The 63,265-nt window shown below is 40.6% G+C and overlaps 1 protein-coding gene across 2 annotated transcripts; it reads right to left on the bottom strand.

Moving 5' to 3' along the window:
• Positions 1-28,485: 28,485 nt before the first annotated feature.
• On the bottom strand, positions 28,486-59,863 carry EHF (ETS homologous factor). Of its 2 annotated transcripts, XM_026089372.1 has the most exons (9): positions 59,781-59,863; positions 41,137-41,236; positions 38,188-38,433; positions 37,816-37,875; positions 35,421-35,489; positions 35,261-35,329; positions 32,168-32,227; positions 29,434-29,629; positions 28,486-28,815 (listed from the first exon to the last, which is right to left on the bottom strand). In XM_026089372.1, exons 2-9 carry the CDS (start codon positions 41,231-41,233, stop codon positions 28,716-28,718), a joined length of 897 nt encoding a protein of 298 aa, XP_025945157.1. In that variant the 5' UTR covers positions 41,234-41,236; positions 59,781-59,863; the 3' UTR covers positions 28,486-28,715. The 2 variants fall into 2 exon arrangements, with proteins under 2 accessions (XP_025945157.1, XP_025945158.1); XM_026089373.1 differs by lacking the exons at positions 35,261-35,329; positions 59,781-59,863 and having other exon boundaries at positions 28,716-28,815; positions 41,137-41,233.
• Positions 59,864-63,265: the final 3,402 nt, after the last annotated feature.

Consider the following 63,265-nt stretch of genomic DNA (forward strand, 5'->3'; position numbering starts at 1 on the left):
ATGAAAATTTTTGAAACATCCTTTGATGAAAAACATCAAGGTTCTTGTGGAACACCAAGAAAAAAAATCACTTTAGAGCAAAAGAACACGTTATTCCTGCATATATTGAGTGTTGAAGGTTTCTCTGCACTGGGAACACTGGCTCCTGCCTTTCTGTACACATACAACAGGAGGATACTCAGTGATTATTATTCACTAAAGCTCCCATACTAGGTAGAACGATAGTCTGAGTCATTCTAACAGAAACCCACCCATTCCCAGGCCTACAGCTCTTACTCACATGCCAGCATTTAGATATGCAAATAACAACACATTGTTATCAGCAGTTTGTCCAATAATATCCCCTTTGTTTCATAAAAAAAGGCGTATCAGTTTTGTACAGTTGGCAGTGACCATGTAAAGAGGAATTTGAAAGAGCAAGACCAGCAAGAACAGCAGCCTCTGCCAGTCAGATTGCATGCGGCGCTGATGTCAGGCAACGCAGCAGAGGCTTAGGGTGCTAATGAGTTGTTGATATGCCTGACATTATGCAGCTATTCCATAGCAGATATTTTCATGGTAGCTATTGTTTTTATAGATGTTGCCATATTACTCACGAGCTGGAAGTTTCAAGGGAAAATTTTGAAAACAGATAGGATGAAAGCTGGAGGGGTCAGGGAGGAAGGGAGAGAGAAAGCTCATCTCAGTCTTCACATATACTTAGTCCAAAGCACAGAAACGTGAAATATCTTCTCCTAGGTCACAAGCTGTGACAGGATCAGAAATAAAGGACACCTGACTCCATCTTCTCAGCTATAATCATTTGTATATATTCATATATACATGTATATATAATCAGGTGTAGTCCTTGAACAGAAGTAAAACATATGCAAAAAGAGGAGACAATCTGAGGTAATAGGTCTAAATAAATTATCATCCTGAAACAATCCAGCTAGTTTATCTTCTTTCGTTTTGTCTCTTTCCATCAGAGATTTGCAAGACAATTTTTAGAGCCTAATTAACTTTTTGCATCAAGATATGCTCCTTTCATTTTGGGGAATTAGTCACATTTAATTTGCAGACACTCGCCATTAGCAAATCTGTCTGTCCACTATGACAGATAGATTATGAGAAAATAAATGGAAAGTGTCATTCACGTTAGCCAGAATGTATTTTTGGCAGACATCAACTGGCTTTTCTATTTACTATAAATTTAACTCATCATCACTTCTTCATTACAACTGACTGAGTTGGTTTGTTAGCCAAGTGGCTTTTCCAGGCATTTTTTATGACAGTAATGTTTATCCCATGAAGTTATCAAAACCCTTCCGAGTGAATTGCTTTCTTAAATAAAGAGTATCTTGCTGTCAGGTAGAGACTGGCTGCATGGAGGAGTTTTGGATCCAAAGCTCTTCAGACACTGCAGAGCGCAGATGCAGTGGTAAACAGGAGAGAAGAAATCTCCCACTAACCAATTTCAGGCTGCATACCCACAGAGATTTGTTCCAGGAGGCAAGGTGCTGGAAAAGACATTCTTACAAGGGACTTCACATTAAACAAACTAAAATGTGTATACTTAGAGGAGAATAAAATCAAGCAAGAGCACCAATGCAGTGAAATCTATCTAAGAAACAGTAGGAAAAAAAGACTGAGTTCATTCTGAATAAAAGAACTAAGAAGTATGGAAAAGATTTCCATAACTACGCCAAAGAAAAAGAGGTACAGTTGTTATGTTTTGCACTTCATCCAGAAGTATGATCAGTACTTTGCAGAATACGTGCAAAAGTAGGGCTGCCCAGGAGAGCATGCAATTGAGGATGATTTATATCAGCTAAATAAAGGTAATTAAAGATATAAAGGGCTGAGGCAGTAAAAACAGGACTGCTATTTAACCAAGTGTGACAGCTTTGCATGACTGATTATTTATGAACTACTCCTAGGTAGTTAAGAAGGATAAAATGTGATTCATAACCTCTAGAAAGAAAACAAGCTATTTATTAAGAAACCTAAATCCATGATGCTCCTAAAAGTAGTGAAAATATTGAGTTCCTTTCTAAAAACTGTCTTTAAAAGTATAAATAAATTCATTCATTCATATAATGCATATATGTACATATATATGTATGCATACATATATTTCTATCAGGCAATTAAAAGATAGCAAATAATAAAGGATACAACATGATGTATGCAATATAAATGCATACTCCAAAACCATTAAGCACTTAGCTATCATTTTTACCAAATTCTTGCCATGTATTTTTATGGAGATAAACATTATCAATTAAGGAATGTTAAAATAAAGTCAATACAGCATGGGCCTTTAAAATAGAGAAACAGTGCCCCAAATTATCCTTTGATCAGGCTAAAAGTTCCTCTTCACAGGTATCTAATTGAGTAGTAAACTAAATGGTGAATGTAGAGTGTACAAACGATTTTTCCTTAACTCTTAAAGTACAGTAATTGCAGCTTATTTCTTCCATGGGTTAGCTACTAACACCAGCTGCAGTCCAAGCATGTACGCATGGGGGGTTAATGTAAGAGCAATGGCTGCACGGTGAATTACTAGGTCACAGCACAGCAGCTTCCCCACCTAGAAAATCCCTAATTACAACTCACAATTCAATAATGAAACAAACATATATAAATTTGCAAAACAATCTGTTGGTCAAAAAAGCAGAAAGTTATTCTTATTTATTCATGTAGGCACCACAGCAGATAGAAAGATAAATGTACATTTCCATATGAATTTTTTTTGTGAAATCTTTTCCTTTTTTTTATTTCCCCTGCCCAGTCTGCTGGTAAGTATGATTCTTTCTCTTGTTTTTTGCATTGATGAGGTACAATATGTAAACACATATAATTATAAAAACTTATGTCATTATAAGCATGCTTTATTATGAGCCTGCTTTAAAGTAAACATAAAATGAAATGCAAGAAATTAACAGCAAAGGCAATTAGCATAAAATAATGTTGCTGGACTATTGAATGCTGTAATTGGATAGCACTCCAATTGTCAGTGCATTTGTAATCGCACTATTTCTGTATTATGTGGAAGTCATTTTCTTGGAACGTCTTTCTGAATCAGACACTAAACTTCACAGACCAGCTTAGACACAGATATTGTAGTTTTTCTTTCAGGATGAAATCATGACACAATTCTTTTTCAGGATTGGTTCTGGAATTGCCACATCATAGTTATGTTTTCCTTAACCCTGGGCATGCACATTTGTTCAAGAAGAAAAAGATATTTTTCACATATATAAGCATAAAACACTCTCTAAACCCCCTTCAGATTGATTTCTAAATTTAATTTTAATTTTGCTTTGCTTCAATATTTAATGAATAATTTCAATCATATTTATGATATTCCTAGATCTATTCGGTTTTGCTTGCAACTACAAAGTTTCCTAGAACAAATCAAAGCTTATATTTGGAAATCCTGTATGTAACATGAATATAGTAATTACTTTAAAAAATGTAGTGGCCCTCTATCTGATTGCTGCTATGTTTGTCTCCCCTGCAGTCTTGTTTGCTCTTCATGGCCAGTGATTGGAGCTGCAGCTAAAGGAAATGGGCAGATTTAGCAAGGAACCTGCAGTGGGTTGTGTAGCTTCCTCTCCTTTCACTGTCTAAGGTTTTTCTTTCTCTTCTATCTCTAGGGATAAAAAGGTATGGAAGTCATAATAAAAGCATATGATCTCATTTTCCTTTGGAAATTCCTACAGAATTTAATGGTTAACCTTTCTATAAAAACTTTTAAAATCTATAAAAATCTGACATAGCCATATCATTCTTTTAAATTAAGTAGGAGAGATTACAATATCCTACAGCAGAAGATATATTTATGTATGGCTTGAAAAGGTTTCTACTGAACTTGGCAGGATATCTAGCCTTCATCATATCAACAGGACTTTTCCGCAATGCTTAAGTAAAATTTTGAATCTCTGTCCCTAAGGAGACTAATACCTGCAAAACAACGTCAGCAAAATAAAGCCTGAGTTAGTTCTAGAAAAACATACATAGTTATGCAAAAGGTAAATTAGTGATATGTTCACAGCATTTAGCTATGAAAGATACTTCTGGAGGTTATCTAAGCTACCTCTCTATTAATGAATGTTTGAAATGGCTAGAAACTAGCACAGCCAATACCAGCATGTGGCAACCTCCTGTAATATCTGTTACTTGGATGACTGAACTTCCCGTGCACTGAGCACCTGCTCTAAATTATTTTCCAAACCTGCTTTGTTTCAAGAGGCCTTTGTAATAGCAAAACAATTAGCCGCACTGTTTTCATATTGTAACACTGTCAGCCCAAGAGAGGAAGATACACAATGCAAATGATGACCCGAGGACTCGAGAATTTAATAAGCAAAAACACCACGTGCAAACTCTGGTGGGTAGAGATTCCTCTAATATGTATGAGTGTTGGTTTTAGACCGAGATGGAGCGATCTCTCGCGAAGAAATACTTGTGCAACACTGCAACGTCCGTTTTCGACCTGCCAGATTCAGGCAGCCCAGCTCTGGGCTGACGTGTGACACGTATGTCCGCCGTCCTGACCCTGCGGCTGTTCTGTGGATACTCAGAAACACTCTGGACAAAAGCCAGCGGTCTGGTTTTCAGCTTGAGAGTCAAGGCATTTAGACTGTATGACATAAGCTTTTGCATGGCATGATAAAAGATGTTTGCGGCATTTAATAAGCTCATTGTTTGGTGCATGTAGGTCCTCACTGTTGTTGTTATTGTTATGGTTAATAGTAGTAGTACTAATATTAGAGTAGCAATTGCAGGTCTCAGTAGAGACCAGGATCTGTGAAAAAAACAGATTAAAAGCTAGAATCTGTCTCAAAGAGTTTATGCTGGAAATAAAATTCCAAGTTTTATTTGGCTGCATTTGAGGGGTCATGAATCAATGCCACTCACTGCCACGTTTCATAGCACATTAACACAGAAGTAACAGCAATTTACATTGACTTATCAGCCTATGACTTGGAGAGCCTCAGAAGCTGATACACGGCCCTTTAGCTGCCCCTTTTGTTCCCCCTTATTAGCGGGGCAATAACCCCTGGCAGACAGGCGTGGCAGACAGCAGCCCCAGCAATCTCTGAGATCAGCCCAGCACGAATGGGCAGAGCTCATGAATCAGAGTCCAAAGGGTGGATGTGAGAGTTTTGTTATCTCGCTCCTACCTGGAGCGACGCAGGCGTTATTCCTGCAAGCAGGATTATTGTGTCTCCAGTGGCCTGGGCCCTCCAAAGCGCAGCGGTGCTCGTGCACTTTGCAGGGAAAACAAACAACAGAGTCACCATAAAGGCAAGGAGCCCGGTGCTGCAAGCTCCCCAGGGCTCAGCAGCACAGACAGCCTTCCCCCGAAGAGTGCCAAAGCGCCCACTGTCTTGTCACCCAGCTCCCGCAGGACCCTCAAGTTTACTCCTTCCCCAGATACTGAAGCTATGCCAATATGGGTAAATTAACCATGCCATGGGCATGCTGTTTAATTTACCAGTTCAGATACAGCCATGGAGGCCATAAAAAAAAAAAAAAAAAGCATTTAATTCCCATAAGAACTTCCCAGAGTGATTATGTCCTAGTGCCAGCTCTGCGCTTCCTGGGCAGAACAGGCCAAATCCACTGCTGTGGTAGATTTTTTTTGTTGTGGTTGTCACTGTTTTGCTTCAGCTGGAAACTAAAAGTGAAAAGTAAAAAAAGAAAAAGTTTAATTCTAGAAACAGGTGAAGGTATAATGCTTGAATGGATAAAGAAAGGGTGTTTTTTTTCCTCATAATCAACTTGCCAAAATTTATTTCACAGTGAAAATCTTCTTCCTCCAGTGCTACCTTCCTTTCTTTCATTAAACTCACATTGAAATAACACACTTAATCCCCAAGAAGCATCAATATTTTTGCTGCAAAGTGTTGCACAACTTGTGGTATGGACTAATGCCATGCATTAGCCATGAAGCAAGGTTTGACGTAGCTAAAGAACATCAAGTACAATACCACATTTTATCAAAACCAAACAGCAGAACAATGCACACAAGGCTCTTGCAAATATACCAGACCCATCAGATTTCAATCTGATAAAGTCAATACAGAGAAGAAATATAGGGTACAGTCTGTCTTCATTAAAATAGAAATAGGCCCAGCAGTACTGTGCTTTCTCTGTACTGTGCTCTTAAACCAACAGACTTTGGGATGAGTCTCTCAGACTGAAACATTAGGAGTCCAGCATTCAAACCACAAAGACCTGCACTTTTCCCACTGTAGCCCTCAGAGATGCCACGGAAGGGATCTGCCCAATTTCCCCCCTAGACAGAGGGGCCGCAGGGCACGTCCAGAAGGAGCGCTGCGGCGGGTGTTTCCCAGAGAAGCTCCCCAGAGACCTTCAGCAGGGCACTGACCTCCATCCTCGGCTCGGGCGGCAATTAAAAGAGAGGCACCCACAGGCTAATCAGTTAGCCAGGGAAGTTTAACGTCTTTTATATGGTTTAATGTGGTTTCCTATACCCCTTCCAACGAGGCAGAGATACGTTAAGTAAGGATGAGGTATCCACAACAAGGCAAAGCTAGAGACCAATTTCAGAGGGTCGGTCCTAGCTCTGGGCCTCAGGGTTGATGAGGGGCAGCTTACTAGGACAGCGTCCAGCCGCCTCTTTCCATCACGCCACCAGTTCCTGCATGGCAAAACTTGGCTCCACCTGCATGTCCAGCTGCCAGCTCTTCTGTAACGACATGGTTTGCCTATATTGACAAGTTGGTGGAGTAATTGTCCACCTCTTCCTGCATTATTGGCTTCCTTGCCTGCTTTTTCTGCTCACATTTGGAGAGGTGCATGGGRCACGCTCTGCAGAAGTGCAGGATGGTTTGCACTGCACCGCTCGGCGAAATCAGTGTTAGGCTGTGGTTCTCCTGGTGCAAACGCTTAAATATAGATTACATTCCCTAAAGCCCAGTCTCTGCAGTCTGTGCTCTGGTTTCTGCCTCTGGTGCAGGGCCTAGAGGGAGGAGGGATCCACAGAAAGGCATTTACACAAATGCTGGAGCTCCAATGATGCAGCTGGCGTGATCCACATTTCACACAAAAAAAAGATATTTTCAGTTGATATATTAGGCACGCTATGATCGGAAAAGTTGAACAGAGTGAAGCGCTACAGTGAGGATAAATGAGGAAGCATGCACTGCTGAGACTCATGCTATGACTTGTTTACAGTACAGCCAAGGTTTTGCTTAATTCAGTAAGTATCCTAATTTAGACACCAATCTAAACCTCCTTTAATGAGAAACTTGGAAATCTTGCAAAAAGAGCCTTCCAGTACTCATGACTTTGGAAAATTTGAAAGTTATACTGCCGAAGTGATTTTCCCCACCGTGTTTTCTCTTTCAGTCACAATTGAAGCCAGATAACACAAAGGTGAGTGAAAATATTTTTAAAAGAGTATCTAAACCTTTATTGTGTATGTTATGGGCAAAGACCAAGTCTCGCTGAACTGATTTGTTTTGTGTGGTAACCAAAATGATTTATCTTCTCTAGCCTCATTTTAAAAGGCAGGTAATGGACGTTCTTTTATTTCATAAAAGAAGAAATGCATGAAAACCAAAGGTTGGTCTGATTTATGGTTGAGCTGTCTGGCATATGTTATGGCTTGAATTTACATTAAACCACTGTGATTTACAGTAAATTAAATAGAGACCATAAATGGAAAATGTTTAAAAGGCCATTACATAACTGAATAAATGGGCTGAACATGTTGTCTGCATGCCTCTCCCACACCCTGATTAGCTGAGGGTGATGGCTTCATCTGAGATTGAATCTGATCTGTTGCCGCTATATATATTGCCAGGCTACAGCAAATATTACAAATCACACACAATTATTTTTAAAGAACAGTGAGGGAAAACAAATACAATCAGATAAACTGACTCCTTTTGCAACTTTACCATCTTCTCATTAAGTTTATTCTAGCATCACCGTGTGCACTGTCAAGAGACAAGAAGATGACAAATATAAAGAAAATGATCTCTTTATACACAAGAGCTAGCTGGCTCAGGAGATTGTTACTGGGTGACCAGGGGATTGGTTTTGCGTTGACATTTCAGGGTAACCATTGGGTTACACCTGCAGTCATCGATAGAGCGGCCAGACAGTTTGCAGTTCACACGGTGAAGCGTGTTTCGCTTCCCATGAAGCGCACAGGCTCTAACTGCGAGCGGCCGAGAGGGGGACGCCACCTATTCGCAGAGCTGCACTCCATTGCTGCTAAAAGCATGTGCAATTGCAGCAGGCAAATGAAGAGAGACGAAGTCACCTCGAAAAAAACACCAGCTATTTCCAGCTGCCCGATTCAAAAGCAAAGGTAACACTGCGTTGCCAAGCAAGTTCCAGGGAACTGGGACATGCTTCTGTGACCTAAAATAATTCTCCAGCAAATGCTAGGGAACCAAAAAGCCCAGCCTCTGCTGGTTCGCTGTTGTTGCATTTGTGTTCAGGGGTATCCAAAAGGCCATAGAGATACACGTGTTACCCCTGGGCAGCTCCACAGTGATTTACACCCTCTTTGCCAAGTCTTTCCCAATGACATTTCAAAATAGTGATTTGGTGACGTTTTCTTACTCAAGCCTCTCAAGTGCTTTATGACCTGCATTTATTTATAAAATTCTCCATTCCCGGTCTGAACTACCTTAGAAAATTCACCCCACCTGCCAAGTTTTCTATTTAGGCTGTATTCTTCTATAAGATGAACAAAAAGCATATCAAATTAACAGCAGTAAGCCACAGGAATGTTCTCTCGCTGCTAAGCCCCTTCGCGCAACCCCGAACAGGCTCTGTCCTTTTGTGCCAACCCGATGCTTGTAACGTGCAGCCTGAAGATCAGGATATGGCTGAAAATTTTGCAGTAATTTGGCAAATGGAGGGAAATTTTGAGAAGTTCCCCTCTCAGGGTCAAATGGGAGATCTGAACTGCATCTTGTTCCCGCCGCGAGGTATGAAAAAATATACCTGTGTACGAGGTTCCCCCATGCAGGGAACTGCTTTGCGTTGCTGTTGTCTTGGTGCAGGTCCCCACTTCACCGTGGGCTTCCTGTGTGGCCTGGGGCAAACGAGTTTCTGGGCTGCCTGACTTTGCTGTCTGCAAAACACGAGTGATCCTCTTTCCTTGCCACACAGGGCTTAATGGGTGATCAATACTGCCACGGTTGTGAAGTGCTCCGATTCCAAAGATAAGGCTCATCTAAGGATTACTTGCTTTAATTTCAAATATCAAAGCATGTCGCCTAGTATTTCTCTGAGACTTCTTGTCAGCTTCTGGGAATGGTTTAGCATTTCTGAGCCAGCTGTGATGACTGATACTTCATGTGTCTGTACAATTTCATTTTACAACAGCAAAGTGAATCTGTTATCAGTCCATAATTAAATAAATATTAATCTGAAGCACTTCATATGAATGCAAATAACTGTTTATGAACATTTCTCCCATAACCGACTTGAAATGCTGCTTAATTAGTGTTTTTCCTGACATCTTAATTTCACCGACAATTCAACCGAAATCTGTGCTGAAAAGATAAATTGCATCACATTTAAGATTTCAGATGACTTCTCTGTAAATGGAAGGACAAATTTCAATCAGGAGAAGTTTCCAGTTTCTGTGCCACCGTGAATTTATACATGTCTCAAAATACACCTGAACTATTTGGTATGACAAGAAGCAATCCTATTAGTTCATGGTTAACAAATTACCCAAGCCCTCTTTCCAGAGACACAGAGAATCAAGATCAAAATGTGTTTTTATTACAAATTGAAACCCTTGGGTGTGTTGGATAGCTCAGCAGTGAGTAACTGGGATACAGAGCCTTTCATCTGTAGCAGTCAACTCCAATTCACATCCCATGCTAGGAGTGACTAAAACTCTTTGAAGGATGGTGCCAGTGCTGTGCCATCACCTCTGGTGTACAAAGGCAGTGCCTAGCAGGACCGCGGTCTCCAGCACGCCTCCTCACTGCTACAGTCGAGGAGAGGTGAGTCAGGAGCTGTTTTTTAAAATGATAATTAAATGTTTAAAAATCTACAGAGAAAACAAGCAAAATTTCGCCTTAGTACTTTTTGTAGAAATAGAACATTTCATACTAAAACACCATGAGTGCTCCTGGTCTGGAGCAGGGAAGGACACAGGGCATTCACAAACTGTATATTCTTCTCCTAAAACATCAGATAACAAGTAACAGCTTCTTGCAGCTGTGTTGATCATGATTATGAGGAGATAAGTCTGCCACCTTTCCTACACTGCCAAAATCAATAGACTACTTGTGAAGTGAAACAGCAGCCCTATGACAAGTTATTGTAGTTGGTATATACTCTGCTTTCTTTCTGTAATCCTTTTAATATTCTTCATTTATCTTACTGTATTTCTGTAAGATTTTGGCAAGAATAAGCATATGCAAATTTTTTTCTGCTCTATTTCATTCTGCCCTATTGCATTCATTAGTAATATCTAACTCTGCAGGCTTGTGTATTTAAATTCATATCCATGGTATAGCTTGTGGTCAAGGTGCCAGCTGTTCTTCCACATGTATTTAATTTCCCTTGATAAAATGCTGATTCAAGTGGACTTAATAAAGAAGCAAATCATTTAAGCATGGAAATGTAGCTGTTGCATGTGAGAGATCTTTTCAAGTCATCTCATTACTGCATACTAATGGTGCAGTTTAATCTCTACATCTTTTGTTTGGTCTGATTAGACATATCCCAGTTCCTATTAGGCATCAGGAAGAGAGCAAGTTATCCTTAGAAGATACCAGCATAAGGCTCAGTCCCTGCTTCCTGGCACACCCAACTCCCACATCATTTCATGTGCCTGAGGATGACAGTACCCAATGCCAAGTCATTCTAGATATCCAAGATACTTTTTCCTGTGGCCTGGCAAAGTCAGTAAGGCATTTGCATCTTGGTAATTCTTGGGTCATCCTCTCCAGATATTTCAATTTTGTGCTGAAATTCTCCAAACACCAAGGTAGAGGTGTGTGCTAAGTGGTAGAACTAATTTAGTAGAACTGACTAAATTAGTCCTTAGCCCTTATCCGTAGGCGCTACAAACTGATCTGGTCTCACACCAGAGTCAACATATGTTTTGCATAGGATCTTGCTCCTCCTGGAGTGCTGTGCATAGTGTGTCGAGTATCCACAATGAGCCTGTCTGTTGACTCTCAGCAGAGGAATCGCATATCCTCTGTCCTGAACCCAAACGCAAACCCAAAGCTTTCATTGACTATGGAAGATCCAAGGATGACCAGTCTTAGTAGGCTGCAGCCAGCCTTTTGTGACTACCTTCCTAAACACCAAAGCATAAGTTAACTTAGAAGATTGATGCTATTGCATTTTCATTACATTAGTTATATTCTGCATGGCCAAGTCTCCTTTCCTCATTGCTTTGTTGATGGTGCTATGGAAGTGCAGTTGTGGATGAGATTTCTTTTCTTAGTCATGCCAGTCTATCAGCAGTAGCCCTGACTTTCCCCTAATAGCAAAGTATTTCATAAACTTTGTAAACTTGCTGGCCTGGGTAGAAGAAACCTGTTTTGTTGTAGAAGAAACTGTTTTGTTTCTAATTAGTTGAACTAAATAACAGTGTTTATTTTGTTGGTTTATTTAATAAAAGCTATTTGCCATCCTAGTCCCTCCCTCAGCCCTTTAACTGTTTATTGAGAACCTTGCTGAAAAATAAGCAGCAGATGGGAGGGTTTTGATCTACACATGGTATGTGAAAGGAAAAAATAGCACAAACTAATTTGTTCTGTTTGTTTTGATTTTATTCCTTCCCCATGTTTTATCCACCCTCCAGTGGGACACCTTTGTCTCCCAATGGGCAAGAAGAATAGAATTGGTTAAAAATTTTAGTATTCCATGAAAAAAAGCCAACCTGGCAGGTTAATTAACTGGTTGGATGGGTGTTTTTGTCAAAACAAATGTCTGTGTTACATAGCATTTTGCAGGTTTTGTCATAATTTTTTTGTTATTTTGCTACAGTCTTGTGCTATTCAGTTTCCACAGTCCCAACTCAGATTCTGTTCAGATTTGCAGGGTTTTGATGAAAAATTTTAGCAAGATTTTTAACAAAAAAATCTAAGCGTATTTTTGTTAGTACTTTTATCAGAAAAAAAAGCATTTCCCGACAGCTAGAATGTGAATGCCTGCACTAAACAGTTCTGTGTTTTGTGCTAGGCAAATGAAAGGAAAGACATTCCCAGCTAGGGCAGCAGCCTCTCTCTATCTGGCAGATGTGTTTGCATTCAGGATCTCTCTATATGTACGACCTTGATGAAGTTGCTTAGGCTCCAGTCCGCATACAAATAGATAAGAATCTCAGAAATACTGAACAGATTGGGACTTTATTTTCTGTGTATATAAAGAGGATAATTTTTCTTCCTTATTTCAAAGCCATACTCTGAGGGCAGGATTGCAAAGACAGCTTTTGGTTACTACACCAGTATGGGCCACATAAGTGTCATATGCATACAGGAAAAGCGTTGTCTTATCTTTTGTAGATAGAAGGGCAGTTATTTGCAGTACATGACCCTGCCAGTGTGGAAGTATAGACCAATCTAGTGCAACACTCCCCACTGTCTAGTGGTATTAACAACCTCTCTTAATTCCTTTTAAAACTTTAACCTGCTTTATCACTTACCTATAGGAAAACAGTAAACAGCAAACAATTATCTAACAGGTTAGACGGGTGAGGCTCAAAGGTAATTGAAAGCAGGTCAATATGATCTCTTCTCCCCCTAGTCCTCTACAGTCAGTTTCAATTTTTCACATATTCTACTTTAAATGCTAATATGATATGTAAATGTTAATATGATATATAAAATGCCTTATGATACTGTTCTACTCTAGGAACTCCTAAAATTTCTGGCAGGGTACAGAATCAAGTGACAAAATATAAAAGCAAAATCTAGCGTAAGGCAGTTTTATGAATTGTCAAGGCACGCAGCTAAATTTGGCCAAAACATTTTGAATAAAACTTTTTCACTGTGACATTCTCATTTCATCAAAGCCTGCATGACTCGTACAGACATACTGCAGAGTCACAAAAAGCAGAGCTGAAGGAGATCTAAGATCGTGTCAGTCCATCCCTCACCCAAAGCAAAGATCAGCTGCACTTATGTAATTCCACAAAGATGTTGGTCTAACCTGTTCTCATAAATGTCTACTGATGGAGATCCCAACCCGTACCAGCACAAATCTCTTGCTTACATCTAGCCTGAATTTACCTTGCTGTAGTTCAGGCTTGTTATTTCTTGTTTTGTCTCACTGGAAATGCAGAAGGGCTTATCTTCTTTCTGGCAACTTTTTACATATTTGAAGACTGTTATCACATTTCTCCTCTTTCTCGTCCTCTTCCTGTAGGACAGCCCTGATTTTCTAACCTTTCCTCATATACCATGTTTGCTAGACCTCTAGTTCTGCCTGCTACACTACCTGTCTTTTTTTGAAGTACAGTGTCCAGAGCTGAACACTATATTCTAGCCAATGCTAGATGCACTGGTGCTGAGGAGGCTGGAAGGACAACATTGTTATCTTACAGAAGTCATTCCTATTTATACATTCTAGTGTATTTTTTCACAGAAACATGGCATTGCTAACTCATGCTTAACTTGTGATCCACTGCAACACACTTTCCTTTTTCCTACAGAAGTGCCACCCAGGAAGTCATTTACCATCTCCTATTTGTGCAGCTGAGTATTGCTGTTGAGCCATTGCATGTGTTTTTGTCTTTATGGAATGGCCTTTTACTTATTTCAGATCACTTCTTTAATGCGTCATCGCTATTTTGACTTTTTGTCTTCTCTTTCAAAGGACTTGCTGCATCTCCCTGTTAGTATGACCTACAAACTCAATAAATAGACTATTTCATGAACAAAGTCATTAACGAAAATATTGAATGGTACTTGGCCGATGACAGATCACAGTGGAGCCACATTAAGTATAACTTAGTTTGGCAGTGAATCACTAATAATGACTCTTGAAGTACAATTTTGCAACCAGTTTTGAATACACTTTATAGAAATTTCATCAAGACCATGTTTCCATAGCTTGTTTATGAAAATGTTCTGTGAAGCAGTATTAAAGTCAAAAGCCTTATTAAACCTAACACCTTCTCTCTCCTATTAAAAGATTGTTAACTTGTCGTGCTATCACAGAAGAAAATTGGTCAGAAACGTTCTTGGAAATTCATTTGTGGCTTTTGTAGGCGTTTTGCAAATAGATTGATTATCTGTTCCAATAGTTTTCCAGAAGCTGATACTATGCTTCCTTGTCTATATTTGCTTTGCTCATCTTCTCCCCACCACCCCATTTTTTGATATAGGTTCTGTATTTGTATTTTTCCAGTTTACTAGCCCTCTGCTTTTCCTTTCTGAAGTTCATCGTTAACAGCTCAAAGATTGCCTCAGCCAGCTTCCTGAGCAGTTTCGAGTGGATTTCAGAAAGATCTTCTGATTCGAAAACATCTAACTCATATTCTTTTACTTTTCCAGTCTAACTTCTTACATCCTTTTTGCTGATGTTAATTTGTGTGGGCATTTTGATCAGAAGTTCAATCAAGTTTTCAATGGGAAGGTTTCAAAAGTTCAAAGTGCACTCAATAGATGGATGGGGACAGTGCAAAAAGGATAATGGAAACAAATCTATTTCAAATATTTTTATGTTCTAATACATTTTTTTCAAAAACTTTCGAAAGAAAAAAATGTTAAAATCTTAGAAGCTGTAAATCATGGTTGTTTTTGCTTACTTGAAACACATCTTCTCAAAAAAAAAAAAAAAGCCATGATTAAATACAAGAGATTGGTATTTCTTTTATGTTTTTTCCTGGGACATACATCAGGGAAAACTTATTAGCAGTAATTTTGCTCTACCATACCATGCTACATGTGTCAAGATTTTAAAGCTGTATAACATGTCTTCAGCACTCAATGCCTGGACTATGATTTCTACACAGTAAAATAAAAGCGACAGACCCAGATTGCAACTAATTTTTACAAGCAAACAACTCCAGAGACCACCACCTCCAATCTGAGCTGTCTCATCTTTGGATTGCATAGGTTCTCTTTGGAAAAGATTACTTTTTTCCTTATTAGTGCAGAACAGTAAAGAAAATAAAATTGTATAATAAAACAGAAAAGCATTAATCTATTCTATTTTCAAAGCATTGCAGAAATGTTTTCAAATGCATCACACTCCAGAAATAATAATCTAGTGAGACTAGTTGTTGCATTTGCAGTTTTACCACGAGACTCTCAGCTAGATCCCTCACATATCTCATATCTCACACATTCATATTCCTCCCATGCCGGTTCTCTGCAGGCAATGCCCCAGCTGCAATCACTTGAGACATGGAGAAAGATTTATTTCTGGAATACAACATGGCACAGTGACGAACAGGACAATGTCTGAGACTATCCACTGCAAGATCCCTACAAGTCATCAGAACCAATACAGCACATTTTATGTTCCTCTCTGCGTAACAAGTTCCATAATAAGTAACCACATAGTACTCCACAGAAGTATGAATGTTCTACTCTGTTTATCGGAAGCCTGATCTATTTAGGAAAAACATATTTACAAATACATTAATGGAAAAAAGAATGAAGCCTCCAGCTCCATTACCTTAAAACAGCAAATGAAGAAGTCAGACATTACTGAAGAAAAAATGAGAGGACAAATGTTGGTGTGATTAACAAGTTTGGACTTCATAGTTAAGATAATTGGCTTTTTCTGGGAAACCATTCATGTGTACAATCACATGGGTAGACTGTCACATACGAGTAATGATGCAGGTCATGTTTATGATTTATGCTTTACTGCATTTGATAGTTAGAAAAACAACATATTCAAGAACATCTTAAAATAAGCTTAAACTCTTTTGATGTTATTCCTTTCCATTGCAATGCACCCTCAGTGCACTTGCTGGTTTTTTGCAAGAATAGGGCAGGCAGAGTAGGATGAATACTGTTACTGCATTATCTCAGCCTCCCAAATTATAAAGAGCAAGCTTAGATCCATTTTCTGCTATCCAAAGAATGTCACCATAGACCTCTCGCTATCCTGAGCTCCTTATATAGAGCTAGACTGAAAGGCTACCTTCATGTCTGAGGAAAGGGTGAATGTAGCAGTCCTGCCCCAGAAAAGCCCTCAAGTGACAGTTATATTTCCTTTTCTGATTTTCCCCAGAAGCAAGTAACATCTTTTACTCCTCAGACAGTGGTTCCCATTGCCCCACTTCCATTGCCTTGGCCAGAGAAGGATCACCCAGTCCCTGTGCCCTTGCTCAGGAAGGAGCATCTAGAAGATAGGCCTGACCCAGGCATCAAACCTGAACCCGAACACCAGATAGCCCTTAAGGATTAGGTGGGAGAAGGTTTATTCTGCCTCACTCCTTTGGATGGATGTGTAAGCCCAGGGAATAGTCTGGCCCAAAGAAATTAATTATCTGTAACCAAGTTGTTGCAGTGCTGTGGTGATCTTCTCTGCTTGTGGTTTCTTTGTTTTTTCAACCAAGCCCTTTGAATGGGTTGGGGAATGAAGGTGTGAGAACTGACTGAGGAATGGAGGTGTGGGGGTTGATCATACAGATTTTTTTTTTTTAACCAGTGTATCAGGTGAACACATACAGCCAAATCATAAAATTTTGAGATGGAAAAAAACCATAATAGGTCACACCTATTCTATCCCTCTGCCAGTACAGGGTTGTTTTCTGCAGTTTATTTTCCAGTCTGATTTTACACGGGATAGGTGATTGTTCACTACCTCTGAAAAATCAGGCCCTACTGGTGTTTAGTGACAGGACCTCAAATGCTTCCCTTAGGAGACATGAGGTATTTGTTCTCAGGTATTACTATGTAAATGCAGCATCCAGAGTTCAAAAGGACTAGACGCATCACTCTACAGTTTCAGTCATTACAGTTATAATAGTCCCTAATTCTGATCACTCACTATAAAACAATGTGTACAGCACAGCCCCTGGAGCCTGAGCACCTCCAGTCTACACAACCAGAGTTTGAGAGCAACTCGCTGCATGGCAACAAGTTATTTCCCAAATTCTTCCTAATAGTTTCTCCTTTTCTTAACTGTATTCCCTTCCTCACAATACATCTCTTCATTTGGTGATATATGACACACCCCGAATGTTCATAGGCAGTTATAGTTCCCTTTCTGCCCCTACCCCCTGCAGACCATACCTACCATTCCAGACAACATAGATGTTGCAGTCTCAGAGAGAGTCCTGTGACTCATTTGATCTCCTCACTGTCCTGTGATAAACACTTGCTGGTGGGAGGTATCTTTCCCAAACACCCTGCATTACTAAGTCCCAAATAAACTCGCCCTTGCAGCTCAGCAGAGGTTGGTTGCAATCTTCTTTGATCCCCCTGTTTTGTCTTGAAACTGGAGTATGAAACTGGGCAACTGGCCCACTCTAGTACCTATCAGCCCCTGGAGACCTGTGCTTTGCCAGGCACACAAACACACACTTAGGGCCAGAAAAATATTACAGCAGAAGTAAAATACAAAGTTATTTTATTATCATTCAAGATTTAAGGAAAGCTGCCACTATTTATGGATAAAACAGAGCATAAAACACCTTCTAGCTACCCCTGCATGGCTCAGACACTTGTCTTCTGTCCCTTCCATGAAGCAAGGGATCACCTGAAGTTTCACATTTGGCTTGTGCCATCTAAGCATAAGCAGCTGCTAAAGGGGCAGGAGGTCACCTCCTTCTCCTGCTACTCTGACCCTGCATTTCCACCTTCCTCCTTGAGTTGTGTCTAACAATCCTGTGACCTCAGGGTGTGCAGATCCAACCAAAAACTTACCCTTTTTTTTTTTCTTCACATTACTTTCCATATCAGTCAGCAATTGAGGCCAGCCCATGAAGCAGCCCTGGCACCAACACCACGGCAGCCACAGGCAAGGAGAGGGAGAGCAGAGCTGCCCTTTCAACAGCACTCTCAGGTCAGCTTAAGCTGACTGTGACTAAATTAATCCACAATCAAGCTCAAGGTGTTTCACATGGTTGCTGGGTTGGGACATACTCCTCTGATAAGGCCCCACTTCCAGTCTTGTCTTTCTCCAAGCTGAAGGAAAGCTTGCCCACATACAGCCTTTTTGGGGGTAGGGAGTTCTGCCCAAATGTATGTTGTGCCTCCTGGTTCCCTGCAACTCGTAACCTTAACATCTAACCGAAATATCACTTTGGAACAATTCTCTCACAGTGTTGCTGGCTGTTACAGTGTGGCTTTTTCTTGACGTGTAAAGAGGCTTTAAAAATGCTGATGGCCCTTGGGTGTAGCTGCATGAAGTTATTATCTTGTGAAACCATTTATTAAAGGTGACAGCAAAGCTTAATAGCTGGCTTTGTTCTTAACTTGACTATAAACAGATGGGTTATCCATACATGGTGAATTAAGTTCTTCCTGCACTCTAGAAGAAAGGAGTTTAAACTTCAGCACTTAACTTTTCATTGTAAATATATTGAAAATTCCATCTGATGGAAACAAAGATAAAGGGTAGGGCTCATTATTAAATGTACACAGAGACTAAACTTCATGACAACAGAATATATTTGGGATGAGATGATGCTTGCTCAGATCCTGGGACACTGACAATGGATCTTTGTATTCTAGCCCCTTAAATTTGATACTGCTGGGTTGCCTCCTCTCAGGTATGAGCACACAGCCCAGCACATGAACTACTCTCTTTCTTTGAAGTAGTGGCTGCTGATTTTAGGGAGCCAAAGAGTGATTGCTGGACTCAAAATTTATTGCAGTCCTCTATGAATCTTTCATGTTTTCAGTGCTGCCAACACTGATATCCATTTTTAGAGCTAAATTAAAGAACTGCTCGGTCCATCATGCTGCCCCACTGGCAGTGGCCACAATGGGGGCTGGCTGGGCACACTGGCCTGCTGCCTCCTAGGGCCCCGGCTCCTGCGCCGGCTCCGGCAGTGAGACAGCTCAGCTCCTGAACCTGCCAGAAAATTAACCTGGCAAAAACTGAAGTGAAGACTTTTCTGCTGGATTACAGGATTGAATCAGTTTGCAGGGCCATCGCGCAAGCGCCAGGGAGCGGCGCAGCTGGGAAGGGACTGCAGCTCAGGCGGGAGCTGGGCTGAGCAAGGAATAAATCTGGGGAAAGGGAAGGGGAAAGTTGGTCCCTCTTTCAGTGGCAGCAAGGTAATAAATTAGGTTAGTTTTACCAGGTAACTCAACATTTTCTTCAAAGAAAGATGCCTTTTATTATCCCCACTTATCAAACCTAGTGGAAAAGTGAAAAATGTCTATTAACTGCACATGATTGCTTGCCAGCTGCTGAATATTCTGTGTGTTCCCCTGCAGAGCACACTTCTCCATCAGACACCTCCTGGCATGGCAGCAATTTCCGCCTTGATGTATCAAAATGTTTGACTTGAGAACTGTAAAATACTGAAAAATATTGGTTTGGCATGAGTAACTGGTGAATCATCTGAATTAATAATTGTTTGGGGGTATGGAGGTAGTCCTGGCTTATTTAAATTCTGATTTCACATGAGAACACTGATATTACACAGCTGTAATTGAATCTGATAGGCTTTGGTGAGCCTTCCTCTAGGAGAGGAGATATGATTTAGAGATAGATATAAGAATACAGAAGGAACTCTAGAAAAATGCATGGAGACTTACAGATTTCCTCACATCACTAGTCATAGGATTTATACACTTGTAAAATGAGTGATCATCAGTTCAGGCAAAGCTAATTACCTGAAATAATATGATTGTATCTGCCGTAAGAGGAATGAAATTCAAGGCAGTTGAATTTTTAAGCAATTGTCTGTCTATTTAGGCTTTCTTTGAAAATACAGGGATCTTAGAGAGCACAAGACTGCAGTTTGTAAGTCTCTAGCAACAAAGGAGGTTTCTCTTCATGTTAGTATTTGGGCACTAGGTTGGTGGGGTCACTCTATCGAGGAGATGTACTGTAGTGGGGCTCTTCATTCCACAGGAGATGGGACAACATCAGACCTCCTGCATGACCCTTGTATCTCTCCAAACCGTGCTGGCTCAGGGTAAGGGAGCCCCTGGTTGCAGATTTGGTTTGCACATTTAAATTTCCCTGACATGGCAAATCCAAAGCCTGTAACTGTGTGAGCTAGCGCCAAAGGGCTAGTTTGTTCCCAGCCCATGAAAGCTGACTGAGAAGAGCAGCGGGTCGACTGATGTGTTCCTCAGACTCCCTTCCAGGGAAAGAGCAGTTCCCGCGGGAGCAGCTGGTGACGTGATAACCGCCCACCTGGGAAAAGGGGTGGGAGAGAAGAACAGAGGCAGGAGCTGACAAATAGTGAGCAAAGCTGATAAGACTTGAAGGGGAAGGTGCAGTCCGCTCTCCCAGAGCATTTCGTGCTCTTCCCATGGCAGAATCACCTCCAAGAGATGCCATGATCCCATTCATTCCCTGACTTTTCTGAAGTGCCCACTGTAGCTGCATTCATGGTGCTTCTCCCCTTTGGCAAACTCCGCTGTGGTCATCAGACTCACATCCAATAATATTGAAAATCTGGGGCCTAAACCTGCCCAGCAAAGAAATGCAGGCATAGCAGCTTGGAGGTGAGGATGCACGGTGATCCCCTGCCACCCTTGTGCTCAGTGAGTCCCCGAGGTAGAACATGGGAAAATGTGGGGCTTTTCCTTAGCCCAAGTAACTCTGGAGCTGTCCTTCAGCCTTCCTTAATCAGCTGTGAAGCACAATATTTCCAGGTCACATTATTGCCCAAAGTCTTCAAGATTCAGAAGGGAGCTTTAAAAAGCGGTTTACAAGGTGTCTTGCTCAGCCCCCACGCTGGAGAAGTCCCCTCAGTTCCAAGCATGAGGCTTTTAGAGCCACCTTGGTCTCTAATCATCCTTCTCCCCCTCCTAAAGGAGACAGAGAGGGGGCGAATCCTGCAGAAATCTCAAGATGTGTGAATGATACGGAAATAACTGTTTGCTTAAAAATCCTCAGTGAAATACCCACAGCCTGAAATGAGGAAATCCTTTCACATATCATACAGATATACAAAAATCTGGAATTAGTTGAGAAGTGCCTGCCAATGGAAATGAAGAGATTTTCACAATGAATAATACTTGTAATAAAAAGTCCACCTGCTAATCTCATTTTGTGATCAATATACTTCCATTTAGACAATAAATCACTTGAACTAATTCACTGGGAGATGTAACTATCTCAACATCTGGAGTAGCATAAAACTGCAGACTCAGAAACAAATGAAAAAAAGTACAAGACACGTGTAAAATATATAACACCACATGACAAATATTTATGAAGCATCCATATTTCCCTGGGGCCAAGAAGTGTTGCATATGCATCAGTCTTGTGTGTAAAGGCATAGGGAAAAAAAAGGTTTTGTGCTGCTCTTTAATGGGCCTTGCAGGACAGCACTGGGAAGAGAAACTGCATTTCTGATACTGACTGGCACATCTCACCTTCCCATTCCTAGGCAAGATTTGAGGAGAAAAAAAAATTCACAATGGTTAGATTTTTTATGTTGCATCTGAGTTTTTTCCCTTTTAATCTACAGTTCAAAGGAACGCTTTAGATCAAATACTTTGCACGAGATAAATATTATGGATGTGTGGCAGGGATGACAGCGAAATGTGATGTCCTGTGGTGAAAAGGAAGGTAAGCCAGATAGTAACAGTGATCCTTCAGGAAGTAAAATCCTTAGGACAGAGCCTTTAATAATTTAGATTATAATGAAAGTATGTAATTGTTTATACCAGATCTGTTACAAATCTATGAATCATAATACTTTAAACAAAATGTAATTGCAAATGTTAGGTGCAGTTGATTTCTACCCAAAAAAGTTTCATTAATCAGGTTGTCCTAGAAAATTCTCAGACCTGAACAAACTTTTCAGTGAGCGTCAGCTGAGTCCTGAGCTAGTGATGCAAACAGAGTGAGCAAGCAACATGCAGACAGTCTCAAGCTTCGTGATGAAATTTTCTCACAACTCTGATATTTTTATCTTTGGATCTTCTAAAAACAGGTGATTCACTGGAGAAGTACAAAAGAAGTACAAGGCTCCTGGAACTTCTCTGGATAGTCTGTCTGCTTTGGGGGCTTCTCACCAGGTTCAAGCTTACTCTAAGTTGCCTTTGCTGAACAGTTTGCTTAATAGATCATTAGTCCAGCTGTATTAATATAACAGTCTCTTTAAAAGGCTTGATCAATCCAGTTCCTGTGGGAACATCCCACCTACGGCATGTCAGCATGAATAAATCCCAAATGTATGTGTCTTGACTTTGCAGAGAAAGACATTTGAAGGGTGTTGTCAATAACTAAAATTTCCCTGTGTCTTCATCTGCTTGATAGGATATAGAAAATAAAATACATTTTTAAAGGATAATGCCATTCATTAAATGAAAACCACTTCTGCTTCTGACTATAATGCAAATGGCACACACCAAATGCTATAAAGGAATATTATTACATAGTCTTTTCTCAAAAATTAACATAAAACATCAACAATCTCTTCTCATTTATTTGGGGTTTTTTTTTTTGCTTGTTTGTTTGTTTCCTGATATGTTGGCATATTGTTTAGTTTTCAGTACTAAGATTTGCCAATGATAGCTTTTGAACCTTTAAATACTCTTGTAAACTGTATCTTGGTGTTAGGCTTTTCCTAGGGAAACAATACAGGGTTACTTAAACTAAAATGAAAATATCTGAGAATGTTTAAAATTTTGTGTAGAAATAATCAGCACTTTTCAACTAGATTTAGCTATACAAGTTAACCATCTCGTCTCAAGAAACATAACACTACACAGTATGGTAACTGGTTGGGGAAGATGCATTAGAACTTCAGTTTGAGAAAAAGAAACATTTTCAATCTCAAAAATAATTTTAATTTTCCTGTTCATTTTAGTGACATCACATATTTAGACCAAAATTATCCCTAACTTCACGCAAAGCATCTTGTTCCCAGAAACAGTATAAATGCTGAATTATGATCCAAAAAGCTGAGAAAGAAGAAGTCATAGTTTGACTATTTGGTCCGCAATATGTGGTACAAAGTTAAAGATCTTCCATCTCTCTCTTTATTCCATTTATTGAAACTGAATCTTTCTGCTCAAAATTCAAAAGGTGATGAAATCAAAGGAGAATATCACAGTATCTTGAAGACAGAGGGGAAAAAAACAGCAGCAGAAATAAAGGTTTTGGTCATTTTATTTTCATAATTTGATATTTTTAAGGATCACAAGATTATGCAGTGCACATAGGTATATTGTACTCATTTCTTGTTCTCTTTACAGTTATAATTAGACTTGTAAACACTAATTTGTGTTTAATTTTTGCAACCAACCTGTGATGAAAAGACTATGACTTAGATGTCATCAACTTTTTTTTGTGCTTACCGCCTTTGTTCTTCCAAACAGAGCTGTTCAGGGCAGTAGGACCTGGCGGTCTGCTTAGTCTCTTTCTCCTGCTCTTCTTTTTGCATTATTTTCTTCACCATTTTCACATGTTGAAATACAGACAGGTGACTGAAGGAGCTAAATATCTGGGCAGAGACAGCAAGAGCAATTGTCAGAGGAAATTCTTGGCTGGCACAAGGCTCAGCAGCACTGCATTGATTTGTTGCAGGTCAGGACTTAGAGCATATTGTGCAAAGTGCCATTAGCAGGGGAGCAAATGCTAAAAACCCAGACAGAAAATCCATCTTTTCAATTATCATAATTATCCCCCTGAAATTCTTGGAAGCTATTAGTATTTGTAGCTCTTAATTGCTTTTCTTTCTGCAATACCAGATTTCACTTACCTAAACCAATTCTCACTTGTCCTTGATGCAGATATGCACACATCTTTGTATCAGGCTTAGACATAGCTTGGTAGATTCAGTTTGCAGTGCTCCTCTTACTTATTGTCAATTTACATAGGATTTGCAGATTCTGAACTTTGCCTTGAATCTTTCATATGGCCACAGAATGTAGCTGAAATCTGACGTTTTGCTTGATGTTAAGTCACAACCAAAGAAGAAATACTTTTAAAGTATGTGTTTATTTGCATGTGTCCAAACAATATTCTAATTTATCTTCGGTTCAAATATTGGCCTCAGCTTGCTTGAAACAAAATACCAAACCATTTACTGGAAAAACACCTGTGTGCTTACTTAAAATTCAGTCTGAACTTGCTTCAAATCTGGTTCCAATTCCTTTTGAAACCTGGCTCGGGATTTCTGTGTTCTCAAACTGTGACAACCCTTTTGAGGAACTGGCCTGATTTTACACGCTAAACATGTGAGTTGTACCTGTGTTTAAAGTCCAAATGTATTCTTCTACTGAGGCAGACATAATTTTGGAGCCCCTTGAAATTCTGGGCTCAGGGCCACGATCCCCAAGCATTTATATATACAATTTTGAGTGCAGAGGAATCACTCGCTGGCTTGAAATTAAGCACGTTTGCAGATCTAGGAGGTCACGGCATGATTTCTGCCATTGCAGTGAAGCTCCTGGGTCGAGACCCCAGCCTGACTGCAGGGACAGCGGCACGGTGGCAGGCACGCTGCCCCACGCCAGCGCCCCGCGCCGGTGCCCCGCGCTGCCAGACAGCTCCAAAAACGCGGTGAGACGGCGGCTAGTGCTGTGGGTGTGCTGTGGCAGCACCAGCCCGGCTGTCCCATGCAGCACCGCTGCACAGCCTCAGTATAGCCGCAGTCTGTAGTGCAAGTGCTGTATTGGCCCACTTTGTCTTTCTCTTAATTATCAGGTCTTTCTTTTTTTTTTCTCAAAAAATCAGGAGAGAGATGTTCTCCGAGTTCGTTAAGTATTTTTGTAGCATTTGTAGCAATCACTTAGATGAAAAAATAGCACAAATGAAAGTATTTCATATGTTTGAGCTGCCTTGATTCAGTTAAGGTAGTGCTCAGCGTGAGTAGTCCCATCCTTATTCAGCCTAGTCCTTGTGCACTCTTTAAAATACCTTGAAGTTCAATCGGTGCTGAAGCGAGACCTTTGTGAAGCTTAGCAGCTAAACAAGAAAGGCAGTCTAGCTCTGTCTACACAAGCGAATGTTCCAGAGAGCCCGCTGAGATATGAACCAGGCTTGGAGACAAAATAACTTTACAATAAGTGGGCTATTCAGCATGTTAATAAATTTTAACTATTGGATTTTGTGGTAGTTAATCATTTCTTTCTCCACATTGAAAGAATTCACATTATTCACTTTTGGTCTCAAGACATAAAAAAGTGAAGATAAGCATTCATCAGTAAATTTCTTTCATGAGTTGTTTTATTTGAATTTATAGCATATCCATAAAAATAGAAACAGTCTTTAGAACCATTTTGTCCTACATAGTTTCCAAGCTGAGATGTACAATGGAAATAGTGAAATATCTAATGTGGATTTTTTTTCCACATTTATACATTGAAGATGCTGTGAGAAGCAAGCAGGAATTTTGCAATTTGCTGTAGAAAGAAAGATGAAAATATAACTAAGCATTTTAATGTCTGTGTAGTTCATCAACCTACAAACAGTTTCTCAGGATGTTTTGCTCTAATTTTGTAGAGAAAATATAGTTTGAGAGTGCTCACGCCAACACCTTTGACATTGTGATTTGCATGTAACTATATAAATATAATATACTTTGCTATCTAGAGCTTTATACATATGAAAAATTATGGTACAACAAAAATCTATACACATGGTGCTACCAGCTCAGCAGCTGCTAACTTAAAGGATACATCTAAAAATATGATTGCTCAGCTTCTGAAATATAAAATAAAAGAGCAATCAGAAATGCTTTTTGTTTAAATAGTAATTTACATAAACATTCATCTCTTCATTTTCTCCATTTGCTTAGGTCTGGTAAAAGGATTCCCTCTGGTTGGTTGGTTGCATCTGTCCTCGGCAAGAACTGTAGTTTTAAACAGTCCTTTGTGTTTGTCTTAGGCAAAGGTTAATATGTTTGTAAAACGGAGTAAACACTGGCCGGCTTCTATTCCAACTTTGTGCTATTGTACTGCTGAATGACAAGTGGCTAGTCTGAAAAGTTCTGCAGAATGGGAACACAAATTGCATGGTTTCCACATGCTGAAAGATATGACAGTGAAAGACTGGCATTTACACTGCATCCCAGCGTAAATCACTCTCTAGATTTATACAGTATGCTTCTCAATGAAGCTTTATTATTCAAAACTTTTAAGAGCAGGTTTAGCTGCTGCTCAGTCACAAACGGGTAACACATGTATATCCACAAGTTCATTTTATTTCCTAGGAAGTCTGGTGAGAGATCTGGTTAAAAAGCAGCTTTATGAAAGGAATTACAATCAGTTGCTAGAAGATGTGTGTTAACCTGAGATGAAGTATACTGGTATGGCTACCGTTCTCCACTACTCCTCTGTGCTCCCAAAGCAAGAAAGGGTGAAAAGCTGGTGCCAGTGGGTTTGTGATGGTATCACTGACTTCAGGTTTTCACCCCAGGCGTTGTCTGGAGTGGTGAAGAGCACGGAGTGACGGGCTGCAAATAGCACGGGGCGGGGGGGGGGGGGAAACGGTCTTTGGAGCAAAGTGAAGGTGCTGTCCTGATCTGCTGGCCTGGCTCTTGTTATATGAACTACAAACGATGGCAAAGGGAGTGGAATGCAGCCAATCAAGCTAAAAAAGAGGAAATTAGTGAGTTGCGCAAAAGCAAGCAATGCTAGCTCAGTCAGTCCAAAAAAAAAAAAAAAAAAGGAGAGAAACGCCGAGAGAAAAAAAATGCTTTGAGTACAGAGGTTTATTACTTGATTTGTAAATAAGATGAACCTCTCTCCACCCAGGTTATGAAAAGTAAAAATTGTCATGTATGGGTAATTGATGGTGACAGCTCTGGCATACACGGTGTAGGAGGCAGTGTTATTGTTTGACATGCCCTACATGTGTAGATAACGAGTTAGGCTCTCATGTTTGCCTACAAATTGTTGCTAAGCACATTTGATACACTTTATATTGATAATTCTCTTGTCTCTTGGTTTCATCTCTATTTCCTTTTAAGACAAACAAAACATGGAATAGCCTACAACCTCCAGCTGCACTCTGCTGCATTTCAAGCAAATCTGGAATCAAATCCAGGCACTGCCTGAGGAAATGGATATTGCCGGTACGGATTTAATATGCTTTAATTTCTTTCTTTCTTTTTTTTTTTTTTGTCCTGGACTTCTCAGCCCCCGCTGTTGATATTGTTTTCCAAATTCCCCATCCCTGAAAAAAGTGAATTGGAATTGATCTTGGTTTCACCTCTGTTAACATCACCAAGAAAATCCTGTTTCTCAGCTCCCACATGTCACGCACTCAGTGACCTGGTGAAGTGCCGCCTCCTCTATTTTTTTTATTTCCCCATGTTCTGTATGTGCTTGTTTCCAGGAGGAAGCATTTGTGACTTGGAGAAAGAAAAAGCTGCTGATGAACATTCAGTCTCCACATAGCACTGCTAGAGATGAGCCCAAAATACTGACCCAGATCTGAATGTCCCCCAAGTCTGAGTGTCTTTATGTTGGCAGGTTTTTTCCTCACTAAGAATCCCACGCAAAGCTGACAAATACAAAGAATGTAGATTTAGATTTGAAAAAAGCAAAGAGAACTCATATTTTAAATGCAGTGGAGCTTTGCTTTTCTCATAGGTTTTTTGAAAATATCTGTCCAAGTGAGACTTGACCTGCCAGGAGGACCATATGGTTTGAAGGAACAGGGAAGACTTCTCCCGCAGGCCATGGGATTAGCCTATCTGTTTTGCTTGCCTACTACCTCACCAGTTTATGTGGCATGAGGTTGAATGCTCTAATTAGGAATGTGAGAGGGTTTTTAATTATTTCTACTGGAAAACTGGTGCATTTTAGTAAGTTTTCCCAGTCAGAAAACAATTATCTCCCCTCAATAGCTTTTGGTCCCTGAGACTGGCTCTCTTCCTGCAGCTCACCTCAAAGATGTTAGTTGAAAATGAATAGCCCTTTTCCTGGGATGAGCTGAATGCCCTGTGGAGGTTATGGAGGATACTCAGCACCAGGCAAGGTCAGGTCCTGAACTTCTGCCTACAAAAGAAGGTACCAGTGGTGGAGGTAGTATGGGTTCTCCAAACAAATGCTCATGGCCACCTTGTAGAGCCACCGCTCCTTGTGGCTGGGATGAGCTAACTGAAGCCGAACCCACTGTCCAACTTAATGAAAGCAACTGGAAGCCAGCAAGTGTTTAAACACTCAGAAATCGGAGGAGGGAAGGAATAAATGATATTGGCCAATGAAAGCTATAAACCAGATGATTATGGAACAAGACTAGTTGGCTCAGAGATGCTTACTGTTTCCTCCACTTATAGTTGCCTTCTGAAGTGAATTATCTTACTAAATGCCCTAGTATTTCCCTCCTTCCCTTTCTTTGCATGACTCACAGCATTGTCATAAATCACATTACGCCTGTATGATTTTAAAAAAAGAGAAAAACTTCACAAGAAGGGAAAAATAATCGTAATTCTATAATGTTACCATATATCACAGAAAACTGTGTACATTTTTTCCCCATACAGGACATACTTCAAATAAAATAATTTTAACACCAATAATGATAATGTTCCTTCTTCCCGACAGAAGTAGAATTGGTTTTTCACCCCAGTTTGGTACATAAATATAAGAAAATAGTCTTTGAATATTTACATCCAGGTGTTTTAACGTTGTTTCTTGACATATTTAATTCTCATTTTCTCTCCAGCCACGGGCATTCTTTCCAAATTTATATACTAATCTCCGACCATCCACACGCTCCAGGATTTCTCTTTTATAATAATATCTGTTAGAAGAAGCATATAGAAAGAGATTTAAGATTAAATTCCTGTAGAGTCCTAAAAGGAAAGTGCCATCTAGGGAATCCCACAGCCATTTTAAAATTCTTTATTTTCCATTGTTATAAATAATACCTAAGATTATTCTAACTGAAAGAGAGACAAGAAAAAATTACTGTCTTCTTTTTACTTTATATTATTTATCTTCTGAATTTGAAATTCACCCTTTTTCAAGTTACAGAGTGTTGCCATATCTATCATACACTCTTGCAAAATTTCATGGTTTTTTTCTAGATAAGCCAGCATCTGAAATCAGACCAGGTAAGAATCTCTGCTTCCATTTAAAAATACTTTGTGAACTTCAGCTCAGCCCACTTGCCCATTTTTCCCTCCTACAGTCGAGCAGCTCCTTTGATGGTTTTTGTGGACCTACTATACTGTGGAGGAGGAAAAAGAAAACACAAACAAAATGTTATGTAACTCTCTCAAAATCAGGGTGAGAGACTTGGTTGTCAAATAAAGCAACTGGAGCTGCTTACAATTCATTTTGAAAAATTAGCTAGGTCCTCAGTTCAGGCAGTGACTCTTTATCTGCCCCAGGTTTCTATGGCATCTTCTTAGCTCACCTCATAGCCCGGCTGAGTTTCTCATAGGTCATGCTGCTGTTGTTTTTCTTCTTTCCCCAGAGCTGAGCCACAGCCTCAGATTTTAAAAACCTGAAGACACCTTCTGACCGGTCTTCCCACTTGATTAATCCTGGGTTTTTCTCAGGATTGAGAAGAATATCTCGAATAAATTCCCAGAGATGAGTTCCTCGAGGGTCTGAAAGAAGAAGGGGGCAGGAGGAAAGAGTTTAAAGAGTTTTCTGGGGTAGGCTTGACTTTGTTATGCCATTTTGTTTTGGTGTGTCATCCACAGAAAATGACTGTTCTGTACGGACGGCTCACGGCTCCTGCACCACAGGACCCATACTTCGGAGATATATAGGCAATAACACTGACCACCCTTACACTGAGACCTGAGCTCAGAGCCAGTCTTCAGCGATCTGAGTCCCTTGGTAAGAGCACAGGTAGGTACTCCAGCAATGAGGGGAAGCCAAGGCCAAACCAGCCACCACTTCATACTGCACTTGGCACTATTCCTACCCCGAAGATGTTTAAGACTTCACCTCAACCTACTTGTCCATTTTTCCTGATATTCTTCTACAGCATGGCACATAACCTGATATTATGGAGGACAACAGTAAAGCAGGAACTGAAGCTGTATGCACTTAAGGACAGACTGATAGAAGGCAAAGGAGGTGAAATGATGTTCCACGTTAACAAGTATTTTGTCTTCAGTCTATTAGATAAACTTGAAGAGGTAAGGAGTAAAGCAGATAGAAGGATAGTGACAAAGCTGGGTAGTCAAATTCATATTGGTAAAGGATATAAAAAAAATTTGACTGAGACTAATTCCAGAACTAATTCCAAAAGAAGTATGCAATGAGTTAATGAAAAATCAAAAGAACTGAGACATAGCAATAAAGGAGTGATATCTTTGTGTAAGCCTGTGAGAACTTGAAATACAAGGATAATGTGAGAATCACCAGAAGTCTGCCTGTGCTACACTTTGCAAAAGAAAATAAAAGCAAATAATAAAAAACAAAATCAGCCATATAAATGAAAGGAAAACGGAAAATACAAGGATAGTATGCTGAAGACTGAGATAGAGATTAAGATAACCCAGATATGGCTAAACATCAAAATGAATTATTTGCCTCTGTTTTGGATATGAAACATGTTGAAGGTGAGGGCAAAAGCAAGTTGATTGGTGAAAATTATTGTATGGGAATAGAAATTAATATAAAAAGGCAAAACAGATCTCAAAGTTCAACGCGCAGGCCTCCCAATTTAAGCACAACTCCATCCCACAGTTACTGTAGAGAGAGCACCAGAATGCTCAAGAGAGCATAGAGAATGAAGAAATGAAGAGTTCAAGAGAATAAGGTGAAATAAATCTACCAAGAGGTGGTAGTTTATGAATGAAGAATAACAAACACAGTGACAAAGTGGGCCAGCAAAACAGAAGTCCTTTGGTCTGATTTCACAGCATGCAAGAGTTTAGAAAAAATTTTGAAGGAAACAAAATAGTCAAAGATATGAAGGGAAACAGAAACTGGTCTACAATGCTACATGGATTTAATAAAGGTAAATTGCAGTCGACTGCTCCAATATTTTTGTTTGACATAGTAATTATTTTCGAGAACCAAAAAAAAAAAAAGCTATCTGGACATTAGTAAAATACTTGATAGATCGCCATACAGAGCAGTACTGATGAAATTGGAAATGTAGGGGATTAGCCAAGCACTGCAAGGTGACCTTTTCTATATGCTATGTCTGCAATGGAGTTTTTCTCAGGTCTGTCTTTTGTCTAGTCTTATCTAATCCTTACACTAGCAACCCTGTTGTACGAAAGAAATAAAGGAAGGAAGGAAGGAAGGAGGGAAGGAAGGAAGGAAAAGAATAAACTGTGTGGAGAATAAAGGTCAGAACAAGCAAAGTCAGCGCTGGCAGTGTGAGAGAGGATAGCAAGAGAAGTCAGATAGAAACAGATAATCTTAAGGACATATTGAAGCAGGATGAAATTGAATACTATGAAGTACATCAAAGGACCAATATAAAGGATTTCTGTTTTAAATTGGGAATGACACAGGTTGCAAAAGACATAGGCAAGACATTTTCAGTATAAAAGTCACAGTGAAGTACATTATTGGAATGCACCTGGAAATCACAATTATGGTAACCTTTTGTCAGATTCAGGTTGAATCAGAACCAGAAGAGGCAGAAGAAAAGGATGATGAGGGGAACATCAGAGAAAGAGCGGAAGCAGAGGGGAAGGTGGCGATATCGGCGGGCTGGTGGCACCGTGCTTGGGGAAGCCTGCCAGGAGCCGCCGAGCGGAGTCCCTGGGGCAGCATGCTGCAGGTGCCAGCCCTGCACCTCGTGGTGGCACTCTGTGGGGCACAGCGCTGCCCGTGCATGGACCTTCCCGGTTTAATCCCAGGGGCTCCTTTGTCAGTCCCATACTCCAGGTCACCTATCTCAGCACTGGGCAGGGACAACTCACTTCTGGTTCTCTTTCCCTGTAACTTCTCCATGATAAAAACATCTACAACTGTACTGAGTCAAAAATCGTGTGAGTGATAGTACCAGAAACAGTCAGGTCCTTGGAGGATTCAATCACAGTAACTCCATTTAACCAGTCTTGTTTTCAAAATGAACTCAGAATGCCTCCTTTTCCCTCCCAAAGGGGATTTACATTGAATGTGTTTCTTTTCCTTCAATCAAATAACCATTATAACCATGGATGTAGACTTACTGTGCTTCTTGGTGTGGGACTTTGGGGTATGGTCTTGTGTTTTTTTCACATCTGAAGAATCTGCAGAGAAGGAAAATGAAGGCTATTTGTAAATTTGATTAAAGGTTTTCCATTGGCTAGCAGGTTGAAAGAAATAAAACCACAAAAGAGAACAAATATCTCTTTTAAAGATAATCATTTTTCAGAAGGTAATCTAAGTGAGGAGGAAGGGGGAGAGTTTTGTTTTCTGTGCTGTATGTTAATCAGCACACTTCACAAAGAGACCATTGATGAATAAAGAATGAATGCAGAGGTAAACATTTGGCTTTTGAAACCTAAATTAGATTAACAAATACCTCACCCCATGCTATATGTGAGAGAGGGAAAAATAAGAGGATCACATCTATAAAAGGAATCCTGAACTGTCCCATTATGTCTTAGTCTTTGCAGAAGCATGTATTTTTGGGGGCTTATTTGTTTCTGCAGAGATGATCTAATGTGAAATGTATGCGCTGGTACCAATGCACAGAACACCTACCTGACTAAAACACAATGATCTGGCAAAGCGCAGTTGTTTGGGGGGTAGGGTGCGGGAATAGGACTGCACTAGTAGGAGTTTTTTGGCAGCGGGATGTGCAGATCTTGTTGTATGGCTGCGAGCCACAGAAACATGCCATTTCTCATCAATGGAACTTTTTCACCTGTAACCAGCCTCGAGAGGAATCAGATTGCTGGCATGAGCGCTCGCTCAGAAACCAAGAAAAAGAAAAGTTCCGTCTCTTCATCCCTGTCACCTACCTCGCAGTCTGCACGTTTCATGTTCTCATCCTAAAGCAACCACTAGCTGGCTCTGCTATTGCCATTAATTAATAGCTTTCACTCGATCAGTCTAATGGGCTAGTACTGAGAAGTAGCCCCTCCTGTGTTTGCTTTTCGGTGTGTTTAGTGCCTGAGTTCCATAAAGCAAAGCTTAAGGTCCCACGCACGTTTTCCCAGCTTCTATGAATGCACAATTATCATATTTTTTATGGAAACCGGGCATTTGCATGTGCAAATGACTCACAGGAAATATTAATTTGCATAAAAACTTGTCAGATTTGCACAAGCAACTGCAATGACTGCATGTGAAAAGGCAGATGCAAAGCTATTCACACACTTGCTTTATTCATACATAACTGGATATATAAACTGAACAGGTCAGAGAGGATAAGTCTAACCCCACTATTCTGAGCCTGGCATAATTACTGTCCTTGACCCCCAAGCCGCAAATGTGCTCTGAGTCATTTTGCCTTCCCACTCTCAAAGAGCAGGAACCAGCCTGAACCTCACTCAGCTTGGGGGGAAAAACTAAAATGAGGCTTATTTCACTGCCTTTCCTCAGATTATGATTCCCCTGATGTTATTAAAAGTCTCTGGGAACTTCACCTGGTGAGGACAGCAGGACCAGGTCCTTTATTTGCCCTCTTATTTAAATATCCCTCATTTTAAAATCCCACAATCCACTTGCAAATGTTTGCTATGCTCCGTTTAGTTGGAGATTTATTCTTGGAAATTCAGTTGCCTTCTACCTAGCCAATGATTTATTCTTGATTTCAGCTGTGTAAATAGCCTCCCATTCTGCCTCCGCTCTTACATGGAGACCAGTTTCAAACACGCAATGTTAGGAAGCTGGGGCCTGACGAATGAAAAGAGTTATGATGCTGTTTCAACAAAGCTGTCTTGCAAAACTTGTGACAAAAGGTTGCAGAGTATTTGCATATGATTCAGGAATGAGCCATTTCTTTACGGGATATACAAATTTAGTTTTTACAGGAGGCTGTGCCCTTGGCGTGCCACCCTCGCTCTAGGCTCAACAAGTCAGTGGGTAAACACACGGAGCCAGGAGCTTGACAGGTCCCCAGTCCCGCCAGAGCTCTGAAATCCTCACTGCCATTTCATGAGAGTGGGTGGAGGCAGCAGAGAAAGCAAACAGGGAGCTTTTTTTTTTTTTTTAAGGTTTTGGTGGTTTTCTTTTTCTGGTTAGGGTTTCTGTGTTTATTTATTTATTTATTTATTGCTGAGTGCGTTAGTTGAAGCCATATGTCACCTTGGCAAAGCTGGCTGTGCTCGGGGGTCAGGACACAGGGAAAACGCACGCACAGACACTGCTCCTGCCACCGGCGTGCTCACCAGCATCGGGCAGCCCCAAGGAGCCGGGCTCAGGCAAATGGCTATGAGTGTGGCTCGCACAGACAACGCCTGTGACGCTGTGTCCATGGCTGCATGTTCTCCTTTCTCATCTTCCCAGGGCTCCCATCATTTTCTCCCTCTGCCTGTTTGCTGAAGAGCCTCCTAAGAGGGTCCTGCCTTTTCTCCCCCACAATCCCTGCTTTCTTCTTTTCTCCCCACCTCACTCTCACCCCTGTCCTCAGCCCCTACCACCGAGGCATCGCCTGCAGAACGCCCCGATGCACAGTGCTCTAACTGCATTTTTGCCCGGCCCTACATCAAACGGGCTTGCTCTCTTCAGCAGGCAGATTATCCCTCTGCTGCGTCCCCGGGACAGCCCTCTGCAGCGGTGACATGACAGGCGGTGGCCTCCCTAGGACAGTCATGAAGCTGCCGTCAGGTGAGAGAGGCTCCAGCAGGAGTTATGGGGTGCAGGGGTGCTGAGGGCTCCGAACCTGCCCCGCAGCTCCTCCGCACCGGCCTGGGGCCTGGCCACCCACACGGGACCGAGCGCTTGCTCCTATGGAAATGCAGCCCCTTCTGGGGAGGACCATGGTGCTCATTCGCCCATGTTCAGCTACACCACAGAAAAGCTTATGACAGAGCTGGAACATCTCGTCTCTGACACTAATATCTTCCCCTTTGACTCAGGCACTTTAAAAGAGATGTGGAGGATGCAGATTGTTTGATCATCTTTGTCTTGACAGAGAGAAGGGAGAAGCACGTCTTTAAAGCAAGCTACAGTAATAATGATAGCTAAAAGAGTTGTCAGAATCAGTATTGCTTGGTTTAAAATGACTGGAGGCTCAGATTCAATCCTGCAACAGAAGACCACGGAGACTATTACATGTCAGTAGCTCTGGGACAAGCGACAAACAATTAACAAAACCATTACAAATTCCTTACCAGGAGGCTGGTGACTAGGTGTGGTCATGGAGATCTGAGCACGACAGAACGTTTTACTGTCCAATAACTCTGGGAATTAAAAAGAAGACATTTAAAATAATATCCTCTGACAATAATAAAAACACCTCAGAAATGCATGAAGTACTGTGATGTTAGTTACCTACTGTGCTACCATAGCCACTGTCATACAGATAATTCTCGTCTTTCCAGGACACCATTAACGACGGATCTGAAGGTAAAGGACCAAAAGGAAAATCAGATCACTAAAAGCATATTTTTTAGCATAGACGTGAATAGTGAGCACTGAAAGACAGCAGAAATAAGAAATGTGCAAAACAGAACTGAGAAGAGAAATAAGAAGTGAAGGGGCTACATGGGAGATTATTTCCTTTCCAGTTGTGGATGAGGTTTTACATATTCAGGTAAATGTATTTAGACAAAGCCCTGACTTTTTAAAATAATGTAGTAGACTCTTCCCTTTCCTGGCAAATGTATCATCTATGCCTGCGCTTGTGGGAGTTTTCCTAGGCCAGATCAACCCTTCTCCTACCCAGTCCAGTGCTGAAATCTCAGTCCCTGGTGATTATGACAGTGCTTTGGTGCCATGGAAATGAAAGTGCTTCTCAAACATCTAGTAGAACAGGAGAATGCTTATGATGAGTATTTATTTATATAATGGTAGAGCTTGAAAGTCCCCTCTGAAACAGGGCTTCATGTGTAAACACATAGAGAGAAACATCAAAGCCAAAGCCTAGATGTCGGGCCATTTTATTTCAGCATGTCACGTCCTCATCCTTCACCTATAGGCCATCTTTATGGTTAAAGAGAAATACTTTTTAGTGACCTTCTGGTCTGATGGATCAATACAAGCAGAACAGAGTATTGTCTTTATAACCTGTACATTGATCAGAAGCTGCCAAAAATTCTCATGTTCGTTTAAATACAATCAAAAAAACCCAAATACAAGTTATAGCTAAATCATCGTGTTTGGCTGAGTTACTGCTTATGACATAGGAATTTAGCAGGCCTGCTAAGTAATAGCTGCATGTTTGGGCACCCAGAGCTTGTGCTCCTACAATAGCACACACCCTTTGCTTGTTTGGACACCTGATCTGCCAAATGTTGTCTCTGAAAAACTGGCCTTACCCAGCAGGAACGTATGCCTGTCTTTACATTTCAGCCTTTTTCAGTGCCCATGTCTGAGCAACCTCGGTAGCCTACCAGGACAAGGCAGACTCCCTCTCCGAGCCCATCGGCCTCATCCCTACCCCCCTCGCAAGGCGTCTCTTCCCGCAGCAGCACAACCCCGCCAGCCCGCTGCTCCCTGCCCCAAAAGCAAGGCTGCTCCGCTACGCGGGGGCTCGCTGCTGCCCCGCAGCAGAGCGTCGCCCGAGCCGACGGCACCCTCCTCAGCCGGCAGCGACGCGGCACGGCTGCTCATCCCAGGCCGCGGTCTGTCCAGGATGTACAGCTGCAGGACTGTGCACTGCCCTCCGCATCTCCAGCCAGGGGCGGATTAACATACCAGGACCTCGTAAATCGGGACTTAAGGGATTACTGTGGTTCCTCATTCGGCAAGCATCGAGCCTGCCGCACAGGCGCCGCCCGCAGCGCGCCTGCCCAGCGCGCACGAGCCCGCGGCAGGGACGGGGCTGCGGAGCGCAGCGCTTGCCTGCGGCTAGGAGCAGCCAGATAGCCTCCCTGGCTGGAGAGGCCGGGCCCCGCCGGCTGAGCTGCATGAACCAGCCGGCCTTGCCCGAGACATCGCACGCTACGAATATGTGTTCATTCTGCCAAGAGACATGAAAACGTGGCTCGTGAGGTCACCCACACGCATAGAAACTGGGACTACTGGGATAGAGAGTGTCCAGATATGGGCAGAGATGTTCCTGGAAAGGAACCTAGAAAACAGTCTTGCTTAAAGAAGAGGATTGAACCGAGCTTAAGTTCTTTTCTCAGTGAACCGAAATCCCCTGAGGAAAAGGACTTAACTAAGAACACAATGGGAAAAAGACTGTCACAGGAGAAATGCAGATTTCATCGAACCAAAATACTACCTGAATTTTGGTTTCAGCTGAAATACGTAAAGAAACGTAACATTTTGATTTTTCCATTCAAAATTGTTTTTGTTTGGAAATTTCCTCATGTTTCAAAGCATTAGCAACTATCACAACAAAATATTTTTTCTCTTTTTTTGCAGAGAATACTGTGAAAAGAATTGCTTTAAGTTGGAATCTGATGAATGAAGCAAAGAATGAAGTCATCTACACAGCTGTACTCACTAACCCCTGCAAGCTATACTAACTCTGAAGGTAAATGTTTGCAGCGATATTGCAGAGGTCTCCCAGCTCAAGTGATCACATGCAAACTAAAATATGGTGGTATTACCTGAAACGTCAAAAATTCAGTAGATGTTCACTGATATTTGTGTTATTTATTTTATTCTGTATGATATGCTTTCCATTGTAATTAATGCTGCTTTGATCTCTCTCTTGAAATGGGCAATTTCCCCTTATGGTCACTGTCAGAAGTCAAGTCACCCAACTATTACTCACCTGTTTGCTCTGTCTTCACAATGACATTATGAGATTGGTACATGTCGCTTCCGCACTGACCTGAAAGAAAGCATATGGCAGATAGGATGTATATCGATGATCACAGAAAAAACAAAGATACTAACTCCAAGCAGGGACTGCTACAGTTGAGCCAGAGGGCTAATACTGGAAGATGGCATGCACCCTTTCCCCTTGTCCTTCAGACTCCTGCCTTATATCACATATAAGCAATATAGCTAATTAGGTGTGAACCATATAGCAGATGAGATCTGCCAGGTAGGTTTCTGGAGAACATAAGTGACTTTTGAAGAATGCAAAATTCAGACCACTGTACAGGCACCTTTGTCCCTGCATGGGCTGGTGTCTATTTACCATTCCATTTTAGGTGCTGAAGGTTGCTGTAAAGCAGTTGCCCTGCCGTCCCCGCTGCCTGAGTGAATTCCTGCAGACTCATGCTGCACAGGTGTTCCCCATTGATATCAAACTCCTGAAAAGGTATGCAGTTGGCATCCAGCTGGTTGGTATCAAGGAGATGCTGCAGCCACTCCCAGACCTGAAACTTGGTCCAGTACTGTGGGTGGATTTCATGCCACTGCGTTCCATAGAAACTGCTGGACACTGGAAAAGAAAATGTTGAGTGTTTACAGGCTCTGTTAGCACCATGGGATTTGGCCAAGGACAGTGTATAGTTAAATTGCACACCCCAGATATTGATAGATCTAGAATCTTGTCTCAGTCCTTAATGCTAGCTCACTAGCTACTGCTGGAGCAGATCATCTTTTTTTTTCCCCCTCGGTTTTCGGATTAAAAAATGGGAGTTATTACATTATCCCTTTCTTATCAGTGTGTTGAATGAGTAGGAATGAATTTAGTAATGTTGGCAAAATACACCAAAACTCTTTGCTGGAAGATATCTCACAGAAGTACTGTCACAAAGGTGTGCTGATCCTTGCGTGGGAAAAGAGTTTTAGTGCTTCAGATCATGATGGAAAAATCCTGCAAAATCCCTATAATGTACAGCAGAAATTTTGCTTGAATAAACACTGAATAAAGAATGCTATGAACTATGGGATTCAGCCAAAGAATAGTAAAAACAAAGGCACTCTCATATTGCTCCAAAGTAAAAATCTATCGTATTGCCCCCAGTTTCATGCGTTCTGACAAACGCACATTATCTCCATAGTCAGTTCAGGTGATTTCTGAATACAATTGTAAAATTTGTTTTTGATTATGGAAGTTGCCTAATTTTCTTCTCAGGTTGCCTGAATCTTTTCTTGGCCAATCTTCCAAACAGACCTCACTCATATGTCATTGCATGACAATGTGCATGTACAAGTGAAAGAACTTGAGTATGTGGAAAGAAATTGTACCTGGGGATAGGATAATTATACGAGATAAGAGGAACAGCAGGATGGCTTGACCTGGCCTCACAGGAGGGCCAGCAAAAGGAGGTCAATGGGGTTCATCCCTTGAGAAGAAGGTCACTGGAACATGCCAGGCAGACAGCGCTTGGCAGGGCAGGAAGGGCCAGAAGGGTTTCAGGGCGAGGGAATGACAGACAGATGGCATAGGTGGGGAATTACAGGAAGAGGGAAGGCTGCCATGGCCTCACTCTGCAGTAGCCATGCGCTGGGATGTGTCTTCTCTCCATGGCGCATGTTCTCTCCATGGCACCAATCCACTCCCTCACAGTCTCTCCCAAGAAAAAGAGTATCCCCACAGCTGGGTACTCAGCTCACTGGCAGCGGTGGATATTGCTAGAGGACCACAAGCAACAGAGTTGGCATATTTTAGGAAACTACCTCCCCTCAGCTAGACGTCAGGTCTCTGGCTGAGATACTGTGCACATTGCTAGTTTATAGCTGAACACAAAAAAGCCCCACATTTACTTAGGTTTCTCTGTCACCACTGGCCGCCACGGTCTGTGTCAGTAGCTCAGGGAGAGTTTGAGTGGTTGTGTCTCACCCTGCTGTTGAAGGATTTGGGGAATGAGTGCAGATAATTAAAAATACAGTATGTTGGATGATGGAGCCATGAAACATTCCCTGAAAAAGAGGTTGATAAGCATTCCCATCACTTTAGAAACGTAGAGGATTTTCAGGGGCCATCGGAAGACTTCTGATGCAAATGGAGGGCCTTTAGTGAGAGGAAAGAACAGCTAGATAAAATGAAGCAAAGGGGTGAATAATAGTAGAGGCCGGCCCGAGTTTTATGTTTCCTATGGCTCTAAAATGCAAGTGAATCCTGAGGAATTTCACGCTGGGATTCCTGCAAATGAACTCCACCAATTTCCCTTTGTGAAATTCTGAGTGAATTGAAACTCAGACACCATTTTCCCCATGAATCGGTAAATGGCAAGACAGCAAATTTATTACGTGCACACTTCTGTATTGCTGTATATTTGGAAATGACAAATAAAAAAGAATGGAAACTCTCTCTTTAAGTTTAGCTACAGCATGATGTGGATTAAAGGGCAACTACAGGGTGTGTTTTACTGCTCAGATTTTAAGATTTACCCATTCAAAAGCACTATTTTGGGTGATGAAAAGAGTTTAAAATTATATCCAAAACTATATATATCTTTACATCTATATCTATAGTTTTATATGGAGAGAGAATATATAAATTATAAGCATATTATTGTATATACATGTATGTGTGTGTAAACACACAACCATGATATATCTCAATATATCAATAATCAGAAGATAGTAAGATAAATTTCACACTGTGTCACCCCTTGTAAATTATTTTAGGTGTAAAAGTCATCACTATCTGGTAGCCATTAGAAGGCATATATAGGATTGAAGAGATGGTTCTGTATGTAAGAAAAAAAGTTCACAGATCACAAGCTATTTAGTGCCCTAATGCCAGTCTAATTACATAGCTACCTAGTGATTTGAGCTGAAAAAGCAAACACAGTAAAGGAGCAAAAAGACTACTCCCCTGCAAAGCCGGAGGGGTGATTAACATTGAAATATAATGTTGATTCAGAGAGGGCACGAGGGGTAAATGTAAGAGAAATAATTCTGGACTGAGAAGAGGGAACTTCTGGCACTGTCCTCACTACTGAATACCCTTTAAGAGAAAGTAATGAAATGAACCATAAACTGGTCTTCTTCAGAAACTTACTCTTGGGGGTTTAGCTTTTACAAATAAAATAACAAATAGAAATTTTTCTACCAGAAGCGAAACTTCAGTAAATTAGGCCAGAAGGAGTATCACTGAAAAGTACTACCGGTGTATATTTAAAGATGCAGTGCTCCCCCCCCTTCCCACCCCCAAGAAAAGCATAGCTCAGAGCTGTTGTGTTCTTCCTACCATTGCATGTGGAATATCCGTCTGTCCAGGAAGGCTGCTGGTGGAGTAGGTTGCTGCTGGAATTGATACTCATTCTGCCAGCTCCTTCCAAAATCATGATCTGTAAGTAAATCGAACAGCTTAGTGAGCCGTGTCTGGTCCAAAAGGTAAATGGCAAAAAAAAAAAAAAAAAAAAATCCACCGTAGGTGAAGTGAGCAAGCCAATTCTATTTGTAGAAGATACAACTGAAATCAAGAACATGTTGCCACAACCCCTTTTCAGCTGCCACAAAATCTCCTTATGATAAACATTACCATGTTTGATTTGCATATGCAAGAAGCAAGTTTCTACAGCTGCCCATCCATAAATGAATAATCTGTAATCAGAAATGAAGCCTAATGAAAAGACAAGGCTCCTGACAGAGCAATACAGGAACACTGCCAAGGTTCGTGAAGCTAAATACAAAGTGGTTTGACATTTGTTTTGATTTAAAGTGAAATTTCAAAAGTTAAAAACAACAAATGTGGTTTAAATATGTTTTTTCTTTTTCTTTCTTTTTTTTTTTTTTTTGAGGAGAGAGAAAGGACTTTCAATAATTGCAAATTAAACTACACAGTTGACAACAACTCCTGTTCTGACACCTCTTCACACGGAAGGACCCACTCCATAACGTTACAGGGAGGTAATGTTATAGAGAATATCTTGCCAGCTGACCAGATCCTTATCTGATCCGTGTCGGTAGTCTCCATAACACGTTCTCACTGGCCGATGTCACAGATCATATATTTCAAACCACAGAAAAATCAAAAAGTCAAGTTAAAAGATCTTGTAAATGAGACGGCCATTGCCACAACAAACAGTATTTCTGAGTGACACCACTGCCAAAATAGTATTCTCTGCTTTAAGTGACACAAAGTCTCCTTTCAATTTACGTTAGCATTAGCACCATGAGTAAAACTGTATTTTTTTATTTTGGTTATACATCTCTGATGCTAAATTACTTGTGGGATATCACAGAAAAATGTCACACATTTATTCCACATTTATTCATCCCAGTGAATGTATACAAACATGATCTGCCATGGTTTAAAGTAGAAAAGTTTAAAAATGGGTGTTATAAACATACGGTATAGATATTCTTGAGCAGTTTGGAAAAGCATTTTGCTAAATATTATAAAGGCTTCAGGACATTATTCTTATACAAATACATAGAGAACAACAGACTTGTTTAAAACTTTTCTAATCTGAAAGCCACAAAGTCTATAAAAATGAAACTTCAGACATCAGGAGGGCATGTGAATACAGCTGGATTTCACTTTGGAATTAAAAAGAGGCTGAAATATAAAGTGGACCGATGAAAAGTAAATTGCTGGTCTTGGCCTCTTATCCATTGAAGCCAAGCAGAAAACAGCCATGGAGAGCACAGTGCTTAGAAACAGTCCCAGCCTTGGTTTTAAAGAACTGCCTGAAAACCACCTGGGCTGGTATTTTCCTCCATCATTTTTCAATACATTAAGTCATTTTTAAAACTTACTAGTCACACATTTTGAAGGGAAGTGTGTGTGTGTGTGTGTGTGTTTCTGAGGATCACTTTAAAATCCAAAGCCTTAGGAAGTATGTCACAGGGAATGGCCCTTTACAGTATGACCCAGCTCAGGGCCTTTTTTTTGTAGCTATACCGAATAGCAAAATCAAACTGTAGATGTTTTAACATTTGCTTTCCACCCTTAATTCCAACAAACCTGTGATTCAGTGACCAGCGGTGTGGAGGATTTCCCATAGCAGGTGTGCGGGGACATAAAATGTTAACAATGAAGAGAAACACTTAGCATCCCACTCTGGCCAAATAAAAGATGGCAGTCATTTCAGTCAGTAAATTTATGCAGACTATAAAAGAAGACAGATTTTGGCCCCATGTTAAAGCCAAATGACTTGGTATTGTGAGGGAGAAAGTGTCAGGGAGCCTTTCACTTTATTACACTGATTTCAAAGATGTTCATCCTATAACATGAGTATCATTCATTTCATATACTTGATATATGAGAGTTTTTAAGCAATAGCTGGCTGTGTAAAAGACATGCTGCATGTCTCACAGTCAATACATACACCTCTGAGAAAGTACAGACTGACAGACATATCCCATTATTTATATTATTATCTTGTTTTTAATTATTTAAAACTTCATTTATGATCATAAAATTTTGAATGAGTCAAGTATTAATGATTAAAAAAACCCTTATTACAGTATCAAATAGAGGTGAGGTAGAATACCAGGTCTTCTGTGAAAATTATAAAACTTGATGGTTAGCAAACCACTCTTAGGAACAGTTCGGTAAATTCACTTCTTTTTAAAACTTTTCAGTATGCAATTCATATTGAATTTCAAGTTATTGATTTGAAGGCACATTTTCAAAAAAGATTTCAGAGTTACAAATACCGTGTTAGGTCATTTTGTGCAAATAAAAATGTGACTGGGAAAATATGTGCTTATGAACTGAAACAATTTCTTTGTTCAAGCTGCTGTGTATCTTTGCCCTGAGCATTCAGTTTAGGTAAACTCTCACTTTTCTTTTTTCTTAGTGAGCTAGCTGAATTTCCAAACCAAAAGGTCTATGACACTTTGGTCCAGCAACTGGAGCCATAGAGAGTTAGGGAAACCAAATCATGAATCTTCTGTATTTTCTCCACCCCAGCAGTAACTGGAAGCAATGCATGTTAGAGGTCTGAGTAGAAGCACTGTGAAACCCCTTTACCTAGGTTTCAGCTGTTCCCTTAAAATCTTCTTACTCTTTCGCAGTCTAACAGACAATTACTCTCCACAGTATTCCTACACCCTAACTGTATTTTCAGATGATGTACATGAAACTTGCTTTACAAATTAATTGACCAATATATCCTCTATTTGAAAGCTATGTGTTACCTCTTTTTGAAAGCTATTTAAGTTACCTCAAACAAAAACCTAATTATCTCCCCATATCACCTGTGGGAACAATTGTGCATGGGAGAAAGAACTTGAAATATGACAAAAATTACAGGAACAGGATTAGAGTCAGCTTTAACCCAAACTTTTTCAAATTTCTGGGTATTATTCAAAGTACTGATTTTGAGCCATCTATAGTTAATACAGTATTAATATAACAGCCATAGGAATCACAGTCTGGAAACTGTCAGGTCACCTCCTTCATCTTAATGCAAGAGTGTTCCTTAATTGGAAATCACTTCTAGCACTTTGTTCAGGTTGGGTATGAAGTCCCACTAACCTAGCTTCCACGACTTTGCTTGAAAGTCTGCAGCATCATGCTCAATAACGTTTTCCCTATGAAAACTAAACAGTGATTTTCTTTATTTCATCCTTTATATGCCTTTCTTTGATACACGTTCATGACAGATTTATGCTTATAATAGTGTCTCATCCCATACTTGGAAAGATTTTGAGTCAGGATATTGGTAGGGGCGTGCTCTTCATTAGTTTAGGGCCAAATCCTCAAATCTCACTTGTGCGCAGACAAACCTAGTTAAAGGGTGTGAAGCCTCAAGGGGAAGGACACATAATACGTTCAGTTTTCTTTTAATCATATGCCATGTATCAAAGCAAACGGTGGAACTAATGAAGTCTGGTTTCCTATGAATGTGTAGCTTGTGGTTGGATTCTCTAGTGTCTAGTAAGATGTGAGCGCTGATTGAAGTTTTTCCCACGGTTGGGGCATTCATAGTATCTCGTTGTCTCAAAGGAGTGAGCTCAAGCTTCACTCTTTCTTTCAGACAGAGTATTAATAGATTTTCCTCCTTTACCTGGCAGCCTATTTTCATTAATCCTGTAAGAACTTCATATCTTTGAGACTTCTACCCCATATGAAATTTAATTAAAATTGGTGATGGGACTCAAAGATTATTACAGGCCAAATGCAAAAGTCAACACACAGACAGAATAACCACAAAAGCCTCATTTCCTCAGGAAACTGTGCTAAAAAGGGATTCTAGCTGAGCTGAGATTTTGGAAAACAAAATAAAGATCCTGGGGTTTGTCTCTTTACTGAATAAGACATGAAATATTATAAATGAAAGTATTATGAAATACTATATATACATATACACGTATGTACTTATATGCACACATAAATACACACATATACTTTTGTGTGTGCGCATTGCAGTTATCTCTCTGTATGCACATTTCTAGTCTTTTCCACTAAAGACCAGCCACCTCTGTAGTATAACCTTGTAACAGCACGTAGGACCATTGCACAGTTTATAAGAGGAGGCAAATAACACTTTACTTAATCAGTGAGGTCAAATAAAGTCGTGCACTGGTGTTCAACAACACTCTTTTTATAGAGAGTCCTACTAGAAGAGATGAGTGCATTTAAAAAAAAAATTCTCCGACATTCGGTGTATCAGATGATATTCAAAGACCAAACTCTGAAGGCCTCTTTTAGTGAAAGCTCTCACTGAAGTCAGGAGGAGTTTTGACCGAGTCACAGCCCTGCAGCTTGGCAAGTAACAGGAGCTCACTTGCTCGGTTCTTCTTGTCTCTCTTGACCACCTGACCACTCTGAGCAAACGGCGGTAACAGAAAGAGCAAGGAGCCATGGCCTGACCATGGAGCAAATCCAGCACTGCAGAAAAACATATTTACAAATCCTTGAACCTTGAACACTGTCTAGTGCATGCTATGCAAATTATTTTATTGCACTACAGGTGTGCTCTGGAAATAAATTGCTCTGATCCTCATTTCCACATTCAACCCAATGAGACATCCAGATAATGAATTTCTCCTTTTCTTTGAACCAGAATCTTTCATGAACAGCTCATATTCAATGACAGGAAAAAGCTGAACACTGCATGAAAGGTGAATGAACAGCACTGACAAAACGAGTGAATTTTAAAGTCCTACAGCCTGTTCTGACTGTTCTGACATTGATTTGTATGCTTACTTGTGTGAACTGAATTAAGGGTCTCGTTAATTACAAATATGAGGGGGTGTGGAGCCCATGGGGAAGGAGGCATACAGCCTTCTGGTTCATAAAGCTACGTATCCTATGCAAAAGACAAAAAAAAGATGTCTAAGGCAAAACTGACTGAAACTATTAAACTGTGACTCCACCTGTAAGCTATGCAAAGCGTAAGAGTGACTTCTAGCTGAGACAAGCTCAGTGCAACTCCTCCTGGCAAGTCCAAAAGGGTGGATCTCTTCTGGCACATTTACTTATGGGATCCTTCACCATTTTTCCCCTTTTACCATCATGGCTGAACTTCAAATGTAGATTTCACCTGGGCCTATTTTCTTTGAAGTGTGTTATGTACACAGTGAAGACACAAACCCTGCTTTTCAGGGCTTGGAGTTAATGGAACAAGTATCTACAGAGTATGTTAAATATTTTAGATCATTACTGCACTTTAGAGTACAGTCAAGCACTTAAACAGCAATCTAAAATAAATGATATTGGCTAATAACTACAGCTGCAGAGAAACAGAATCTGGATTTTAATCTTTTTCTTAAAAAGTCAGAAGATAACCAAATGGCACAGGCTTTCAGGACGTCAGGAACAAAGGACATGCACAACAAAGCAGATGGACCTGCTTTACACATACGGTAACTTCAGAAACAGAAATGCATTGTACTTGTAATGTATATCATCAATTAGCTGCTTTGCATTCCAACCACCTATTTTACATCTCCAGTGGTAGCAAGGGCAGGCACAAAGTGAATATATGAATGCTGAGAGCCTGTTTGCATGTTACCATGAGCTTTGGGTCTTCTGCTTTTTCTCTTATTCAAAGTGCATTATACCCAGTGCTCCAGGGTTTTATTCTGAGCCACTCTGCCTACACATATAGTTACGGCTGATCCTCAGATTGCCCTATGGTCTCTATCAGCTGACTGTCTATTTTGCAAAGGTCTCAGGTTGATCTCTGATGTTTGTGCCCACCTCTCAGCTAAGATGTTGTTCCTGCCACAGCTCACCTGCAGTGGTGACCTTTTCTGCAGTGTGTTAGGATCATTTTTGGCCATGCAGATCCACATGCAGCCATCCGAAACTTCCTTGTTTCCATCCCTTTGTTTTACTGCCCAAAAGTAGAAACAAGCCCCAAAAGAAACCACTCATCTGTAGGCTGATCTCCAGCAGGCCTCCACTTCACAACAAAAAACTCAGCTGCGGACCACTTTGGTATGAGCTGCAAGGTGCCATTCAGATGACAGCCTATGAAGCCTGGTCTGGCTGATGATAATCTCAAAGCTCACCATTAATATCACTGTGGATATACCCTCTAAAACCTTGTTTTCAAACTCTTCAAAAACTTTGCTGAAAGACCTTATGAAAAAGCAGTATGATCACACTTAACATTTGTTGTATAACGTACTCGGTATTTGATGCATTTCATTTTTAGTCCATCACATCTACCCTTAGGCCACAGTAACAAAATGCATTTGCCAAAACCCATTCTGAGTGTAAAGTTCAAGGAATCATTTTTATTAAAAAAATTTCTAAATAATCTTCAAACCTCTTTGTGTTCAAGATTCTGGTTTGGGGCTTTTGGGCCAATCATTTTTCCTTTCTGCACCTCTCTGAATGGCACATTCCTATACTTCTGTATTTTTGTTGTATACAGCTGCAGTTCATATGCCTATATCCACCTTTGCATGTGCAAAACTGGCTCTTGGTGAGATTTCAGAGACTACACTGAGACCTTGATCATTTACTGTTGTGGGCTCTTGGAAAGGAAAAGCCGGAATTATTCTTTTGTTTTCTTTGAACCTTGTATATTAAATGTGTACATGAAGGTAAACTGAAAGACCAGAAAAAGGAAGATGAATAGAAAAGGAGCAGTTAGCATATTTACCTGTGTTACAGATAGGATCATGATAAACAAAATCAAATAAAGCTTAGTTGGAATCCTTTATTACTAAAGATCTGATTTTCATGATGCACTACAAGGCAACTTTTGTAAGAGATATGTGGTGGTTGTTTTAACATGTTCGTATGGATGCTTCAAAATCTTGCATATATATTTTAACTAAAGAGAAGCTTGAGTAGAAAAGTTAGGATCTAGATCTGTATCTGAGCTACCCCTCCGCTCCAGGGTTTGGGTTTGGTTCTTATCTCTCCTTTAACGATGTAATTTAAAGACAAAACCATAGTTCAGTTTCCTTTTTGAGAGAGAACAAAGTTCACTTCATGAATGCAAAAAAAAAAAAAAAAGGTATTTGATTATATGCAAAGTCTAATAGGTTATTTTTTCTCTCTCCCCTTTTTCATAATCCACAATCTTCATATGAACTGGCTTCAATAGTCAAGGTACTAGTTAGTATAATGGAAGTAAAAGACAGAATTTCAACAGAGGTTTTGTTTGTTTGTCTGTTTGTTTGTTTGTTTGTTTTTCTAAATCAGAAGCAAACAGAAGGCCAACTGCTAGCAGAGATTCCTCAAGGTATGGATGTGCCTGACACTGCTAACTGCCAAAGGCTGGCACTTCTGCAAATTTTACCCGCACAGTTATGTTACCTTAGTAGAGGAAACAGTGAACCGGAACCCGCCACTTAGCAAGGATCCTGTGTTTGGGATCCATGTTTTCTTGTCATATCACAGGCTAGATGTACCTCTTCTTGCCATGCCGCTAATTTTTGAATAAGAAAAAAAAAGAATATCATCATTTGTTTTGCCTTTGAAAAGGTCATTCTCCTCTTGCAGAAGATCTGTGCACAGATCTGTACATGTAAGTGGAATTACTACTAATGCAGCTAAGAAAAAAGTGAGTCAAGAAATGGTTTTATTTCTTTTGATAAATGTCTGTGCCATTTTTGCATTAACATATTCTTGGAATGTTTTGAACAAGTAGATATCTTTGCCAAAATTTGGCAAAAAAACATGTCTTTTACTTTTTTTAATTCTTCGGCACTGGGTGCTGCAAAATGTGACTTTGACCGGTGCATGGCACTCCTTTCATTATGGACTGCATCACCTCAGCAAGTTCATGATAATTTGGGTCAGCCATTTTTCCTGAATATTTAGAAGTCATTTGCCAGAGATTCATCAGTCTAGCCTCAGGGATACAGAGTCTTGGAAAATACAATAATGGGAAAAACTGCCTTTGCTTTTTATTCTTCTTTCAGCACTTAATACCACACCTCATAGAACAACTCCACGCCTTCTTTCATATCCTTCCTCTATCCAGGAGCCAGCTCATCTCCCTAATCTCCTTTTACTAAACACCTTTCTTTTGCTTACAATACACTAAATATACAAATGGCCAAAAAGCACTCTAGATGCTCCTGTAGCTTGACAAGCTCTGTGTCTATAATTAGGCAGAACCTCATCAGCTAACAAAGTACTACCATCATGTTCTAACACCTTCTCCTTCTTCCCTTGGCTCCCGTTCCCCAACCACTTCCCTCTACCTTCCATGACAGCTTGCCTTTGTATTGCGTTAAAGAGTAAGTCCGTATTGGGGGAACTGCTTTCTATCCTGCTAACAGAGCTTGTGCGACTATTCAGTTATTAGTGAATAATGATGATGATAATAATAATAGTAATTGTATTAGCATTAGCATTCCCGTTTGGCTCTCACTTGACACTGAAGTGTTTCTGAAATACCAGCCACTCAGACATGAAGAGTCTTACGTATGCTGCTTTCTTCCGTGAGGAAATATATTTGAACCGCTATCACCACCAATACTTCTCTTTTGCTGTGGGACTAGGCTGGGTTTTAGTAAAAACAACCACTGAGCTGCCTACTTTCAAACTAAAAAGATCCTTTTTTATCTGTTTTCCTTTTTTTTTTAACTCTGCTTTATAAGGTTCATTTTTACAAAAAACATCTGCTTGGCAACTGCAGGTTTCTTCTTTTGGGCTGGTTTCCAAATGAGAACTAGATGGAAAAAAGGGGATGAGAGCAAAAAAATGAAGGAGTCTCAGGGATCACTGCGAGCTGCCTCTTGTGTGTGGGAAGGAGGAAGTACGCAGAGATTTGCCTGGTGGGGAGAGCAGCCCCTGCAGCCGAGTTCACTGGGCCGTGGGCGCGGGTGAGCTGAGAGCAGCAGAGCTTTCGCTTCCCTGTCCTGCCCGGGCCGTGCTCAGGACGTTCAATGAACACAGCCAAGGGAGCACTCTGCATCACAGTCCTTCCAGTTGGGTTCCTCTCTGGCTGCTAGGAGGTTACAGCCATGAATATCTCCTTACTTGGGGTTACTAGAGAATTGCTGATCTTTCTGGTGATGTGCAGAATCTGACTCAGGATAGAGAAGGACATTTTATTTTCAGTCTCCTACACCACCAACTACTGGCAGGAGAGACATCCAGCTGGAGCCTGGCAAAAAGTTTCTGCTCTTGAGAGGAGCAGAGATGAAGCCTTGAACACAAATTTCATCCATTTAGGGCCTTCATACTTAAAATTTGTTTCTTTCTGATGATTAACATGAAAATTGTGCCTATTGAGACTGTTATTTTTGATAATTCAAATCATTTTAATCAATCAGTTAAATAATTGTATTTCTCCTCACTGATCCCACCTGCACAAAGACAGCTCCAGCCAGGCTCTGGGCTCCCCCTGCACTCCTCTCTAGGCTACCAAGGATCCCAAGGTGGGCAGCCATTTGCAAATGAAAGTCTCCCAAAAGCAGGGATTATCACTGAAATAGTTCAGTGGTGTTCACTGACCCTGTTTCAGAAACCTGCTGTCAGTCACATTGTTACTTTAACTGCCATTCAGGCTTTCATGTTTGCGTGTGTTTAGTAAACGTAATTATTTGGAGCCCAGCTGCACTCACACGGTTTCTTCATATTATATTTGTTGCGTAAAGGATAAGAGATTGCAAGACCACCCGCCTTGGCATCCTCCCACGCTGGCTGCCCAAGAGCAGTTTGCCCAACACCCTCCCAGGGTAGCAGCAGACTCGCTTGCCCTGCGTCCCCAGGACGTTGAGGAAGCCCAGCAGCTCCTGGAGCCACCAGGCCATGGGTCAATAGCTGGAGCACACACTAAGGCTCACTTATGCTCCCTGCCTTCCTTAAAAGCAGCCATAAAGCAGGGGAATGAAGGTTTCTGGCTCTCCAGGGGTATAACAAGGCGAAGTGGTGGGAAGCAATGTCTCCCCGCTCCTGTAAAAGCCGGGGAGAGCTTCCCCCTCTGTCCTGCCTGTGGTTAGAGAAGCAACATTTCCATGGTGCCTCTCCTCCCCAGCTGGCACAGCGCGAGCTGCCCATCCTGTTTCCATTGATTTCTCCAGCAGTTGCATTAAACAATACAATGGAGTGTTTATGTGTCAGTGTTGGGAGCAGGTTGTTAAGTAAAACCCACCATAAATAGAGCCGTTAATTCAGTTGCTGGCATGGCTTTCTGTTATCTTCTCAATACCTCCCAGAGGGTATTAGCCTTACCCTTTCGTTTGAGTTGGCAGCAGAGTTATTTTTTTGCACCTGCTGCTCTACTCCGATAACAACACAGGTCAGCTTTGATTTGTTGGAATATAAACAAAAGAGCAAAGCCAGGCATCTGCCTCAACAGCCTGGGCCGGTTTGACGATAGAGCTTTTCCCATTGGGTTTTGTACAAATGTACTCTTTCGATTCTTATGTGAACTCTCTCCCACTTCATAAATAGTCCTTTGCTACAGGTTTCAGGAGGAGAGCTCAGCACTGTACTTTTCCATCAACTGAAGCATCAACAGGGCAAAGTAACACACTGAAATTTCTAAGTCTGAAGTCAACAGAGGCATAGCATGAAATACATAAGGAAAAATCAGCTGAGACAAAGTGGTTTTAAAGTTAGCAGGAAAAAGCAACAAATTAAGTATAAGCAGTAAAGGATCCTTCCTGAGAGATAAATAAAACCTGAAGCACTGGGAGTGTTTGCTTTCCCCATACACGCATACACACACACAAACATACTTCACCCCTTAAGCTGCTATTTACCAAAAAATAAATAAGGTCCACAAGAGGTAGGTACTCAGCTGGGAGCTGGGCTACTTTTCAGTTCTTCTGAAAATGAAGCCTCAGGAGACCTCCCAAAACAATGACAGCCTTAGAGCAGAGAAGGAAGAGAGCCCACACAGACAGTAAAGGCAGTAAATAGCATAAAACACAGAAACAAAAGAAGGATCTAGCATTGCCTCCTTATTACAAATAGGAAAATTGAGACACCAACTGAAATTATTTGCTTAAGTCTTATGTCATATAACAAGTCAATGGACAAGTCAGTCCAACTCATATCTTCCAGCTGAAGCTCAATTGCATCACATTTCTCTAGCAAAGATTACCACATGCAGATGAATTAGGATGGTCATGGGGTTTTTGAGAGCAAATAAAAGGTATTGCATAAGAGAAAGAATTTTCTATAAGAAAGAGACTTGTTCAGACTGAAAGCAAGATTCATCAAGACTGTTATATGCCTAGTAGAGATCTGAATGTTAACTTAGCCAAACAATTAAATCTACACTTGAAGTATTAAATCAAGAAAAGAGCTGCCCTTGACCTATGCATGATCCTGAAAATAAGCCAGAAATTCCTGGGTAGTGCTGGCTGAAATTCAAAATTTCTGTTCCGTGAAACTGTGGCAATTTCAAGAATTTTTTTTTTTTTTTTTTAATCACAATGCAAGAAAGGAATTTTAAAAAGCAAGTTCCCTGGCAACAAGGGAGGGAGGATCCCCATCCCTATGAGCCAACATGTAAAAACTTATATTCAAGTTGTCCAAGTAACAAAAGTGCGACTCAGCCTGTTATGCAAAATTGTTTATGGAAGACAGATGTCAAATGCCAAGCTACAGTATTCCTGCAAACAGACAGTAATGTCACCACAGAGCAGCTGCACTGGAAACAAAAACCATGGCTGTTGCCCACACAATCTCTGGGGAACCCTCTGCAGGCCCTCGCCACAGCAATCCTGAAATACAGCCTGTGCTGACTACCAGATTTGACTGTCACATACTACCTGGGACGTGAAGTTTTTGATCCCATCCCTCCTTTTCTGTAATCTCTGATGTTCCTTCTCTTTCTCCTAATTTCTTCTATTTCTGTCCTTTTTTTTTTTAACCCACTCTCTCTCATTTTTGCCTTCTGTTTAATCAGACTAGCTGACCTGGCCAAGAAAGCTTCTTTCCAACACCATCATAAGCAATAAGACAGACAAAACCAACATCTTCAATGATCTGTCTGTGGCACAAAAGCACCTGGTCTTACAGCAATTGTGAAGTTTGTGTGCTGGTCTCTAGGACGGAGCCTGGAGAAATCAGAAAGAAGAAAAAAAGCTCCGTTCCCTATCTTTGAGTTCTTTTTGCTCCACGATGCAGGTATATATCTCTTTTAGTCCTCAAGGGAACTGGAACAGGTTCTGCCAAAAAAAACAACAAAAATATTTCCGGGGTATTTCAAACAACTTTTTTCTTTAAAAGGAGATTTATTACCTTCTGAGTATTACTAACTTTAATATTGTTCTGAGTAAGGGCGAGATAACAGAGAGTTATAAAAAAGCCATTTTCAGGTGCTAGGATTTTTTTTCTTCCTTTCTTTTTATCTTTGATGATTAAATCTTCATAAGAGTTTTAATATTGAAGACGCGTCATAGCACAAGGCAGGCTGATACCCTGGTTCTGAATGCCCCAAAGCCTTGTTAGCTTTCAGCATCGCCAGTGACCTCGATCACGTTAATATCTTTAGCTCTTGGCATCCCTTCGTCACACAGACACCACCACAGCAGAGCCCAGGCAGCACTAGAGCTGCAGGGCTGCTGCTCACCATGGGGCTGGGGGACAGCCGTGGTGCGCTCAGGCCATGGACGTGCTCCTGTGAGAAAGCAAGGTACTGCACGGGGCAAAACCTGCCACCAGGGAAGTTGCAGCCAGCCAGGGCCAGGACATGAGTCCTGCCGGGAGCTTCCCCTTGTCTGCTGCAGGACAACACCCGTCACCCATTTCTACCTACCGACAAAATATGTTGTGACGTGACGAGCTTCACATTTTAAAGGATTACACAAAGGAGTTAGTCAGCTAATGAGACAAAGTTGGAGGAATATGGGGCAAATATTGGAATTCCTATTTAAAAAGCAAAACACAAAAGCCCATGCAGGAGATAAGGGATGTGCATGTGCTTGTACATTTGTGTGCTGTGTGTATGTGAATGTATGCGTATCGGGAGTGGCTACAGTCAGACTAAGAAAGATTTACTGGATTGACTACAATTTGACTAGCATCCAAAAGCATTTAATCATTTGAGATTTTAAAGGAGGAAGAAAAGTTTCTACCTGTTCCTACAAAGTATTGCAGCTCCATCAAAAAAGTCTTGGGAAGGGTAGGGATATCTACGCATCAGTAAATGAAGGAAAAAATACATCCATTCATTTTATATATCCTGCTTTTGATAATTCTCTAACGATATCTCACTCATCGTGTCACCTACTAATTCAGTCTTTTAAACCTTTTTGGTCTTCCTCTGTTGGGGCAGGTGCCCAGGAATGTTACGAGTGAAGCCTGTTTTATGTGAGTAGTGTGGTAGGATGACCCCACTGCAAAAGAGATGGAGCCAGCACCCTTGTGTGTGTCAGAATTCAGCTCCCTGGTAAAGCCCCTTCCCAGCCATGCCAATCTCTGAGACAATTGCTTAAGCAAGCATACTTTGAAAGTGCATCATCAAGATGCAAGCTTCTAAGCTATTAAGTAATAATAATTATATGCTTCAGTAAAAATCATTAAGAAAGTTTGGGGGTAATCATTATATTGTGCACTTAGTCTGATTCCTGACCATACCATCTTAGGCAGCTTTACGTGAGTTTGTTAATTATATAGCAATATAAATTAGTTACCTGCTCACTGCCAGATGAAGGAAAATCCAAAGCAGTTTTAAAAAACAGAAATGATTTTTCTGATGATGACACCAGTAATTTGGGCAATAGAGAGTATTTTTACACATAGCTGCTGAATCTTTACAGACTAGTAGGGACTCGGGAAATTTTTCTGGCTACATTGGATTCTGAGCTGAGCAAATTTCTCGAGAGTGATTATGCCCACATCCTTCCTCCATAATAGTCAGGGACTTTTATTTTATTTTTACACATTTGCAGATCCTAGAAGTAGAATGACTTTCTTTTCACCACTGCAAAGTAATCTTCTTTTATTGCCCAGTTTTACTGGTCTACAACCACTGATTACCGAGTTTCAGATAGACCTTTTTTTCTGCTAGTTCTTACACTCTTTCCTGTGAAACACATTTCACAGTATCAGCAGAGCAATAAGTAGTGATAACCATGTGCAATGTCAGCTTTGGCAAAGGGAGTCTTTGAGGGATCCTCCTCAGAGAGAGACGCACAAAATGCCAAATGTCAGTAGATTGCTGCATTGGCTACATGACTCCACGTTTACTCAATCTCTCCCATCTGTGGACCAATAACCAACAAATGTCCCAAGCATTTTAGGCATTCAGTGAGGGATTTAGCTCAAGTCCCATCCTCAATATGGTTCAAAGCAACTCGCATACTAAGAAAGACACCTGCTGACTGCCGTATAAGCTGAATCAATCCTTAATTTTCCCCACACCAGCTGTGTGAGTAAACCCTTCTCTGCTTACCCTTTCTGTCAGCAGTATTACTTATCAATTTTGCCCTTTTCAAGTTTGCCATGTACCCCTTCTTTGATAATTTAGTGAAATAAATCTTTGGTTCACCAGGGCCCAAAATGAATGCAAGCTGCAGGGTGTGCTGAACGCAGGGTCAGGGAGAAAGAGTAGCAGATACTCGTGGCTACAGAAGAGTCCTTGAGCACCAGGCTGGCCAAGCAGCTGAAGCTGGTGGGCTTTGCTGAAGACAGTGCCGGACTTCCACAGTGCTCACAAAGCACTTACCATTAGGAAGAAAACTACATGTGTTTTTGTCTGGAAGTTCAACAGTAGCTAAGCTCTGAGAATAGGCAGAGATTTTACTTCACTAAACAACACAAGCTATGCAAGCTACAAAAATAGTTAACATTTCTGTTCTTTTCCTCATGAACTGCGAAGCCTTTGTGTTTGATTCTGCCACATCCTAACATTGTGTGTCATGAGCAACAACAACTGACAATTAGGTTTGTGACCCTTTTCTTTTTATGTGCTGCTCACCACAGGAATGCCTAGTCCTCAACAGGAATACCTACTTCACAACTGTAGGAAGGCTGACGAGAAAGGGAGCACTGCAAGAACTCAGAAAATCCTATTAAAGGGCATCATGTTACCATCAGAACAAGAAGGTGGTCGTTCATTTTTCTATAGCTTGGTCTTGGTACACTGACCAATACTTAAGCCAGCCCATTCTGTCGCGTAGCACCCTCTTTTCGACCTGGTTCTCGGTACAGCTGGTTGCCGCTCCAATTCACAGAGGTGATATACATTATATTGCAGAAAGAGCACAGACCCTTGTGTAGGAATTGAATCTAAGCAAATAAGCAGCAATAGGAAGCATGCAACCATAGACTGCACAGAAGAGATCCAGGTTATATTGCAGTTAGTGGAAGGTTTGCCTGGGATAAGACTGAATGATTTGGTCCTGAGACGAAGCTAGACAGGTTTATATGGAGCGTGTTAGGGGTGAACAAAGGAGGCAAGGTAAGTGCTAGTTCTGGAAAGGTGGCATGGCTCATGGACAGTTCTCTGAGTTCATTCAGGCAATAAAATCATTAATCCTCTTCTGCGAGGATTATCCATAAATATTCACCTTTTCAGCAGGTGTAGAATTTAATCCTCACATTTTTTTCTGCGCAATTTGCAGTGGGGCAGGCAACAGGCTAACACCATCGGTTGTGTCTGGACACAGGCACACGACGCACCTACAGAAATCCTCCTTTTTCCTCTCTAATCTCTCCTCAACTGTGTCTCTGGATGATTTTTCATTTTTAGTTTGATCTCTCTCCATTGCAATTTGTTACCTTACACCTCCCAGACAAAACAAGTATTGATGTTAATAACAAAATTCATTGGGAATGAAAAAACTTCAGTGGGAGCCAAATGTTTTAATTTTGGCTTTGTCCAACACTCCTTTTGCCTGTTTCCACCACTACTGAAAACTCACAATACCCTGAGAATATCTGAAGTAATATGAAATTATTGTGGTAACACCACAGCGTATTCTCTCGGGTGACAGGAGAATAATAATATCCCATGTTAAACAGACCATGTTCTATCACCTGATCTCACCATGACTGGGATAATAAGAACTGTTGTCACCCTATGCATTGCTGCGAAGGGTTACCTAATTTGTGCTGGAGCAAACAAAGCACTAGTCTGCTCTGATATGGGAGTCTGTATTACTATGACTTGGGAAACACACATTTTTACTGGCTGTACAGGCTTTACAGATGACACTAGGAGTAAAAAAAATGATAATGGAGAGTGTATATATCTAGTGTAATGTGGCATTTTTGGTAAGCTGGGTGCAAGCAATCAACACCAATGCTACCAATGACAAGCCTCGTCTCCGTGTGGAAGACTAATGCATGGAGGCAAGAAGGGGTCTAGAGAATGCCGACTCTGGAAAAGCCTCAGACCTGCTGAATAAAAAAAACCTTGACCATGAACTCCCAGTATAGCGAAAGGGGAAGATATGACCTTTGGGGGCAGAAACATGGATATATTGACTCCTATTACCTTTGTGCTTGGCATTGCTGCTCCTACAGCCTGTGTCCAGTTCTGGCTTTCAAATTTCACAGAGGTTGTTGAAAAATTAGAGGGGACCATTAGAGTGATTAAAGGATGGAAAAGCTTACAGTGGAACAGGTTGAGATCCTAGAAGTTTTCACTGTACTGCAAGTTTTTCCACGAGAGGGAAAAGCCTAGGGAGCTCAGCCTAGCACATTTAGCAAAGAGAAGGTTGAGGCATGACTTGCTCACAGCTACTCGCAGCTACTTACACAAGGAAAAGAAATTTGCTACCCAGGGAAACTTCACACTAGCAGTCAACGGCAACACAATTCGATGGCTGAATGTTGAAGCTAGACCAGGTCAGACTGAAAATGAGACCAAGCATTTTTAGAGGAGCGGTATATAATTGCTAGGGCACTTAACAAAAGTGCTGGTGGATTTCCCATCTTTGGATTTCTGGACTTTTTTTCGCAAGGTTGGAAGGTTTCTAGAAGATAAGTTCTACATCAAGCCACCTAATTAAACTCTGAAAAATTCTAGGAAGTCCTATGGCCTTTGTTATCACAACAATCATTTCTGGTTTTAAGACTTGTAAGGGCCAGGAGTTAAACTGACATAATGATATTTGTTGGTGAAACATCTTAATCCTGTTGTTTTGCTAGTTTTAATTGCAACTGTTTTCTTTGGTTTCCACATTTGCATTAAATATAAACCCACTTTGTTTTCCAACTCTGGTATTTTACACAGTGCAAAATAGATGTCAGAAAAGAGGCTTAAGTTGCTGCCCACAAATTTGCTATCAAAACAAAATTTAAAAGAGTGCATTTTTTCTTATCCCACTAGAGTTTTCACAAATTACAGGAAATATTTGTACAAGATAGATGTATTTAACACAGTCAAATGTAACACAGGTAACAATTCCAATCATTAAGTAAAACTTTTACCTCATGGTTCATTTTTATCATTATGAACTGCTTTCATTTTCCAAAGAACATTAAAAAAAAGGATAGCTGGACGTACTATAGATGCAAAGGTGACATATAATATTTTTAGATGAAATAATTCAAAAGTATGTTACCAATAAAATTAGTAACTATATACACCTAAGAGTATCCACCTAAAATCCCTCCTGGGATGAAATGTAAGCACATTTTTTACCCAGTCAATGTAAACTGTGAGCAACTTTTTCTATTACGTTCGTTCCTACTATTATTTAAACAGACTTAAAAAATTCTGTTTCTTGCTGTGTCTTTACCTTAAGGGGCCAATTCTGGTTTTATTCAAATAAAATTACCATTGGAAGTGAAACAAATTAAACAAGCAAAGACACTGCAGGCCTCTGCTCACACTGTATTTACTTACACAGTGCTTGAGCTGGCTTCTGTGGAGCGGTTCAACTTAGAGTAGGCTAAGAACGGCAAAACCCCCCTCACCCAGCACCTCGCCACAGGAGCTACCGGGAGATTGGCTTGCGGAGAAAACCAGGCAAAATTATGAATGTGCTTTAGGATTTTCTGTTAACAGCACAACCACCATCAGTATCCTCGTCACTAAAACCAACAGAAACACTGTCATTATAGTGTCCCCCTGTTCTGGGGCATTAACGCTCTCAATGTTATTTAACATGTCCACTTTCTCTTCCCTTGCTTTACTAAACAAATGACCATTCCATGGTAAAGGTAGCTCATTTAGGACCGAAAATATTATTAGACACAGCATAATAAAAAAGATCCTCAAAAAACTTTGAGTAAACCTGATGAAGTCACTGGCTCAGTTCAAAGTCAATGACATTCTGGGTGAGCAAAGGCAGCAGATCTGACCCTAATCAAGCATAAATACAACAGGAATATTTAAACAGAAGTAAGATGCAAGTTCAAAACAAAAAAATAGAAGTTTTTATTGCAACATTAAAAAGCCTTTTGATCAAATGAGCTTAGTGTCTGTTCCAAAGTGGGAAGGGAGAGGCTCAGTAGGGTGGGCACGAGTCCAGTAGATACTTCTTCTCTTTCTTATTTTCGGTGGTGTTAATTTAGAAGGAAATATATTTTAAAAAATACCCAAAACACCTTACCTCATTTAGCTGCAGATTCTGGAGTGGAAATCCTTAACTGTGGCAACGGGAAGACTGTCTAAAGAACAGTAGGTTAGGTAAACACGGGTACTAGGTTATCTCTTCTAAAGACTCACAGGAGTGAAGATAAATGGATGTGATATTAATTTTAAAACATTTTGCTGAACACTCAGGCAGCCAATAGGGGAATTCCTCAGGTCACTTCCTCTTCATCTGATTGGGTGCACAACAACAACAACCAAGACGAGGTTGGGAACATTTGCATAAGGCCAGCTCAGTCCTCAGTATTCAAAGAGAACAGGTCTAACCGGGTTACACGTGTGGCTCCAGAACAAAAGAGAAACCTGGTAATGGATGAGGGATTGATTTCTTTGTAGTTGTTTTTTTTTAAGACCATCCCTTTTTTTTTTTTAATGGAGGTTATTTCAGGTAGATAGGGATATTATAATTAGAATGAGGAGAAGTGAAAAGGAGGAATGTCCCAAATTAAAATTAGTCTGGAAGTAACATTAGAAGATGCACTGTAGGGAATAACCCAGCGCTGGCAGGGAGACGGACTGGATGATCCAATATTATGGACTGAATTCTTTCTTGTCATACCTTGAGTGTCCTGTGAAATGAATGAGTCTGCACAAGGGGGATCTTCATCTTTCAGCTTCTGTGGGTATCTGAGAGAAAGTAAAGAAAGTGAGGAATCTTCAGGGTGTGGATACCAAGGGATGAGTACAAAAAAATGGGTACATGCATATTTGTGGCGCAGAAATTCAGCAGATGAGTGTTTAGTTTTACCTTTCTGTGCTTTTAACCTTTCTAATTCTGATGGTTCTGGTCAGCATGGTAGAGCTAAAACTTTTCTCAAGACTGTGGAAGTCAGAAAAACTATTTGTGTTTGTTCCTCTGAGCCACGGGCTGGGCGTTGGATTCCAAACCTTTCACTAATTCAGTCATCAGTTCAACTCTCAGCCTACGTGAAGAGTGAGGAAAGACTGTTTCCTCATGAAAGATCTGTGCTTAAAGGACAGTTCTGAGAATAACGAGTCCTAGGCTCTCCTTGATAGCGTATGAATTACCCTTCCAGCTGGAGACAAGTTTGGGACCATATCCTGAGCAGCAAATGAAGTACCAAAATAAAAATGCAAACCTTCATCTGTCTATCGTTATTTCACTACTCAGAAAATGCATGAAAACATCTAAAAATATAGTGTGTAAGAAGGTTTTGAAGCTTACTTATTTCGTATGCATATATACAAGAAGTGCTGAATATTATTATACAGTGACTACTCAGTGGTCTATGTCAACTGAATCCACCATCTCTGTTACCTTTTGGCTCTAGGGCTCATCATAAGTCTTCCTCCCAACAGACACTGACAAGCACTCTCGGTGCTAGGCTTGCCAAGCACAGGGAATGAATTGTCCTTCAACATCCAAAGATACTATTAATTATTAATCAAGGCCCATTGTCAGTGTAGGGGAAACATTTCATACATGTTATTTATGGTGAGCCTGATTTCTAGACAAATAGTGAATCTCATACTTAAGGAATGTCACCTTTATATCTGTCATCTACACTAACACTGTTTATATTAAAATCTGAGTTGCTTTTGTTCCCATAGATAGGGTGTTTCTTAACCAAAGTGTTGTTTGGGAACTTCCCATAGTTTTCCAACCCAGTTATAGTTAAGTTCCATAGCTGATCACTCCAATTCTCTCCTGTCAAAGAAAGTTGTCCTTGAGGAAGAAGGAAGACCTTAAATTTCCATCTTGGAGAGTAGTATCATCTTAGAGTTACAACACCAAGGGTTAAGGATGTCACTGAAAACAGCAAGGCAACTGCTTGGACTTTTCACAAGTAGGTCAAGTATCTGCAAGATTTCTCTAAGCACTCATGTCACCAAGTCTAAGTATTTGCATACTGGTTCATCTCTTGGGTGAGTATTTATACTAGAGCTTTCATCATCAAAATAATGTCTTATCATCATATCAGCATGAATGATCAGTCCAAAGCAGGAGAACAGGAAAAAGCTAAGAAGTAAGAAAGAATGAGAAAGCAATAAAGAGAGCACTTCCCTTCCCTTCCCTGAAAGGACATCTTTAACAATGAACCCACCTCTTAGGTCGTTCCACTGAACTCAGCAAAGGAGATTAAAGAATTGCACTGAAATACATCTCATCCACATGCTGCAGAAGCACTAGGGGAGGCTGTTACCACTGGATCTCAATATAGCTAGGGAAGTCAGACTTTTCCTACTTCCAGGAAGGATACCAGCAAATGTGACACAAATTTGGTTCAAATATGGTACTTAGACTGGTGTGTCATGATCTGTTTGTGTGCCTGCAAGCCTTTTCTGTCTCAGCTCCCAAGGGCAGAAACAGCTATGGTTGCTAAGACCCACAATACTTCCAGACAGACAAAAAAAGCTCATTGTACCAACAGGTCTGGGCAAGGTGAGGCTGATCTGGCCAGCATACCAGCATGCATTATTTAGTAGTGTGCTATTTTCAAAGGCAGGGTGCCACACAGGGTGGTGACTCCTTAAATTTACTGCCCTGCCTGGCCAGCTATGCTGCCCCCATGTTCCCAATTATGCTTATTGACACTTACATGTGGTTCAGGACAGAGAGGATTTACAGGTGACTTTAGGAGACAGGCAGACCTTTACCTCTCTGTATCCCTCTCCAGCACCAGAGCCACAAAATTAACATGATTTTGGTCCCCACACAGTTCTAGGTGACAGAGGAAGCATGAAAACCTCTGTAATTAGGAGCTAAGAGCTCATGTTCACAGTATGGTAGAAGTGTCAGTTCAGATTCCCAGAATTAATTTAATTATAACCATCAAGCATTGAGAAAATTATCTGAATCTGTTTAGATTCTTAAACTGGCGTCTGTTACTGTAATGTCTGACACCTGATGAAAACAGAGAACAAATGTATGGTAATTTCTACTTTTCCATTAATATTAATCTCTGTTTCATTTGTTAAATTCCAGTGGAATATCAAAAGGCAAGTGTAAGAAGTTGATATGTAGGTTAGACATACCAAGCAATCAGAGAATTCAGTGTATGATGTTCCTGCCATCATTCAGTTGCAGCAAAATCAGAAGTGATTCATGAAGTTTGCTGTAAAAGAATACATTTTCTATAAGAATATCAGTAGAGAAGCCACAAGGAGCAGGTCAGATTTTATTTCCAAGCCATGTTCGATGTTATAGGCAAGCATCACCTATTACTAAGTAGCCCATTACTTATGCTTGCAAGACCTTGTTATTATTTCTTTACAATTTGCCAAATTTTAGCCTGTAGCTGTTTGGCTATTTGGAAATTTTCCATGCTAGGCATTTGCTTTGCAACAGCACTTCGGAGAATTTTCATCCATAATGGTTTACATTATTCCAAAAATTTAAAAAGACAGAGAAAATAATACTGTTCTTTGCATTCATAGTAAAAAGGATTCCTACCTTTTCTTTGGAAAGCTTGGGAGCACTCC

This window comes from Apteryx rowi, unplaced genomic scaffold, assembly GCF_003343035.1.
Source record: "Apteryx rowi isolate R43461 unplaced genomic scaffold, aptRow1 scaffold_81, whole genome shotgun sequence".
NCBI lineage: Eukaryota > Metazoa > Chordata > Aves > Apterygiformes > Apterygidae > Apteryx > Apteryx rowi.

Coding starts and splice junctions, on each gene's coding strand:
- EHF (XM_026089372.1), bottom strand. CDS start 41,233: ATGATTTTGGAAGGAGCTGGCAGAATGAGTATCAATTCCAGCAGCAAC. Junction 38,434..41,136: donor CGGATATTCCACATGCAATG/GTAGGAAGAACA, acceptor TTTCTTTTCCAG/TGTCCAGCAGTTTCTATGGA. Junction 28,816..29,433: donor AAACTCAGCCGGGCTATGAG/GTGAGCTAAGAA, acceptor TTCTTCTAACAG/ATATTATTATAAAAGAGAAA.